The 72089-nt window shown below is 42.2% G+C and overlaps 1 long non-coding RNA gene across 1 annotated transcript; it reads right to left on the bottom strand.

Moving 5' to 3' along the window:
* Window positions 1-46211: 46211 nt before the first annotated feature.
* LOC122239192 lies at window positions 46212-47929 on the bottom strand. Its single transcript, XR_006218146.1, has 2 exons — window positions 47787-47929; window positions 46212-46569 (listed from the first exon to the last, which is right to left on the bottom strand). It is a non-coding gene; the product is annotated as an uncharacterized LOC122239192 (long non-coding RNA).
* Window positions 47930-72089: the final 24160 nt, after the last annotated feature.

Below are 72089 nucleotides of genomic sequence, written 5' to 3'. Positions count from 1 at the left end.
TTATTGGCACTCATTCCAGAAAACAGAAGGAAAAAAACTGATGAAAAGTACACAGATCCCCCATCAAATTTCAGCCAGACAGAACCTGTGTTCCAGTGACTTTCTCCAGTTGCGAGTATGTATCTTTTCTTTCTTTTTTTCTATTCTTTTTTTTTTCTTTTTGCTTTATCATTTAATTGACCGGGGGCCATGGTAAGCAAGGAAAATTGGGACAGCTCAAAATGTCTTGGTCAAGCTCAACTTGTGTTGTGTTCACCTGGTTTTGTGTCTACAAGAATGAAAAATGTATTTGAATCATACATTCTACAGTTCTGGTATTTCCATTTTCCCAAGGTCTTGCCAACCTGGGCACTGTTTCCACTTTTTTTTTTTAACCTGACACATTTTACTTCTAAATAAGGTTGATGCCCATCTCTTCTCCATTATAATAGGTTTTTCCTTTCTCATTAATAGAATTCCTTCAAATTCCCTTAGTGGATGTCGGCGACAAGAAGCTGACATCTGTAAGGACTGAGCCTTTGGGTTTCCTCTCCCATTCCTGGATATTTAAACTGTTTAGTTAAGACAGAAAAGTGTTCCAAGTACTTGTGAGAAGTACATTTTGGAAATGAACTCCCAAGCTTTACAGAATATGTATGAATAACCCCATGGAATGTAAGCTATTGCGTAATTACTTGTTATTAGCATTTCCCAATATGGTGCCTCATACGAGGACAGATTTGTTTTCAGCCTTTTTAGCCTTTTTTTAGCCATCAACTGGTGAATTCAGTCAAGGTTTCAATAAACAACACTATAGTTTATTATATATAATTTTAAGCTTTTAGACCCAAATCAAATTGGTGGCTCCTTAATTGACTTGAATATATTATTATTTGGTTTAGCTATTATTGAGTTTGGGTAGATTGAGAAGGTCACAATTTCTCTTATATTTACAATGTCAGGATTTGAAAATCAATGTTAATATGGCACATGGATCTTATAAGTCATTTAGGTTTTTAAAAGTGTTTCTTTATGATTATTTTCTAATTAAGTTTATTTTTGGTCAATACAGATCTATGCAATTACAAGTAAGAGATTATATCATGTTGACCCTTGAATTTATTGATGTACTCTTCATAGAAATTTGATTTAAGATAATGTTTGCTAATAAAAAATCCAAGGAAAGTAATGGGTCTGAATCTTTCATGAACCTCTTTGGGTAGAAGTAGAGTTTGTTATTATTTATACCTTTTATTTTCTCTTCTTTCTTTTGCTATTCGGGAATTGAGCGTCCACAAAAATGGTGATCCATGTTAGAGGTAGAAAGTTTTGACGATGTATCAGAAAACTAAGGAGTTGGGTGTTTCCTCTCCCTCGGGGTAAACATGAAGTTAAATTAAAACAACAAGAACAAACCTTGCATGACCCATTCTTCCTTTTATCTATGTGTGTATCAAACCACAAATCACAGTCTGGGATTTGAGGAGTTCTGGACCAACCCTAAAGATTCTCCAAGCTGCTTACTCTAGGGAGAACTGAAATATCAAAATCTTACGTCATCTTAATTGTCACGGCACGTCTTGCTACAAACCATGTAACTGATGAGGACCAGGGCCATGAAAACTCTTATGTGCTCCTTGTCCTGTGAATAGCTCCTCTCCAATTAAAGCCATCTCACCCAGCCTGATCATTTTCAGACAGAAATATTGATTAATTCACTTATAGTCAGTGCATAGAAATGTCTTTTAATGAGAATTATAATGACCTCTGATCTCTGTTCTTTAACCATATGATACATTCTCTCAATTTTTGGTTAAGTGGTTCAGTGGCATGTCACCAGAGATAGAAAGACACTCTAGTTCTCAATTCTTGACGTAAGAATGCGCAGAAGACATGCTTGTAACCTCATTTTAATGGGGATGGAGGTGCGAGTGGTCAGTAAAAAGGTCGCTTCTACAGAATGCTTTCTGCCTGTTTGACAGGGTCCCTCTAATCAACCAAGCATTATTGGGGGACACTTGTCCATCAAATAGTACAGTCACTGAGGAGAAATACTATGAAGCAACCACAGGATGAACTTTCAGGCTAGTAGTTATTTAAGTTGCATGATGTTGTATGGCAATGACTATATTATTGACAGCATTCACCAAAATGATGTCCAGTTGGCAAACATAACCCGAGATTACTGTTTAGAAACTGGACGCCATGCCATTAAATTAACACTGAATCCACGCACTGAACAATTAAGTTAGCGCATCTCCCCACCGTAGCTTGACTCTCATTTCACCTATTTCAGATCTGATCACCCATCTGATATGTAAGGCGTTGCTGAGGCAGGTTACCGTGCTGCCAGTTTACCAAAGAGCTTAAAAATTTTGTTTAGAGAGTGTACACACTTCTTCAAAGATAAATGCACACCAGAGAAAATCCTAACAGCTTTTAATTTCCATGCTTTTCAGTTTTATTGTTGTAAATGCAACTGTTTATAGGACTAATGACACAGGCTGGCTCTGTTGAGTCAATTATACCAGTAGGCAGTTGGATCAGATTCTTCACTCATGTTCCATTTACACTAGGCGGATGTCTGATATTTGACTAAATTGAATTGCACCAGAGCGCCTTGGTGCTTTCCAGACTCTGCATCTCTGAGCACTTTATAGAACAATGCGATAAGTGATAATATGCTAGATGCGGGGCGGTGACTCTGCACAAGCATGTGTGGCCAGAGCTACGTGGTGAGTAATCACCAACCGACAGCTCTGTTTGTTATATTAGATGCATCAGCTAGGGCAGTGTTCCATGGGAGGAACCTTATCAGGTGTGTGTGTGTGTGTGTGTGTGTGTGTGTGTTGATATTGAGCTTTTTATTGTGTGTGTCTGTGTGTGTGTATGTGTGTTTTTTAATTTTATAAGGTAGAGAGGAAGTAGGATCAGTGAACAGAGAAAAAGGGGATATCACGAAGTCAAGTGCTCATGTTATTGACAGTCAGATAGGACCATCTGGACTCCAGGAGCGTGCAGGCAGATGCCGACCAGCCTCCCCACACACGCCTAAATGCCAGAGTGCTTCTCTGCTGACCCACAACTAAGCATGCAATTCTGGTAATGAGCCGCCCGGTGTGCGGAGATCTTGATGGTCCCAGTTTATGCCACCCTGAGGGAAGATGCATAATGCTGGGAGGGGTTCACTGGGAGCCTTGTCTGTGGCCTGCTCATTCGTTTCTTTCCTGACACATGCTGTAATATTGTTACCATCTACCGAATTCTGAACTATAAAACAGACCTCTGTGTGCATTGTCTCATTTAATCTCAATAGCAAACCCCAAGCAAGCAATAATATTGGCCATAATACAAAAGGAACGAGGGAATTAAGAATGTTCATGTATTTGTTCTAGAGCACCTGGCATTAGAATTTAAGTGCAAACCTGCTTAAATAAAATCATATCCTTTTACCACTCTGTCACACAGCTTTTCCAACAAGCATTTCTTCCTTTAAAATTTAGTTGGTATTTTAAGACCTTATGAAACTTGCAACGTCATTTTCAAACAAATATTCACTACGCTCATAGTTTTATTTTCTAAAGTATCTCTCCCTGGGGCATGGTGTCGAGGAATAACGACTTCAACCACGGTAAAATATATCCTAACCCTCCACATATCTTGAAAAGAATTAGATAATTTAGCATCAATCTGTTTGGAATTAATACTACTGCTTAGAAGAAATCATTCCTTAGGGTTGCAGGGTTTTACGATCCTAAATTGGTAACTATGTCATCAAGGCAAATGGACAAATGGTAGGGTTGTTAATTCTGTGTCTGTGCATCAGCGAATCTTGGGGCATAATTTATCTTGTAGTGTGAGCTAAACCCAAAAAAAAATGCAATTATTTTAACATTAATAAATAGAAGAAATTGAAGAAAACCAAAGCTGTGTTTCACACTGTCTCATATGGAAATATGTGGCGTGACCTTGCTCTTTCCTATTTCTGTCTATTTGAGTCCTTGCTATCTTCCTTCCTTCCTTCCTTCCTTCCTTCCTTCCTTCCTTCCTTCCTTCCTCCACCTCCAATAGGCCTATATTTTGGGACAATGGTACTGAAAATGAACTGCCAAAAAGAGGAAACAATTTGGGGGCATCTGGGTGGCTCAGTTGGTTAAGCATCTGACTCTTAATTTAGGCTCAGGCCATTGTTGAGATAGAACCCCATGTTGGGCTCTGCAGAGTGCACAGCCCTGCCTAGGATTCTCTCTCCCTCTCTCTCTCTCTGCTCCTGCTTCTCTGTCTCTCTGTCTCTCTGTCTCTCTCTCTCTGTGTCTCTCTCAAAATAAGTAAATAAACAATTAAAAAAAGAAAAAGAGGAAGCAATTTGAATGGGACCTACAAGGTCCCTACAGGATAGGTAATACAGGATACCCTACAGGATAATCATTGGTAAGCTGACACTTAGTAGAGCATTGTCTACTGACACTAAAAATAAGCTGAGTTAGGAGGACCCAAGGTCTCACTTCAGAATCAACTCTCTCTCTTTACTAACTTGTCAGTCAAAAGTTTCACGTGAAGAAAATTCTAGAAGGATATGCCAACAGCAGCAGGTCTCCGTTGGGCCCACACAAGGATAATGTGTTTGTATCACTTCAGCACAACTCAGGAGGAAGTTGACTGAAGGAGCCCGTTTCTGTACCAGTCAAGGGCATGGTGGAAAAGAACAGAGCAGATAACACAAGAGTTATCACCATAAATTTCTAAAGGCATGTGATAGTGTGACTTGACAGGGGATGATGTATTTTAATAACCACCTCCTCTAGTCTCCGGCTAAATTGAGTGATAGACAAAATGTATAAAGCATATCTGAATTTTAATTTTCTGCAGTAACATACCACATGAATTTTTATTTGTAGGTTTATCTCTGTGCTTTAATATCTCTGCTTTTTAAATTTTAACACTGCTCTTGGACGCTTCTCAGCAGGTTAAAGAAAACTGGTAAAAACTCTAGTAAAAATTTTCAATAGCAAAACAATGTCTCAAAATACCGTGTTTAAGCCTCAAGAGTTGATACGCCTTTACAGTTGCCTTACAGGGGCGCCGGGGTGGCTCCGTTGATTAAGCACAATTGCCTTAGAGACGAAAACGTACTGGAAAAAAATTATTTTGAAAGGCACGATAATGTTGCAAACATCAATAGGTTTAACTATTTTTTTTTTGGACTTCACAAAACAAAGCCAAGTATGTTATCGTGACATTCAAATCGAAGCTGAGCAAATTGTCTTGAGTTCGTGAAAGCCAAGGTACTCAACAGCAACAACAAGGGTGAGAAGACCACCATTTATTTGTATATTCAGATCTAGCTTGGAGCTGAGCGCGATGTCACGGAAACTGGGTTTAGAGAAGCAAAGTACCCTCCATCGGGTCATTTGGTAAGTTCAGAAGAAAGAATTGCTTTTGCTCTTTCCAAACCTGTATTATCTTTTCATTCATCCCATCCTCAAAACCATGCACCCTGTCTACCTAAAAACCAGATAATTTGTTCCCTTGAAAAATCAAATGAAAAAACTTAGGACCCAGGCATCACCTTTGGCTAACCTCACTGGTGTCTCCCTCATCCCTGTGGGTAAAAACATGGTGTATAATGACTCTTGCTAATTGTACTGACTCACATTTAGGCATCGTAGGCACTGGGTTCTGATTGTCTGAAGTCAAGGGTTGGTTTTATCACTTGCAAGCTGCATGATGTTGGGCAACTTACTTAACCTCTCTGTGCTTTGGCTACCCTCTCTGTAAAATGGAGGTTATAATAGTTTTTACCCTGCAGGATTACTATGCACATTGGACGGCTTGGACCCCATACGTGTATAGTATGCGCTCAATAAACGGTCATTAAGACTGTTAAAGATGTCAAGAGTTGAACAAACAGGGATGGGAACGTCAGTAAGGAAGACACCTAGCCTACTGTTCTCAGCTTCCCTACTTTCCAAGGACTCATGCTTTCTTCTGTCTATAAATCTACACCAGGTTCGTTCTCCTCCCCGCCCTCCCCTTGGTCCATCATCCCCGTGTTTTTTCCAAATCGGTGGGAACAGTTTTTTGGAAGAGTTTTGACTGTGAACAATTGGCTATGTGAGACAGGCGAGGCCAATTGCCCTCTGAAGGTGCTATCATATTATCTGAGGTATCGTCTTAACCAGGGCACTTGATGGCACCCTTGTGCCCCCGTGCCATCGTTTCTATCACCAGGTGAGCCGATTATTTGAGGGAATTTCACTCACCTGCTCTTCCACTCAGGCTGCTTCACACACCAGAGCATGTGCTATTTTTAGTGAAACGATGACCCTGCTCCAGAATGCCGGCACATTAAGGATGCCTAATTATGTATGATGGTCCCGTTTAGTTGTTAAGGGAGCGAGACATGATAGGAATTGGTGAAGTTAAATTACCAAATAACAGGAGACTTTCTGTTGTTGTGCAGGTAACTCGTGCTTTCAGGAGAAGCAGTGATAAAAATGGAAACAATCAATTTAAGAAACTGTTGTAGGAAAGCGCTAGAATTTCACGTACGTTTGGCACCTTCTGGGCTAAGTTGACCTAATGTCTTTCCGGGAATATGTCAATTAAAAATGTGCCCTTTGGAGGAGCGTGAGTGTGTACAGCTTCCAGGATAATAAATAATGGGGGGAAATCCGAATATTGGCTCCCAGCTGGCATGGCAGAGGTGTTTTTAATTGAGAAAAATAAAAACTGGGATTAGGCAGCTTTTCAGTACCGTCAAGCTGCTACTGCCCTATGACTGCCCTAAGACTGCCCTACGACAAGACCAGCCTGTCTCAAAAACTCTGCTTTCGTTAGATTGTAACAACAGTGGCTGCTGTAAAAGAACCTTCTCTCCCATCTCTGTATTTTCTTTATGGATGTCAGTTACCTTCCCAGAGTTCAGTAAACATCTCTTATTTTTCTTCTTCTTCTTCTTCTTCTTCTTTTTTTTTTTTTTTTTTGTCCAGAATTTTGAAAGCTGTTTTATGTACCTAAGTTTTACGGGAGCGCAAGGCAGAGGAACGAAAAAGCAGAACCTCTCCAACTGCATTTGCGCTCAGCGCTTCCTGAGAGGGGTGCACCCCTCGATTCTGCAACAATCCGAGCAAAAGCAGATAGGCTCTGAAGCCGGTAATCGCAAAGGAAAATCTTTCAAACACATACATCATTTTGATTTTAAGACTGCTATTCACCTGCTTGGGGACAAGGGCCTCTGTCTGTGGGCTTCCCTCTTTAACCTTACCATCTGTCAGCAAGGGTTTAAAGGAGCAGCCTGGTTGGGAGCTTTGTCTCCTCTCCCACTTAATGCATTCACATTTATTTCCGAGACGGGGATAAAAGTTACATTTTATCTTCGCCTGTGCTGTTTTGAAATCAAGCATCTGGCTGGCTGGAAAAAGGCTATGGTGCCATTTTGTTTTATAACTAAGAAGGTGCTGAACTCCATTACGAGGGAATTAAATTCTCCTAGGGTGTTTGGCTGGTGCTGTCTTTCGGGGAAATCATCGTCCTTAGCCCTCTGCCTCATTTTCCACCAGACTCGCTCTTCACCAAAGGAAGTCGGGGGAACTGGGAAAGCAGTGTCGTGGAAACAAAGACTCCAATCTGCACAGGGGACCATAATCTCATTGTGTCAGTCAGAAACGTTGAATCGGATCGGGCTCGCCAGATTCCCTCTGTAATGTGTCAGCCACATCTGTAGCTCCGTGGCTGCATCGCTGTCCTTTGGCCATTCAGACAAGGACCGTCGTTTTATTCCTTTCCTCACCACCCCCACCCCCTGCTTTTTTTCTCCTCCTGTCTTTCTTTCCTTGTTTTATTTCTTTTTTCTTTCCGTTCTTACGTCTTTTCATTCACTGGCCGCTGCTTCCCTGACCTGTTACATCTGAGATAGCTGGGTGTGTATTTTCAGTACACCTCATGGGGCTCCCTGAGAAATTGTCTTGTTTACCATCCGTTTGTCAATAGATCACACAGAACGATAGTGATGACGCTAGATGCTTCCATACGCCGACCATCTTGATGCCAAGGAGAGAAGGCACCCGAGGAGGCGGTTTTTCCCCCTATCAGGCTGAGTGGTATAATTTCTATTCACATCTCAACTACCTGCACTTTCCTTCCAGAAACATCTTGCTCCATTTTGGAAAACTTGGCTCATTAATGTGTTGGCGACAGAGTTGGCTTTTGTAAAGGGAACCGTTGGCGCTCATGGGCCCTGCTGAAAGGGATGATGGTCTCCTTGCGCTGTCTCTTTTTCAGATTGGAGGCTTTCGAAGGCGACAGAATTCTCCAGAACTCCGTTTTTAGGAAACAGGTTTCTCACTCTCCAGAGCTGAGCAGAGCGTCCCCTGTTACCGCCTGACAGGACTGAGCTGTGGCCGCTTCTCCAGAGGAGACGGGACACTGTTTTCGCTGTAACAAGATAAGGCGGCCAAGCTGTATCTCCTGGAACACGCTCTGTATTTGTTGCTGCTGCCCTCTTCCTTCCAATCGACTCCCCCAGGTCTGCCCCGGATGCCCTCCCAAGAAGCACATGGGCTTCGTGGCTGCACTCCCCTCTTGTGAATCAGAGCTGCCCTGAGGCCTCAGCCTCAGGAGTGCCAGCCAGGGCCCCTCACAAGTGGCAAGGCCATTTCCTGCACCGGGGCGGACGATGGGAGAGCATCCTTTCACAGCATGCTAACCAACGCCATCATCCGGAAAGGGAGACACTCTTGTTACTTTTTACTGAAGGCAAGTGTTGACTTTCCCCATATTGCCCCGTGTTTGTTTCTTCTTCTTCAGTACCGCAATTTTGTTTTACGAGGCCAGCCCTCCACTGAAAGCATTCACTGACGTTGGAATATCAAGCAGAGCACAGCAGATGTATATTTCTGGACTGAGATCTGTACTACGTCGAAGCCTTGATTGCTTTTTTTTTTTTTTTTTTAATGTTTATTTTTGAGAGAGAGAGAGACAGAGACAGAACATGAGCGGGGAGGGGGAGAGAGAGGGAGACACAGAATCTGAAGCAGGCGCCAGGCTCCTAGCTGTCAGCACAGAGCCCGACGCGGGGCTCGAACTCACGAACTGTGAGATCATGACCTGAGCCAAAGTAAGGCACTTAACCGACGAGCCACCCAGGCACCCTAGAAGCCTTGATTCCTAAGTGCAGACCTTTCTCGGTTTGTATCGACAACTGGCCTAATCTTGGTCTTCCACAATTGAGAAAAGTCCTTTAAGTCTTTTTTTTTTTTTTTTTTTTTTTTAATGGTTAAGCAAGGCAGGTATGATGAAAATCTCTAAAGTGGATGTAGGATTTTTAAAATGTAATATTGGAGTTAAAACGATATCAGGGCTGGAAGTGAGAAACAGTAAGGTGCCATTTTCCACATTTTCCTCTGTTTCCTTAACAGAAAAGGTAAGATGCAAGGAGTTTACCAATATTTTTTTTTTCCTTTTCCAGAATGCGCATTTCTTTTGATTATATATTTTTCTCAGAGTAGTCCTGTGCTCATTCATCGCAAGAATGGATCAGTCGCTGCCTGGTTTTCTTTTCAGATTTCCAAAATTGCGCGGCAAGCTGAGGTGTTTGTTTCTCAGCCCAGAGAGGATGCAATTCTTCTAGGTGGTTGTGGAGGAGAAGCCGCATTCGAACAAACACCCGGTGCTAAACGTTGGCATTCCCCAGCTCTGCTGTGAAACTCCATTACCCCTTCCTCAAAGGGTTAATGGCACCACCATCCAGGGGACAATTCATTCTCCTGCTAAACGTGATGACAAATAACCATTATTCTTTCCAACTGCACTGATAATCGGGACAGCTTAAACATTTTCGCCAGTATAAGTGAAACCATTAATCCTCTTGGATTTCATGATAAGTGGTGGCTTTGAAGTAATGACTGTGTCATTGAAGGCAGGAAAAAATGTTAACAATTAAAACAAGTTAGCCATTATCTTACCGGGTACTGAATCGCTTTCACATTTCATTAGCAATATTGTAAATGATATGTACCTTATTAAAAAGCTCTTATTATCCAAGAAACCTAATTAGTCAAAAATTCTCAGTCACCACTATAATTTTCTAATGATATGCTACAGCGGGTATTGCGATGTGGGGAATGTTTCTGTTTATCCATAAAAGAGCCACAATATGTAATTGTTTCCCCAGAAATATCATAGAACACAGGTATAACTCAGGGTTGTTGTGGTTTTTTTTTCTAGATATAATGATGTTTTTATTTTAAGTGATCCACCTGGCTATTACTGAACAAAATGCAAAAATCTCTTCTTAGCTAACCGTGTATTTAGGCCAAACATTAAGCTTTTTGCCAAAAGATTATAAAAATCCAAGAAAGTAACTATTATAATCTTACAGCGTGCTCTGGAGATTTTTTTTTTCTTTCCTCGTGCTCAACCCTTAAGCTTCTCATAAATGAAACTGACGGACTGCCCCCTGAGAATGGGTGTGCCTACAGGCTTGATAGGATGGGTCCGAACATTTCTCAAAGGAAATACAGGGTCAAGGTCAAATCCAAGAGCTTCTTCTCCGGACCTATACAGTGATTAAAATAATACCAACATTTCTTCAGGAGAGAGTATGAATACAGATAGAAGTATCCATGTATCCTCTATACGTTTATAAGAATAAAGTAAACACTCTCAGTCTGCATTATTGTGCATTCGAACAGGGCTATACATTTTCTCTCTGAAAGTCAAGTTAGAAAGACAGGCATGCACGCCGTATATGGATTCACAATGGTAGATTACACAACCTGCTAACATATTTGATACTAATTGAAATGATTCGTGCCAAGCACTTAGAACCCTTGATGTTTATCAGTGTTTAATAAATGGTAGCTGTTTTATAATCATCGTTCTATCACATGACTCCAGGAATATGTAATGCAACATGTGTGCATATATATAGATCCTAACAGACAGAAATGGACTCTCCTACATAACATGTGTCCGAATGGAAATGACAGAAGCCAGAAGCCTTCTTTCTGGAGTCGAATTCTGCAGTTTTAAGTATCAGTTATTCCTTTACGGAATTTTCAAATCTTGCTTTACTTCCTCTTTCATTGCTTATGTACTTAGTGCCTACTTTGCGCTCAGCTATGTGCATGGCACAGAGGGTGGGAAGAATAAGACGAAGCTTGGTATGTGGTCTTTACCCTCCACAATCTTTCCGCCCTCCAACGGGGTTTCTTCTGTGCATTTTGCTTTTTAATAATTCACAAAAATTTACACAGACTTTTTTTTTTTAAATCTCTCTAAAACCTGCGTAAAACAACTAGCACCATTGAGAAGTGGCAGAAAGACTGAAGAACGTGAATGGAGCATGAAGGTGGGTGGAAGGGGGGAAGACAGGACAGAAAAGAGGGAAGAAAGAAAGGCAGGAAAGAGGGAGGGAGGGAGGGAGGGAGGGAAAGCAAGAAAACATTTGAACACCAGGCTTTCTTCTTAGAGTTGGTGTGAGTGCCATCTGGTTTGGCCCTTAAACTCTGTGGAGGCAATATTATTATCCCAATTTCACGGGTAAAAGTGAATGCCTGTGCTGTTTGGTTTATCTTTAAGATGATGGAGGGAGGTGGGTGGGGGATGGGCTAGGTGGGGGATGGGAAGGAGGGCACTTGTCGGGATGAGCACTGGGTGTTGTATGGAAGTAATGAGTCATTGAATTCTACTCCTGAAGCCAACGTCGTACTTCATGTTAACTAACTAGAGTTGAAATAAAAATTTGGAAGCAAAAAAAAAAAAATAAAATGAAACTAGTCATTTGGCCTTTCTATATCAGTTCCAACCGAGGCAACGTCAAGGGTTTAGATTACAACAGAGGGAACTCCAATGAACCTACAAAAGCCTGCAGATATGTGATGCTTCTGAAGCTCAGTCATTGAACGTGGATCTGATCCTCTGCTACAGGAACACTTTTAGGTGGACATTCCTCCTGCTGTCTCTTAAGCAAAGGGTTCTGGGGCTTTTGCCCCAAACCACATTGAAACAAGGGCATGTGTCTACTTGATTCCCTAGTTGTCTGAGTTCTTCCTACCAGGAAGGATTCACTCACCTGCTTTCCTGTCAATTGTCACCCCTACCTCCAATGCCCAAAGCCAGCTTAGAAACACAATAACTTTAAAAACACATATACTGAGGGATGCCTGGGTGGCTCAGTCAGTTAAGCCTCTGACTCTTGACTTCCGCTTAGGTTGTGATCTCACGGTCCTGAGACAGAGCCCTGTGCCAAGCTCTGTGCTTGGCATAGAGTCTGCTTAAGGTTCTCTCCCCCTCTGTCTCTGCCCTTCCCCTGCTCACTCACACACACCCTCTCTCTCTCTCTCTCTCTCTCTGTCTCAAAAAAAAAAAAACACGTATATTGAGACAAAAAATGTATAACCTAGAATATTGAGTAACAAAATGATAGGGCAAATAATTAGATCAAGAGCTCTTGGATAAAGAAAACTATAGAATTGAAGATGTACCATTGAGCCTCCTAGCACTGAAAGCAAACACAGAACCAGTACAACCTAGATGTTCTCATCTGACTTCCTGTTTTGTTTTGTTGCTGCTGGGAAGTAAAATGGCCCCAGGTGACCCCTCTCTCCTCTTTCCACAGAAGCATGTGACCATTTAGAGTAAGTTCCAAAATGTTCTGTCTTTTGATAATAACAGTAAAGGTAATAAAGAAAAGTGTCCACTGTCATCCCTTCCCTTCCTTTCTCTCCTTTCTTATTTTATTTTATTTTTAACTTTTTTTAACGTTTATTTATTTTTGAGACAGAGAGAGACAGAGCATGAACAGGGGAGGAGCAGAGAGAGAGGGAGACACAGAATCCGAAACAGGCTCCAGGCTCTGAGCTGTCAGCACAGAGCCCGACGCGGGGCTCGAACTCACGGACCGCGAGATCATGATCTGAGCTGAAGTCGGACGCTTAACCGACTGAGCCACCCAGGCACCCCATCTCCTTTCTTATTTTAGATGATGCAAGTGATGGGTCTTCTAGGAGGTAAAAGGCCATTGTAACTGAAATAAACATCACGTATATTTCAGAAAACAATCTGGTCCCACTACACTGCAGATTTTGCCATAGGAACAGCATAGGAAAAGGGGCCCCAACGGATAGAATTGTGTCCTTCAAAATTCATATGCTAATTGCCCTGATGCCCAATATGATTGTGTTTGGAGATAGGGCCTTCAAAGAAGTTCTTCAGCTTAAATGAGGTAATAAAGGTAAACTCGAATCCAATATGACTGGTGTTTTGCAAGAGGAAGAAATACCAGAGACACACAAGAACAGAGGAAAGACCGTGTGAGGACACAGGGAGAAGATGGCCATTTGCAAGCCAACAAGAGAAGCCTAAGGAGAAACCATTCATGCTGGCACCTTATTCTTGGACTTCCAGACTCCAGACCTGTGGGAAAAGAAATGCCTGTTATTTAAGCCACCCAGGCTATGGTATTTTTTTACGGCAGCCCTAGGAAACTAATATAGGACCTCTCGGATAAAATCAAGCAGAAGCCATAGTGTTGGTGGAGATTTTAGAAATAAGTGGAAATGGCGTGGGGCGGTGTTTCACAAAGTGCGTTCCTCAGACTCTCTTGCCCCAGGATATTGGAAGTATATAGGCAAAGTGACATCCAAGCAGACTGAGAAACAGTGAGTCGCACAGATTTCTTTGCTGGTAATTTTCCGGGGTTTTGAATATGCTTACATGCACTGAAGTCTCCAGTACGAGGAGATCATGGACAGTTTCCCAAAATGTAAATGAAAGCCAGCTTGGGGAACCATCTTAGGGTGCTGACTTCCCTTTGTAATGCGACTAGGTCCCTCTGATGTGCTGGTGTAAAAGAAAGTCTTGAGAAAGCAGCAGAAATTGGTGAGCTTGAGGGCACTTGGATTTTCTCCCCACTGCTTGTCTTCACCATCATGGAGACCTGATCCGGGACTGTCTCTAAGAAAAGTGAGACAAAGACATTGGAAGGGATGTGAGTAAGATCTCAGCCCGTTACGCAGTAAGGAAATTGAAGGAATGGTTCGGGAACCTGGTTTGGGGATCAGCCATAGCTTTGATTCACTTCCCCCACCCCATATAATCACTCGGTTCTGTGTCATTGAACAAGCGACTGAGCCTTGACTTCGTATCCACAAAAGGTGAATGGCAACGCCTTGCTGGGATTCAATGTTCAACAAACTGGGGAGATCATTAAGAAGGGGGTGGGTGGTGAAAGGAAAACAGGCATGTCAGGGATCACAGGGTAGCCCACGTGGGACTGCTCTTCCTGGGGATCATTCCCCCTGGACACACACCTTAGCCATTTAAAAAAAATTTTTTAACATTTATTTATTTTTTTTTAATTTTTTTAACGTTTATTTATTTTTGAGACAGAGAGAGACAGAGCATGAACGGGGGAGGGTCAGAGAGAGGGAGACACAGAATCCGAAACAGGCTCCAGGCTCCGAGCTGTCAGCATAGAGCCCGACGCGGGGCTCGAACTCACGGACCGCGAGATCATGACCTGAGCCGAAGTCGGCCGCTTAACCGACTGAGCCACCCAGGCGCCCCAACATTTATTTATTTTTGAGAGACAGAGCATGAGTGGGGAAGGGGCAGAGAGAGAATGAGACAGAATCCGAAACAGGCTCCAGGCTCCGAGCTGTCAGCACAGAGCCCGACGTGGGGCTCGAACCCACAAACCATGAGATCATGACCTGAACCAAATTCGGATTCTTAACTGACTGAGCCACCCGGGCTCCCTGTGCATCAGCTTCTTGTAGCGAATTGCCCTCATGCCTCCCTGAACCTGTACACACACAGCATGAAAACACAGAGAATGCCTCCTCCCGCGTGTCCTCCGGATTCTCTGGGCACTCAACAGACATTTGCTGAATGAATGGAATAAACTTACCATTGTTTTCAAACTTCAGATTGGTTGCTGTGATTTTTTTTTTTTATAGCTCCATGTATCTGTATAAAATACCTCCCAAAGCTATGTATACTAAGCCAGAGGTAGTTATGTGAAAGTCCCTCGTGGAAGTGAATGAATTGTACAAAAATCAGACCTGTCTTGGCTTTAGGTGGCCCTCTTCACAATACGTGCCTGTATCACCCTGCCATATGCAACACAACCTAGTTGCGACCTTGCCACACCCTCATATTGTCTGGAAGCCCAGGACGGGGTGCATCAAGGGCTCTAAAGGAGACAGGCTCGTCAGTGTTAACAGCAACCGACTTCTCTGATACCCACATTCACCATGAAACTATCTTCCTTCAATACGTCTTATAATTTAAGGGATCTGAGATCATACAGAAGCCCAGACATAAATCCTACTAATGGCTTCATCCCTGGAGAATTTCTGCAGTGTTCCACTGAGAATGCTTCCTCTAGTCTCCGAAGATGCCTGCAAGCGACCCCTGCCTGAAGCCACCCCTGTCAAGCTCATCTGGCCACTGCAGTCCCTCAGGCTGCCTCCTCCAACCCCTCAGCCTTGGTTGCCCTAGGGACAAAGAGTCAGTGCGGTCAGACCCCACGGTGGCTGCAGCTCCCGTTACCTATTCATTACAGGTGCACGTCGCCCTGTGCTTGTGACAGTGGGATTTCTCACTGGTGGCTGGGCCACCTGACTGCAGTTCTCAGCAGACCCACTCCTGAGAAGTGCCCCGCGCTCCAAGAAGTGTCTTCTCTTGATCCTTCTAAATTTATTTTCGGAAGGAACGTTTTGTGATTTAACCCTTTTTTCATTCTGATGGCATAACACTTCCAGAAAAATTATAATGCGTCTCAGTATAGCGGGTGAGAAATAACAAAGTGTTTTCAAACACTCGGCCTCATGTGACCCTCTTGCTGGAAATGAGGGAGGATTCTGAAGAGCAACTCAAGGTTCAGAGAGATGAAGATATTTGCCCAAAGTCACATGGTTACTGAGGGGTGCAACTTTAAGGCAAAGCTTTTTGTTTCCTACTTTTCAGACAGAGGTCAAGGGCACAGCTACAAGAGAGTACGGAAGGAGACCCTTGGAGAACGTCTCCACCGACGTTTCCATTTGCTTTGGAAAGATCTGCCATGATGTCTTCTTAAAAGGTCTGTGAAATAAAGACCATAATTGCTCTTTTTGCTTATCTGATAACTCGCTTACAGGAACTATCAATTAGTCTGGGCAGCCGAAACCTTCAGACTTTGGCACACAAGTAGGCATCGACTGGAAGAGTTTTCTGCCAAGTCTGTGTCCGATTTGGAGCCCAAATGAGGAGCCACGGTACGATCGCAAGTGTATACAACATTGCTGGTGAACTAGTAATGTGCAAGAGAAGCCAACAAAACAGACGTGAACAAATAGACTCGCACATGGAAAGAAAGGGCTTCCCTCTAAAGAATCTTAACCTGCACGCATCTGGAGAAGGCAGCAGGAGAGGCAAAGTGTGCGATATTTGTGCAGAAATACCCGAAGGAAAGATGTGCTGGGCTCTCCCCACCTCGCCCCCTGCCAGGCCTGAGTTATGCTCAATTTGGTTTGCTTTGGCCTTTCTTATTTCTTTTTTTTTCCCCCGTGTTTATTTATTTATTTATTGAGAGAGAGAGAGAGAGAGAGTGAGAGCACGCCGGGGGAGGGGCAGAGAGAAAGGGAGAGAGAGAATCCCGAGCAGGCTCCGCACTCAGCACAGAGCCCGATGCAGGGCTCAAACTCACGAACTGTGAGATCGTGACCGGGGCCGAAACCGAGAGTCGGGTGCTTCGCCATCTGAGCCACCCAGGCGCCCCTGGCCTTTCTTCTTTCTCAAAAGTGAGTCCAGCTGTCCCCGACTTTTTGAAAGGTCACGTGATGCCGCTTCCTTTTTATGAAAGATCTAATGAATACCTAAAGAAATCTGGAGGGGATTTTTGCTCTTACAAAAAAAACCCAAAAGGCAAAAGTGGAAAGAGCATGGCGTTCGTTTTGCAGCGAGCTGTTAAAGGGGCAGCGCTCTTCTCTAGCAGCAAGTGTGGCCCCTCCAAGCTCCTTCCTGGGGAACGACCCTCAGCATCTTAGCATCCAGCCCCCAGGGCTCTGACCCGTGTCTGGGAGCATCTGTGTTTCATCTCCATTTATCTTGTGCATCTGTTAGCAGGACATGTCCTAAGGTATCAGAAAAGCCTAAGAGAGGCGATTTGGGGGGTGGGGGTGGGGGGCGGTCTGGAAATGCTTAAAATTTTTCCATCTAAATTAATGGCAACTGCTTCTTTGTTTACACTATTTCGGCTTTTCGAAGGCGCTACTTTCCAATAGGGGGAGAAACCTCTAGGACGTACGTGTTAATTTATTCCTTGAGGGTGGTCTGCTCAAGGAACCAGCAGAAATTCACGCAAAGGCAACCCCTCCCGACAGCAAACACTTCGGGAAAGGCTACGTTAAGTTACCGTGGCCCCCGGTGCTGAGAATTAGAAACGAACATGTTGCTTCTGGATGGGTCCAGTGGAGGGAGAATCAAATCCCGGCCTTGCCTTTGAGTCACAAGCGTATCAGAGCCTGCCTGAGGTCATTACTCCCGAGCTGACCGCCTTGTAACTAAGAAGATGCTACAGGCGAGCGGGGCCTGTCGTGTTCCATCTACTGCCCGGGCCTCAGCCTGTGTCTGCAGGTGTTTCTCTGTATTGAATCTCCCTGGGGAATCCTTGGCTTCACAGCAAAAGCTGGCTGAAGTGAAAGTGATTTGATTTGGATCCTATTACAGGCACTTTACCTCTTCTATTTCCGTGATAATAGCAGATTGGAGTCGATTATTGTACTGGGAGGGAAGTTAATGCGATGTCGAGAAACACTGGCAAAACTGGCCCAGGGAGAGAGGGATGGATGAAAAGTTTAGCGCGGATTGAAAACCGGGGAGCAGGCCAGCGCAGCCACTGGTTAGGCAGCCACCCCGCGTCGGGGCGGTGTTTTCCGAAGGGTCGGGGTCATTTCCCTGGCCGCTGGGGAAGGGACACAGATCGCTCTGGCCACGCAGCGTCGATGAACCAACCACTCTGCCCTTCGAATCCCTTGCCCTTCCTCTGCACTGCCTGTCGGTTCAGGGGCTGCAGGGATCCCAGCCCGGGTGGCCACCAGTCCTTTTCCTGTGAGGGCAGAAGGGTGCCCGCCTTCCACAACTCACCTTGATGATCACACAAACCACAAAGAAATATGGACTTACCTTAGCAGAACTGCGTGATGTTTGTCCACAAAGAGAGGGTGCACGCTCCACAGCTATGCCACATGGATACGCAGAACGTGATTCAGAGGACGGTAGAGCCAGGTGGCAAGCAGAATCTTTTTTACCTTTGCTTTGGTCGTGTTTTCCTTTGAAATACGATCTACAGAAAGAAGAGCACACGTGTCAGAGGCATTGAAGCTACACATACCCGGATCAACAAACAGGAGTACACAAGCCCTCAAGCAGGCGGCCTCCTCCTTCCCGCCTCCACCACCAAAGTTCGTCTCTGTTTGACGTCAGACAACACGGGCTGTAGTTCGTTCTTTTCCAAACACCGGCGGAATCATACATTCCACGGTCTTTTGTGTGTCTAGCTTCCTGCACATACGGCTGTCTCTGCAAGATTCACATATATCGTGGCACGTAACTGCGGGGTTGTTGGTTCCCTTTGTTTACGGCGTTCAGATGACAGTATTCGTGCGCCACCCTTTGTCATCGGTTCTAATGTTTTGGGCGTCTGGATAGTATCCAATTTCTGGTCATTGCAAATAGGGTTGTCTTTGGGCAACCATGAGGAAGCATTTCTAGAGGGTATGTTCTTAGAAGCGCCATTACTCTGTCCCAGAGGGTCGCCATGCACCCAGCTTTGGCAGCTACGGCCGGGAGGTTTACCCAAGTAGCAGTTTTGTTTTTTTTTTTCATTTTTTTTTTAACGTTTATTTATTTTTGAGACAGAGAGAGACAAAGCATGAACAGGGGAGGGTCAGAGAGAGGGAGACACAGAATCTGAAACAGGCTCCAGGCTCTGAGCTGTCAGCACAGAGCCCGACGTGGGGCTCGAACTCACGGACCATGAGATCATGACCTGGGCCGAAGTCGGCCACTTAACCGACTGAGCCACCCAGGCGCCCCCCAAGTAGCAGTTTTAATGGCCGTGGTCGCTCCACATCGTCACCAGTATTTGATATGTCCTTTTTATAATTTTTTTCTACTTACACTTGTGGCAGAAGACTTTATCTCACGCGGCATTAGTTTCCATTTACCCAAGAGCTCAACATCTGTGTAACTTTTTAACGTACGTATTAGGTATTTGGTTGTCCTCTTTTGTTAAATATGTGTTCAGCTAATGTGCCAATCTTTCACATTGGGTTGATTCTCCTCTTGATGTGCTCAGAGTTCCACATATATTCTAGGTATGAGTTTTTGTGGAATACATATATTGTAAACATCTTACACTGTTCGGGGTTCATTTTATTCACTTTCTGGTGGCCCTTGATGAATAGATCTTCTTGATGTCAATATAATCCGATTTATCAGGTTTTTCCTTTATGGTTACATTCCATATTCTGTTTAAGAAACTCTGCCTGTTGCGGGGCACCTGGCTGGCTCAGTCTATTGACTGCCTGACTTTGGCTTAGGTCATGATCTCAAGGTTTGAGCCCCGCATCGCGCTCTGTGCTAACAGCTCAGAGCCTGGAGCTACTTCAGATTCTATGTCCCTCTCTCTGCCTCTCCCCCACTCACGCTCTCTCTCTCAAAAATAAATAAAATTTAGAAAAAAAAATTTTAAAAAGAAAAAACTCTGCCTGTTCTAAACAATCATATTTCTTGTTTTTTACTTATTTATTTATTTATTTGGGAGAGACAGAGACAGCACAACCGGGAAAGGGTCAGAGAGAGAGAATCCCAAGCAGGCTCTGCACTCTGGGCTTGAACTCACAAAACCGGGAAATCATGACCTAAGCCAAAAACCAAGAATCAGATGCTTAATCGACTGAGCCACCCAAGCCCCCCCCCCCACAAAGACCCTATTTCTAAACAAACTATCTCATAGCAATAACTAAAGTGAATTTTATTGTTTCTGTCCTATTTTTGGCTGATGACTCCAACACAAATCAGTTTCATTAGGCCCGCCTAAACCTTCGCAGATTTCCTGCACAAAAACACACACCCATTTCAAGCATCTTGAAAGGAAATATACCAAAGAATAGCCACATTGGGACAAGCTGAGAAAAGACAGAAGTGAGGAGGTGGGCTCTTGTTTTCACCTCTGGGCCAGCTTCACAGCAAATTACAGAGTTAGATTTGCAGGTGTATATGGCAGCTGTTAATATTCAACCCTCTCCCTTCCAAAAGGGGGAATAAGGGCAGCAATGATCCCACTGAGCCATTATAGGAATTAAATGAGAAATTGCATAGTGCTTTGCCCAGCATCCGGCTTAAGTAAACTCAATAACTTTTGGGTATTGTAATTAACATTAATGATAATATATGTAGCTAGTGCCTTTTAATTTGCAAAGTAAACGAATTTCATTGGAAGCTCGGAAGAGTCCTGTGAAGGAGGTAGTTATTTTGTTTTGTTTAGCCTCTCTGGCATCTTATGGACTACATTAAACCAGTATTTCTTGGTTCCCTACAATGTGTCAGGCACTGTTCTAAGCACTGAGGATACAGCAGACAACAGATAGATAAAAGTCCCTGTTTGCCTGGAAATTTTCTTCCAGCGGGGAAAGACAGAAATGATACAATAAAAAAGAAGAGTGCTATATGTAGGAAGGAGGCCAGTGCTCTCGAGAAAACTAAAGCAGGGAAGATGCAGGATGATGAAGAAGGGATTTCAGTGTTAACCCAGCAGAGGAAGGACCGGCAAGAAACTTGAGCAGAAACAGAGCACGAGTGAAGGAATATCAATATGTGGGCAGGATGGAAGGACGTGAGGGATAAGGTCCAGGAGGTCAAAAGGGAGTAGACTAGGCATGCATGGGAGGCCACAGGGTAGATTCTGGGCTTTCACTTGGGCGGTAGTCTTGGAGGGAAGGAATGTTTTGGAAGAATAACTCTGGCTGTTGTGTTGAGAAATGGCTGTGGAGTGCCTACTCCAAGAGATCAATGAGGGGACAACTATCATAAGCTAGGTGACAATGGATGGCACGGCGGTGAGATAGAGGGCTGTATTCTCGAGGTACTAACACCAGGATTTACCGAGTTACAGGAGGTGGGATGTGAGAGAGGAAGACTGTCTCAGACAAAACTGCAAGAATCTGGACCTGAGTTAACCAGAAGGACAGAACCCCCGCTGAGATAGGGGAGAGTGTGGAAGAAGGGGGTTGGGAGGAAAGTGCAAGGGTCCAGACTTCCGGTATTGCTGCGGCCCCGTGATGCCTGCAATTGTTTCCAGAGTTTTACTTTCCAAACGCCAGTGTTCAAGACTTTCCTTCTACCCTCTGGTGTCCTTGGTTTACACATCCAAACCCGCCATTGTCTCTTTCATGTCTCTTTCTTTGTAGCAAAAGCTACATCCTACGTAAAAGATGACTGTTTCTCTTGAACCTGCCAGAATTATTGAGTTCTTTTGTTTGTCCGCTTGTGAATGTGAGAATGCATGAAATGCCACCTGATATATATGAATAATGGCAGCTTAGAGAGGGGAGAATGCATGCAGAAAATCACTAATATCCGTGAACTGGACTATTGGATAAAATGCCCCCACAGTGATAAAATCCAAGTTGATTATAATGTTCTTTTTTCTGTGTTTCTTTCTTTCTTTCTTTTGAGAAAGAGAGAGATGGAGAGACAGCAGGGGAGGGGCAGAGAGAGAGAGAGGGAGACAGAGAATCCAGACAGGCTCTGCAGCTGTCAGTGCAGAGCCCGATGCAGGGCTGGAACCCATGAACCATGAGATCATGACCTGCGCTGAAACCAAGAATCAGACCTTTAACTGACTGAGCCACCCAGATACCCCGGTGCTTTTTTTTTTAACGTTTGTGTATTTATTTTGAAGAGGGGAGGGGCAGAGAAAGGGAGGGAGAGAAAATCCAAGCAGCCTCCACACTCAGAGCCTGATACGGGGTTTGATCACACAACTGTGAGATCATGACTTCAGCCAAAATGAAGAGCCAGATGTTTAACCGACTGAGCCATGCAGGTGCCCCAAATGCTTCTTTTTAAAAAAAAAAAATTTTTTTTAATGTTTGTTTACTTTTGAGAGGTAGAGAGACACAGACCGTAAGCGGGGGAGGGGCAGAGGGAGACAGGGAGACACAGAATCGGAAGCGGGTTCCAGGCTCAGAGCTGTCATCACAGAGCCCGATGCAGGGCTCGAACTCATGAACCGTGAGATCATGAACTGAGCCGAAGTCCGATGCCTAACCGACCGAGCCACCCAGGCGCCTCCCCAAATGGTTCTTAATTGTAGTTGCTGTCCCCCATCTACCTACACAGGGAAAAATGTAAATGGCAGGATGTTCCATTCATTTAAAGTACCATGACTCAGTGTTTGTAAAGCTAGATGGTTTCGTCTCCTTCTGCAGATGCATAGTCTAGTTAATGTCAAGTGTCTTAATTCAACAATGTCTGTGAAAATGTGTCAAGGTAGTGTACAGATGCTGCTCTGATGCAGTCACCTTTTAAATCTTTTCCATGACTGGCGTTGGATAAACAATGATGTATTGCCATTCAGTCCACGCACATGTGAGTGTCCCCTAGTGGGTTATTGCCCTACATGACTTTCTTTGCTAGGTGTAGTATACTTGAAGACGGACAGTGTGACACAGGCTATCTGGACCCTCATTAATCCCCGTCCCTGTCCTCATCCTCCTACGGGACATGGGGGCACGAGAAGACTACATTTTCCAGCCTCCTTGCAGTTAGGTCGGGTCATAAGGCAGGATGCTGGCCAGTGGAATTGGAAAAAATAAGTGTTGTGCACCACTTTGTACTTTCACTCAAGTCACCCTCGTAACATAAATTGAACCATTATTTTTTTAACGAGACCGTATGAGTAGTTGGATATACCAATCCTCATCCTTAAGGGGCTCTGGCTCCCGCGTAGACAGACACACGTCATAACTATAGGCAGACATTGCCCAGGGCTCTAGCGGTCTTGTGCATGGAGAGCTACAGCACCCTGGGAGAGCAATGACTTCTTTTCCTTTCTCATCTCAGAATTGGAAAAGAACAGTTACAGAAAAAAATCACACCACGGAAGAATTCAGCAGGCGGAAATAAAGAGAAAGTGCACTTGGGGCAGAGAAATGGATGTGTGGACATTTAGAATAAGGGTGGGGCGCCTGGGTGGCTCAGTCGGTTGAGCACCTGACTCTTGATCTCGGCTCAGGTCATGATCTTGCGGTTCGCGGGATCGAGCCCCGAGTTGGGCTCTGCGCGGACAGCACGGAGCCTGCTCGGGATTCTCTCTCTCCCTCTCTCTGTGTCCTACCCTGCTCACACTTTCTCCCTCTCTCTCCCTCGAAAAACAAATAAATAAACTTCAACATAATGGTGGGTGGCTTGAGATGAAGCCAACCTAGGGAATTAGGAGTGCTCATTATGAAGTTGTTTTCTCTTTGCTTCAAATTCACCTTCCAGTATTCTGCTCTGTGAGAAGACGGAGTAGACAGTTTGTTTCCCCTTCGTCAGCTGACTTCCTATTAGGTTTTGATCATGGGACACTAGGGGGAGACAAGGGGGCAGGAGAAGTAGAGAAGAACCCTCCCCTCTTCCCGTTCTTGTCAGGGTTCTCCCAGCAGTGACCTTTCACCATGACGGCACCGCCTCATTCAAGGCCCAGCTATTTTCTGCACAGCCAGAACCCGCCACACCTTAGGGGCGCCAACCCCCAAGTGAGGAGCCCTGTCTTCTCAGAAGGGTACTTCCCAGTTCTGTGGCATCTCCTATGCCAACGTCATCCTTTTCCCTTTCTTCCCTGCCCTCTGGGTGACAGTATCCTCCTTCGGTTAGTATCTCTGTGCTGCTTCACGTTTCCTTTACACCAGCCTCCCAATACCTATGCAACGGATATTAAATTCTGTCCGTTGGCATATCTAGCCGAGCTGTTGTTTTCCTGACCGGATCCTAGGTGTGGCAGGTGGTGATGTGTAAAGCATCTGAAACGTCAGGTCTACCGTGAAGGTGAGGCAAAGGGTTGAGGGCAGAGAGATCTTGAGTCAGAGTGGGTGTGGTCAAGTAGGGGGTATGCTCAAGCGAAGGCCACGGTTAAGAAAGGAAAGAGTAGGGCTAGACGTTCCATATGGGGTTTATGACCTGGGAGAAAAGCTAGCTGGATTCATTCAGTATCCTACCAACAACGGCAAACGTAAGAGAACGGAGACGAGAGAAGCAAAGTGAGGTGCCCACTAGCTTGATAGAGTTGGAATTGCGTGCAGAAGGCATGCCTGGTTTTAGATGGCAGAGGCAGGCGATCACTCAGTGGGTCTTTATTTCTGCTGAGATGCTGTGGCTTCCAATAAGGTCCCTAGAGGAGGGAACAATGGCCAGGAAGGGAAAAGGGAGTCAGGGAAGGGACAGGGACAGAGCACAGACTCACTCAAGGCCAATTTATCATTAGGAGACCATTAAAAGGACAAGTTGGCAAATGCCTATGTAGGGCTCTGCTACAAGCCTGGGATAATGAATGGCTAAGGATGACTCCATGGGACTTCTGAAAATTAATTCAGCTGTCAAGGAAGAGGCAGGATGATGTAAGCCACAGGAGTGAGGTAATTTATGAGATTTTGGAGAATTTTTAGTTTGATTTTTCAGTAATATCTGTAAGAAGGTCAAGGACAGAAACTCTATACCTGTGATTTTTTAAATTAAATTGTTTCTTAAAAAGGCAGTTGGCTATGGTTGTTATAAATCAGCTGAATAGCATATTGGCATGATGTAGGGCATCGCCGTTCTGGTCATATAAATACACTTACTGAAATCCATGCTTAAATTCTGACCAGACGCTATAGAATATGGTTGTACTGCAGTTAAAACACCGCTCAGTGAGAAGCTTTTTTCAAATTCGATCACTGACTTTTTACCCCCCATTTTATAGAATATCTACGCATCATCAATGCACAAGATATCGTGATAACTTTATGGACATTGCATTCTAATAAGGATAGAAGGAAATGACTGGCCAAGTTGATGCATTTTTAAACATTCAGTAAAGTAAATGTTATAAACAGCAAAGTGAAAAGGCATATGAGGGCCATCCGGGTGGCTCAGTCAGTTAAGCGCCCAACTTAACTCAGGTCATGATCTCATGGTTCGTGGGTTTGGGCCCCACATCGGGCTCTGTGCTGACAGCTCAGAGCCTAGAGCCTGCTTTAGATTCTGTGTCTCCTTCTATCTGCCCCTCACCGGCTCACATTCTCTCTCTCTCTCTCTCTCTCTCAACAATAAACTCTAAAAAAATTTGTTTAATAAAAATAAAAAAAGAAAAGACATATGACAACCCTAGAAAAATATGTTCAGTATGAGAAATTGTTAACAATGGTTACTTCCTGGAATCAGGGGTGAGATGAAGGGAGAGAAAGGAATATCTGTTTCAAAATCCATCCCTCGGGGTCACAGGATCGAGCCCCACATTGGGCTTCACACTGAGTATGGAGCCTGCTTGAGATTCTCTCTGTCCCTATGCCCCTCTCTTCCAATCACACTCTCTCCCCAAAAAAGAAAGAAAGAAAGAAAGAAAGAAAGAAAGAAAGAAAGAAAAGAATCCATCCCTCTGTATTGTTTCAATTTTCAACACAAATCTGTCTTACTTTTCTAATTTAAAAATATTACTAGGCAGTTTGAGAGAAATGGTAACAAATATATGTAAAAAAAAAATGTATCATGGGATTTCCAAGAAGGCATACTGCTTTTTGCTTTGAGTACTAGGAACACTTTTACGGAATAGACAGCATTCAGTCTGTGTTTTGCAGAATGGACACAGTTAGATAGTCAAGTATATAGCAAATAAATGTCTCTTTTAAGTATATGGCAAATGAAAGTGCAGAAGGTGGGAACTTCATGATGAGCAAGGTTCATGAGACCAGACAGATATATGGCGTTTAGAAGACATGGGTTGTGCGTGGTAGGAATAGTTCCAGTGGGGCTAGAAGAGCCTATTATAGAATCCTGACTGTGCAGGTCCTGACTCCCAGAACGTATCAGTTAGGAGAGAATTTTCGTTTTCCAGGCGAGGGCTGCAGCTGCTGTAACTAGGGTGCAATAGTGGATATGTTTCTTTTTTTTTTTTTTTTTTTTTTTTTTTTAAATTTTTTTCAACGTTTTTTATTTATTTTTGGGACAGAGAGAGACAGAGCATGAACGGGGGAGGGGCAGAGAGAGAGGGAGACACAGAATCGGAAACAGGCTCCAGGCTCCGAGCCATCAGCCCAGAGCCTGACGCGGGGCTCGAACTCACGGACCGCGAGATCGTGACCTGGCTGAAGTCGGACGCTTAACCGACTGCGCCACCCAGGCGCCCCAATAGTGGATATGTTTCAAAGGATCCAGGAGGTATATTTGCTGACAAACTGGACACAGGCTATAAAGAAAGAGGGGAGTCAAGAATAACTCCAAATTATTTGCTTCAAAACAGCTAGATAAAGGTTGATGCTATTTATTGAAAAGAGGATCATTGAGAGCGAAGCATATTACCCAGTAGACATCAAAGGGTCCGTCCTGGAAACGTTAAGTTTGAAGCAGCTGTCGGAGCGGGACGTAAGATGCTACCTAGACATTTGGCTTCCAGCTGGCACCAAAGAAGTTCAAGACTGGAGGAAGAATTTGAAAAATCATCAGCTCATACACGGTGTTGAAGACATGGCCGCCAGCTAAGGAGAGAGAATTTGGGTTCGGTGAGGTTCTGCAGTCACGTGAGGAACTGGAATTCACAGACCCATACTGAGGTACAGGTGACCTCAGAGAAGAATCCAGTTTGAGAAGGATGGGTTTTTAAAATTTTTTTTTAAGGTTTATTTATTTTTGAGACAGAGAGAGACAGAGCATGAACAGGGGAGGGGCAGAGGGTGAGGGAGACACAGAATCGGAAGCAGGCTCCAGGCTCTGAGCCATCAGCCCAGAGCCCGACGCGGGGCTCGAACTCACGGACCGCGAGATCGTGACCTGAGCCGAAGTCGGACGCTCAACCGACTGAGCCACCCAGGCGCCCCAAGAAGGATGTTTTTTTTTTTTTTTTATTTTTTATTTTTTTTAACGTTTATTTATTTTTGAGACAGAGAGAGAGAGCATGAACAGGGGAGGGGCAGAGAGAGAGGGAGACACAGAATCTGAAACAGGCTCCAGGCTCTGAGCTGTCAGCACAGAGCCCGACGCGGGGCTTGAACTCACGGACCGTGAGATCATGACCTGAGCTGAAGTCGGACGCTTAACCGACCAAGCCACCCAGGCGCCCCAAGAAGGATGTTTTTAAAAAAGAGAGAAACGCCCTAAGCTAGTAACAATTAAAATAGCCTAGTGGTATATGTGGCACGGATATAAAAGTTGAGTGTCTTAAGTATTAAATAACTAGGCCAAAGTCTGACAGCCAGGTCTCAAACCCAGATCGCTGTGACTCCAAATCTTAAGTCCTTTTCACTACAGGCAGTAGCCTGAAACTTTCCTGCAGACACAAGAAAGCTACCAGACAAGGGAAGACACTAATGGGACCTAAGAAGAGACAAATATAAGAGAAAGGCTGAGATAGAAATTTGACCCAAACGCATGACTCCAATAGTCTAAAGCAAAAGAATCATTAATGAGTCTCTTAGTGAAATAACCTTGGGGTTTAAAGAGAATGATACTTGAAATGTTATAAACCTGTCTAAGGTAACTTCTAGATAGCTTCTTTCTAGACTGTTCCAAATCGTAATGAGTTGTCCCCATAAGTTCTTTGTTTTCAGAGTGCCGATTACCCCCTTTGGTGCACCATACTAAAAGTGAAATCACTCAACTACCAAGGGATAGGGCAATTTCAAACTCTTTATCTTTCCTTATGACATACGAAGATAAATATGAAAGTACCAAAATGTAAATATAAATAAGTAATCTAAAATTAGTTGTATATACAAGAATCGGCCCCAGATGGATTAAACATTCAAATGCCAGAAACAGAGAATTCTAATTTCAGCTCGGAGAAGGAGAGAGCTAAAAAACAGAAGCTCTTACCCTTGTGACAGGAAAACCCAGTATGGAGAAAATTAACAACTTTTCAAGAATCCATTTGATAACCGAGTTCACAGAACAAATGGCCCTTCCAAATCTGGAAAGAGACACTCCTTCAGGGACATGCCAATGTGAAGCCGAACAATGGCAACTCCTTAAGGTGAAGCAGAACAAAAACAAAAACGAAAACAAAAACAAAACAAAACAAAAATGGAAAAAATCTAAAGTGGGGGGACGGATTTTGATGAAGAAAGATAATGGAACGTTTTTGAAAAGTCTCCCCTAAATAACAGCAAGGGAAAAACCATCACTGTATAAGGTGGAAACCAGAGAACGTCTTGACTGAGTGACAGATATTATCTGTATACAGACGTGGCATGTTGAGAGCACATCTCTTCTGTAATATTCTGAATTAAAATGCATAACCTGAGCCTGACCATGAGAAAACATCACACAAATCCCAAATGCAAAATATTCTACTCAACAAAACGCCATTGTCGTATTAGCGTAAGAAGAATTCAACTATAAATAATAATTTTATTAAGTATACTTTTGCCCTTTAGTATGGATAGGATAAAGTTAAATTTAATTCAGTCACCACTCACATGAAGGAAGAGAATGTAGCTTTATAAAATCGGAATTCTTAAAATTTTACGAAAAATTTCACGGTATTGTGCAACATAACAAATCAAACCAACTTAAATGTAGTGAAGGGAAAAAATCAAATTGAGACCATCTGATTTAGAAGAACCCCTTTAGTCTCATCTTGTGAGTGTTGGTCAGTTAACAATAGCATACTTTTTTTTTGTCCATTATCTTGTTTATTTTTATTTTTTTTCAAATGCAGAAGGGGTGTCCTTGGGAGAGCTGGGGTTAAAAAATCACGTGGCAAATCCTCATTTCAACTAGCAGAAGAAAAGAAGACGGGCACAGCACAAATCACTATGTACAATTTATGGAAGAGGTAAAGGTAATTTAATATTATTATGAAAAAATACCTGTATAATGGAATCATTTGGACTATTACAGCAGGTCTAGAGATATAAAATAATGTGAAGAGAAAGTGATCTATTGTTGCAACCTTACATTACGGAGATATTACCATGCCCCAGCCAATCATTTTTGGTCTCGCTAAATGTTAATAATGAATTAGAGATAATATAGTCATTAATCGCAATATAGAAATAACCATAACAAAAATTACTAAAAAAGTAAAAAGCAACTATGAAGTGGATTTATTAAAAATAGGACATTTCTAGGTATTTCTGTGCTACTTTGTAATTCACTGGCTACTCCTCTGAATTTGGAGCTTTATTCTAAACATGTTTGCTTTGAGGGGTGCCTGGGTGGCTCGGTCGGTTAAGGGTCCGACTTCAGCTCAGGTCATGATCTCGCGGTCCGTGAGTTCGAGCCCCGCGTCGGGCTCTATGCTGACAGCTCAGAGCCTGGAGCCTGTTTCAGATTCTGTGTCTCCTCTCTCTGACCCTACCCCATTCATGCTCTGTCTCTGTCTCAAAAATAAATAAATGTTAAAAAAAAAAAAATTAAAAAAAAAAGATTTAATTTTTTTTTTTTAACGTTTATTTTTGAGACAGAGAGACAGAGCATGAATGGGGGAGGGTCAGAGAGAGAGGGAGACACAGAATCTGAAACAGGCTCCAAGCTCTGAGTGGTCAGGCCAGAGCCCGACGCGGGGCTCGAACTCACAGACCGCGAGATCATGACTTGAGCCGAAGTCGGACGCCTAACCGACCGAGCCACCCAAGCGCCCCCCCCCCCAAAAAAAAAGATTTAAACATGTTTGCTTTGGGGTCTCTACTAGCAGAGTTATGCATCTAAGGTACTAATTGCCCTAAATTCTGTTGATATCATTTTTTCCCCTAAACCACTATTCTTTAGAAAATTTAAGTGACTAATCTTTTCTAAGGGCTCTACGTATATATTTAAGTATATATGCAAATGTTTTCATGCACACATATTTATACAATGTTTTGAAATGTAGAGAGGCCTTATCAACATCACTGGCTTTCCCTGAGACATACATCTATTTTTCAGACTCTGAGAATATTTTATAATAGCTCCTTCTTTCGGTCATTAGCTGATACGTTTAAAAATGCAGCTTTGCCATTTGAAATGCTGCGTAATTTACAGTAACCTGGGAGCAGAGTGGATTTGCCCTTGGTGGTGCTGATTGCCCCACTTCCGAATATAAGTGCACGTCAACAAGGAAGCCTGGGCAGGATTGCTGGCATTCTCTTCCCTTCCTCTGAGGCAAAGAAGATTCCAGAGCTCCGCAGGAGGTCCCAGAGAGGTCTGGCTCCTCATGTTGTTATGGGAACTGTGTCTTACAAAAGAAACCCAGAAGTGACAGCTTCTGAATTCAAAGGCAGGCAAATAATGCTGTTTGCCAGCCAGGTATAGAAATTTGCGTACCGCCTTCCTTGCAATCGATGTTAGCAGAGGTGAGAAGTACTTATTTTCCCTGAAGAAAAAGTGGAAGTCCCCGTTGAAAGTCAAAATGGTGCCGTTTCCTTCCTCCCTACACACAACCGTGAATGAATTATTTATTGCAACGGCAGGGTTGTAATGTACCAGGGATTTGCTCAGAAGGGTGTTAGGTGCTTGGAGAAATGCAACAGAGACGCACCAGGTTCTCTCATCAGCTCAGCTTCAGGCTCACTTTCTTGAGGTTCTTGAATACCTCTCCTCGCCCCCTTCTCTGCCCTGTTTCCCGGGTTCCTCTTCACCTGTGGAAAATCTCTGCTGGCCCATTCCTTGCGCTCACTTTATGCCTTCCTTCACCGCTGTCCTCAGAACCAACTCTTTTTTTCCCCGTTTTAATGAGATACAATTTATGTACAGCATTGTACGAGTCTGCCGTGTGTGGGATAATGATTGGAGTTACATAGTATGTCATGCCATCGTAACCAAAGTAATTTCACTTAACCTCCGTATCTCAAATAAACATAGATTTTTTGTTGTTGTTGTTTCTTGTATAAGAGGTCTTACAGTCTACTCTTTCTCTTTTTTTAATGTTTATTTTTGAGAGGGAGAGTGAGAGACAGAGAGCAAGCAAGCGGGGTGGGGCAGGGAGAGGGGGGACATAGGACCCAAAGCAGGCTCCGCACTGACAGCAGAGAGCCCAACGTGGGGCTGGAACTCACAAACCCACAAACCCACAAACCCACGAACCACAAGATGAGGACCCGAGCCACAGTCGGGTTCCCAACTGACTGAGCCACCCACGCGCTCCCAGGATCTGCTCCTTTTAACAATTTCCCTCTATGCCACACGACAGTGTTCATTATAATCAACACTGTTACACTTTACATCCCTAGCGCTTATTTGCCTTAGGACCAGAGTTTTGCTCTCTTTGACCTTTGTCCACGCCCTACCTCTTGCAACTACAAATCTGATCTCCCGTTCTATGAGTTGGAAATCCCAGCTTTTTTGTTGTTGTTTTTATACAGAGCTTTTGACAGCAGAAAGGAAACAAGATTTATTTCAATTTTTATTATTTATTTGTTATTAGTATTATTATTTTTTTTAACCGTAGACCAGCTCAGACGACAACCTGCTCCTCTTGTGAGTCTCTCCTAATCAACTTCTTTATCTCATTTGGATGAAAATTTTCCTGATGTGACCAAGTTTGCTTCCTGTAGAGCATCGCGGCTTTGTTTCTATCCAAATCTAATGTTTACAGTTTTGAAAAGGATGGATTTGCTGTGTTAGGTCAGGCAATAATGTTTCATTCAGGGAATGCATGGATAGAAATTGAAGTCATTAATAAGCAATGACTTGCCTTTGAAACAATAGAAATTTACAGCCGACTTCAAATACCAGTAGAGGATCAGCAAGGTTGTTCATATTTATATGATGCCATCCATTCATACCTCTTCCATAATAAAACTGACAATTAGGATTCATAGCATCGTGGCGCCTGGGTGGCTCAGTCGGTTAAGCGTCCGACTTCCGCTCAGGTCACGATCTCATGGTTCGTGGGTTCGAGCCCCCGCGTCGGGCTCTGTGCTGACAGCTGGGAGCCTGGAGCCTGCTTCGGATTTTGTGTGTGTGTCTCTCTCTGCCCCTCCCCTGCTCATGCTCTGATTCTCAAAAATAAATGAATGTAATAAAAAAAAATTTAAAAAAGGATTCATAGCATCAAATACCAAAATCTGACATTTCTTCAACTAAGTCCAGGTAAACAGAGACTTTTCACCGATAACGCTCTCCGTGTGTATATCCTCACTCTTATCTGCTGCCATGAGTATGACCCTTCTTTATAGTCAGAACTATTGAAGGGTTCTAGCAGCAGGTCTGGCCCTAGCTTATTTCTGGGCTAATAGTAACTCCCACACTTATTTATTCAAACCTTTTTACATGAGCTTCTACTATATACCAGACAATGTGTAAGTCACACTACAACGGTGAACATCTCTGTTTCTCACGGAGCTTGCATTCTGATGGGGAAAAAAACATAAAGGACATTAAAAAAACAAACAAACAAGGGAAAACGTTTATATGCATTCCCCAAAATGACCACTGCTTGTGCTGTGAAGGAAATAAAACAAGCAATGCGAGCAACAAAGAAAGTGCAGTAGCTAGTTTAGATGTGGAAGCCAGGAAAAGTCTCTACAGATTGCTTTGGCTTCCACGCGGGGAAATATAAATGAGCATGTCCGGAAGCCTAACGAGCAGAACTACTGTAATAGTCCAAGCAATATATCTTGGTGGCCTGATCAGGGGAACAGAGGTGGCAATGAGAAACAGTTACGTTATGGACAAACGTCTACCAAAGAGCCAGAAGGTTTTCTCACTGGTTGAATGTGGGAGAGAAAGAGAAGTCAAGGAAAATGTCGAGGTTTCCCCTGCCAGAGGAACTCAAGCATAGTGGGGCGGAGAAGGTTGTGAGAACTTTGGGACGTTGGGGGTACAAAGCAAGGGTTCCCAGTTGGGCGTGCAAGCGTGGGGTGTCAGTTAGAGAAGTGGGTAGACTTGAGGTATAGGTCAGAGTTGGTAATTACTGAAATGTGGAGCCTGAGGGAGGGGGGAAGGGAAGACAACACCAGCTTCCGCCTTCGTGAGCTGGGTGAAGGAAGGTGCCATTCGCTGAAGGAAGAGGAGATCTGGGCCAAGGGCAGGCGGGGCCAGCTCCGTTTGTCATTTAATGGGGTTGAGATATATGTGATTTTCAGAAGAGGTTCAAAGGTCAGATGGATAGGACCTGAAACCCTGACGGACGTCAAGTCCAGAAATAGCGGATTTGGGTACCAGGAACGTGTAGATGGTCTCTACAGTCCTGAGAATGGAGGCGACCCTCTTTGTCCTTATGGCCAAATTCCCTAAGAATATTGTACATACTCAGTTTCCGTTTGCTACCCTTCCACTTGTCCCTCCCTCTACCGTGTGAATATGCCTTCACTTGGCAAAAGGGATCTTTCTTGGCCACAGTGGCCACAGCACTGGTAAATGCAGTGGATGATTCTTCGTGCTCATGTTGACTTCTCAGAGCATTTTATACTCTTAATCACTCCTTCCCCTTCCTTTGGTTTTCATGACACAACATTCTTCCGATTCTCCTACTTCTCTTGAGGCACCTGCACGGTGTTTTTTGTGGATTAATGCACATCCACCTAGTCTTTAATGTTTGAAGTCACTCATCTTGGCTGTTTTTCAGGTCACTCTATAAGAAATACAGCCCCTGAAAGATCTCAGCTAAGTCCAGGGCTTCCATTATTAGAGCATCAAATGCCAACAACTCACAGTATTCTATGTGCATCCAGATATTGTCCAATATCTTTAAATCCAGACATCCCGTCTCCTCTCTTTAGCGTCTGTTTGAATGGCCCAATGCCACTCAAACTTGATGTACTCAAAATTCAGCCTTTCTCAGTGTTGCCTAATTTAATGAATGACCCTGGAATGTGTTCAATTGTAGAATTGTCCTTGACTTCTCCACCCCTCACCTCCAGAACTAGCCAAGCCATTACCCAATCCTTTCAACTTCACCTGCAAAATATTTCTTGAGTCTATCTACTTTTTTCATGATCTCTACTACCATCTCCAAGCTGGCACTCTCTCTTTCTGGCAGTACTTGGCTCCCAGAGTCCATTATTCCCACAGCAGTCCAAATAATCTTTTCAAAGAACAAATCTGATTCTATTCTATCTCTGCTTGGCGCTGTGGAAAGGTTTCCCACCAGTCTTAAGGGAAGAACAAAATCTTCATGGTAGCACCACATGGTCTGGTCACTGGTTAGCTTGCTAACTGGGTCCTACGTCTCCATCCTGGTCATTCTCTCTCCGCCTGCCCCATTGGCTCCTTCCAGACTTCTTGTAAGCTACTCTTCTTCCCACCATCAGGATTTTACACATGCTCATCCTTCTTTCTCTAACCCTTCCTCTCATCCCATCTAGTTCTTTCTCCCCCATCCTTTAGATCTTAAGAGGCTTAAGCTACATGTGCTTCAGGAAAGCCTTTCGTAGAATCCCCTGTTCCCAATAACGTCATGTTTCTTTCTTATCTCTTTCGATAGAACCATTTTCCTATCTCTTTTGGTACTCATTTTTATTTCACTTCTAAATCTCTTAGGTGTTCATCACCGTGCTTATTCGATGATGGTCTGTCTAGATGCCCCACTAGAGTGTAGACTCCATTAAAACTCATACACTCACAACTGAATCCCAACCACTGATTCCAATGTTTAGCACCTCATGTGTACTTATTAAATATCTTCTGAATAAATAAAGGGACCCTGGAGTAAGTTTTTTGAAAAATGAAGGGGGATCTTTTCCTTTTTTTTTTTTTTTTCCAACATGAGTAAGTATTTTCTGGACTTCTGTATTATTCTGTACAACCGTCATTATAAGAGGAAATTAACTTTTGAGAATGAGATATTAATACTGATTGTTAGAAGCTTATGTGATAACCTTTGGGCTTTCCTAAGACAAGGACTGCCATCTGCTATGAGATCTGTTAAAGCCAGCTAAAATGGGAGTAAAGCATTCAACAAAACCTGACCTGATTGCCTCTTTCCTGACCTTCTAGGTCACATCTACTTGGCCTAATTGTCTTTGTAATCATTTGCTTTAGATCTACTTACAATATTTCGGCTACCACTTTTTCGGTCTTAAAAGGTCTGAGGCTCCACGGGCCTCAGAGTCGCATCAAGGTGACCCAAATGGGCTTCAGGAGTGAGACGATAGACAGATTCTGTTCTGTCTCACTAGGTGAATAAATACACTAATGCAGAACACCAGAACCACACTTAGGAAATCTCCCACTTCAAGTCTTTATCTTCAAAATGTGCCCCATGAACATTTCTTTTTTGAGCCAAGATCTAAGGATTCCTAGCAGATCCTATGTGGGTATGCAAAGCATGAAATGTTTTGTCATATAAAGAATACATGTAAACCTCCCAAGGAGTGGAGTAGGTTACTTATAGGTTATTGACAAAAGAACATAGTCTAAGCACTTTTCTCGCATTATTATGTCCTGGGGAAATTTTCTTTAAATAGTACTTTTTTCTCCCCATTTTTACATGCGGGGACCAAGTTGAAAGAGGTTAAATACCTCACCTGAGCAGCACACAGATTTTGCAAGTGGAAATCGAACCCAGTGTTCCTGACTGCTGCACCATGAATGCCACTTGAGAGAAAGAAAATTGAGAGAATGAGAAGGTGGGCTCCTCGTAACCGTGACTTTACTTCCAGAAAAGGCAGAGTAAATAATTGAATGCCACTGAATTTAGAGTCAAAAAAAAAAAAAAAAAATGGGTGTGAGTCTTTACTCTCATCCTCATTAGCTTTGAATTAATCACTTAGGCTTGGAAGGTCACTTTTCTCAAATGTAAAGTGGGGCTAATAATGTCCTTATTTCAAGCCTGTAGTGTGGATTACCACATGACCTAATGACATCACATGACATCCGTGACATCAGCAATCTTGCTCTCGCCACTTTGTGAACCACAGACGCATGATTTCAGGAGACGATGCCATTATTATGTGGGTGCGTGTACCTGCATATGCATATACCATACGTATCTGTATACTTCACGAAGAAAACGCTACATTAAATTCACATATCACTATTCGATGTGACAGTTCTCTCTTTGCCCAAAGAGAAAGCAAATTCCCCAGCCATTTGACCATCTGTGAAATTTTAAAGCTTCTCCAACACACTTCAGTAGTCCGATCTTTTTGTCCCCAAAGCCCACTCTCCTCGCCTGAAGTGGGAGGCAGGCTGCACACACAGCCTGGCAAGAACGGAGGGTTCAGGGCGGCCGCGGGAAAGCAGCCTGCGAAAACACTTAGGGAAAAAGCATTACGTCCAATCGCGAAAATTAATGTCAACTTCAGATGTTCAGATGTGAGTGAGGAAGGCCCTGATCGACTTCAGACAGGATCCAGTTATCTTACTTAATAACACAGTTGTAAATCTGAATAAAATTAAAAAGAGATCAAGCCCTGTAGACAAATGCTTTCACTAAATGCCCTCTCTTGTGATCTGAATACCAACTACTGTGTTATATAGCCATTTATAAAGGGGCTTGGAGATAGGCAATAGTGGGGGGAAGGGGTCATTAATTTCAGCCCACCCAGAAAGGTGTTAACTATGCCCCATCCTTCTGGCTAGATGATAATTAAGCCGCCTCTTTTGTGCCTCCCTAGAGGAGGCATATATACTGTATTACTCTACAACACAGTTAGTACAGTGCGATCTCAGTGAATCAAATCTTGTTGATCCTAAGGATGGGGCGGGCTCTCCCAGCTAGGGGTTTTATTTTTAATTGGGGTTCACAGCAGAGTGAACACCCTCTTAGCTGAAAATTCTGGATGGCTCTGGGGCACGTTCAGTTAACTCCCTCCCTGCCAACACCTACCGCCGCTGACTAGCATCTGTAAAATCTGTCTCTACCACGAAAGGTCTGGTGCACTTCTCATGCGACAGGAGTTCTTAAGTCTTCTCCGAAGAGCTTTTGGAGTCCACCGGAGACTGAGTAGGCTTCACGTATGACTTTTATAATTTTGGATCATAAATCAATCTTTAGAGTGCACGCCTCTGGCAGGGGTTTTCGCGTTCATTTCCCACGCTCTGGTCCTGACGCCTAGAGATGCTTAAATGACCTGTCTAGTGAATGACATCAGTTAATTAGAAAGCCAGATGTGGGCTCTTCCCACTCACGTGGGTCAGGAGGCCGTGAACCCTGCCCTGGTTTGGGGTGAAAAGAGAAAGTGTGCCGTGGGTTTCATTTCATTTTGACTGAAGCCAGTCTGGCCTTCTAGAAGTTGCCGGATGAGTACTGTTTGGAGCTGATGAGTGCTGTTTACTTTGAGCCTAAGAGCCATATATGCAGGAGCAGGACCCTATAGCACTGTGGCTAAGGTGTCACCTAATGCATCGAGGGCCTTGATGGTCTTTCGTGGAGCGGCCCGTAGGTGATGTGCTGGATAGAAAAAAGCACGGGCTTTGAGATCAGATCTGATTCAGTTAACCTTTCTGAAAACTCAGCTTCATCATACAATAAAAAGGAAGGTTAAAAATGTTGCTGGTTTACAGTGATGATCAGAATAAATAACGGCAAATGCCTGGCACCCAGCAGGCACTTTGGTTCATAGCATTATTTTTTCATAGTCCTCTTTCTATACACAAACATATTCATCTCACCCCTTACTTGTCTGCAAGTCTTTCCCTCTTTTTTTTTTTTTAAGTTTATTTATTTTTGAGGGAGAGATAAAGCACCGAGGAGGAGCAGAGAGAGAGAGAGAGAATCCCCAACAGGCTCCGCACTGTCAGCCCAGAGCCCAACTCAGGGCTAGAACTCACGAGCCAGGAGGAGGTCATGACCTGGGCCTAAACCAAGAGTCGGATGCTGCTTGACTGACGAGTCCCCCAGGAGGCCCTGTCTGCAAGCCTCTTGAAGGGAGGGGTGTGAGAGATTCACCTCTGATGACCCCCAATGAGAAACTCAGTGAATATTTGTTGAACGAATGGTAACATGCTGAGAGGTCTAGATAGTCTTTCACTGGGAACAGGAGTTTGCTTCAGAGTTTCAATGGTTAAGTGACCAACTGAGAGAGGAATGTGGATTATTTATCATGATGGAGATAAGCTTGAGTCCGATGATTTTGGCGGGGCCAAAACAGACAAGCGGTTGTTCTCTGGAAGAAAAATGTGAAGAAAACTTCTGGAGGCTAAGGCAGAATAAAATGAGCTCTCCCACGAGCCATGGAGGCAAAAGGGGAATTTAAGTACATGTAATGTCAGGTTCTACATCTCCAAGAGAAGACGATTGCGAGGTGCCCAGGAAAGAGTGGATTGGCTGGGAAGAGAGTCAATCCTTTGTCATTTCAAACGAGGTTCAGTGGGGGTGCCCTCGTCAATGGCTGAGACAGCATATCTTGGGGGGAAGTCAACCAGACTGATGTGGATGGGCTCTAGGACCCTCCCCCCGCCCACACTCACCCCTCTTCAACCAGCCCAACACATGTCCGTTTTGCCTCCTTCAAAACTGGCATTCTGCATCCGTCTACATTCGGACAAAAAAGGAAAGATTTTGTAAAACGAACAGGTGATCAATATAACTGGAAATGAATAAAGAATGCACGTCTCTGCCGCAAAGATGGTGGGGTTTAAATTTAAACAGCTTGGCGCTTTCAGAAATTAAACTCTTGAATCTACCCGGCAGATTTCGAAATGTGTACATTTGAGCCAAGTATCAACAACCACGAAGCCTCCTAGGGGAGGAGGGGTGAGAAGCGTCCTAGGGGAGAGGGGTGAGAACTCTAATTCAAATCTCCAGGCAGGTGCACCTCCCGGTCATGTGCTACCTGACACTGGGCATTAATATTTCAGATGCTGGAGGCACACTTGTGTGTCACACAGCGAGACAGCAACTCCACTTCTCCCAGCCCTGTGCTCAGAGAAAGGGCGCACCAGGAAGAGGGGAAAGGGAGAGACTGCCCTCCGGCAAACTCAACATTTAATTGACACAGAACAAAAGGAAGAACGTATATAGATCAAAGCAGAATTGAGGGGAAATTAACAGAGGTAAGTGTCAAGGAAATTAAGTACTGTTTTGACACATAATATGCAATCCGCTTGCTTTGCTGACAGAAGATACTTCTATGCTTCAACAACAACAACAACATTGTGACTTACGTCTTTTAAATTTTACATGAGAACACCTTCTTCAGTTGTAATAAAGTGTGACAACGACAAAAGAAAAGGACAATGGACATTCAGAGTAACAATTAGAATACACTTGAAGACAATGAAACCTCTCTACTTTATTCAGTGTTACAGTCTTTGCAAGTTCTGCCCTTATATTGAAATATGATTAAAACTGAGTCTAACTAACACCGTCTTTGGATAAGCAGGAAAATGTGTGTGTGTGTGTGTGTGTGTGTGTGTGTGTGTGTGTGTGAGTGTTCATCCTCCTTAACCTAGACAGTGAATGCCATCTTGTTCAACTCAGACACAGCCTGTTTGAAGGACAAGTCTGGGATAACTATGGGCCAGAGAAAAAAAATTGCCTTCATTTTAAGAAAGATTTTTTTTAATTGTAAAAGTCGTCTTGATATTCAGCCCCCATATTCTCTGGAATTAGTGCAGTATATAGAATATGATAAGTTTTCAAAGATTTTTTTTTAATTGTAAAATATAAAGGTGCCTATGTGGCTCAGTCGGTTGAGTGTCCAACTCTTGAATTTGGCTGAGGTGATGATCTCAGAGTCATGGGATCGAGCCCTGCAACTGTTATGGAACCTGCTTGGGATTCTCTCTCTCTCTCTCTCTCTCTCCCTCTCTCTGCTCCCCCCCCAGAATAAAAAACTTTTTTTTAAAATTTTTTTAATGTTTATTTTTGACAGAAAGAGAGACAGAGAGACAGGGCATGAGCGGGACAGGGGCAGAGAGAAAGGGAGACACAGAATTCGAAGCAGGCTCCAGGCTCCGAGCTGTCAGCACAGAGCCTGATGTGGGACTCGAACTCATGAACTGCAAGATCATGACCTGAGCCGAAGTCGGATGCTTAACCGGCTGAGCCACCCAGGTGCCCCACACACCATATTTTGATTAACCGTTCACTGGCCTGCGGACATTTGCTTGTCAGACACGTGAGTTAATGAAAGGATGAGTAACTGAAGAAATTAATAAACAAGTGAATGAAGTGGCAAAGACTTCCACTTTGGAGGGAGACAGGACCTGGTGAAGGCTCGGACCAGCATTGTTCCCAGCATTGCAAACCTGGGTCAAGGCCAACACCTCCCGTAATCTCACCTTCTCTTCTGTAAGGAAGAAGAGGTGATTCCGTTAGAAAGCTAAACAGCACATAGCCCTCGGAAAATGTCAGTCATCCTCCCTCTGCCAGGCACGGGGGCCAACAAGGGTGGCCCGTCTCCCCTCGGCCATTCGCAGTGAGGTGAAACAAAGCTGGCTCTGTTGCTCTCGTGTTCTGCAGCAGAGAATGAAGCAACCATCACGCCCAGATCACACGATGCCCTCTTTTAAAACTTTTTCACCCACCCTGAGAAGAAAAGTAACCTGGGAACCATTTGCATAAAATAAAAGCTCATCCATCAAAAGCACGAACGCTAGTCTCTATTTGTTACTTGACAAAACTGTGTTTCTAGAAGGATGATCTCAGGGGAATAGACCAAAAACTCCTAGTCTTATACTTCCATGGCAATCCTTGCGACCTCCTGTCCTACACCAGGAAAGTCAAGGAGACCATTCAAAGCTGATATGGTAAACGTATCTTATCCAGGGAGTTTTTTAATACCACCCTGTTTCTCAGGAGGTGCTTATGTCCAGACCTTGAGGGTATCATGTGTCAGGGAAGATGTTCTCTGTGAAGCCTAAGCCTTTGCCTGTCTGAATAACCACTCCCACGCGTCTTTCCCTCTTGGCCCCCAAGGGCACTCCAGCACTTGAGGAGGCCAAAGCGGGTGCCATCTTCCTGCGAATCAAGATGGGCCCACTCTCCCAAGTGAGGCAGACAAGTCAAGTGCTTTGGCTCTGGTTTCCAGTCAGCTTGGTTGCCTCTGGGAAAGGCAAGGGGGCCAGTTACCTCAGTTTCCAAATACGTCAGGCAAAGTTCTGGCCTTTTGTGCAACAGGTGCCCCACCGTACGTAGATGAAAGATGCTCCAAGAGCGGCCATATTTCTTTTTATTATTACTTTGTCATCAGCGATTACCAAAGCCCTCAAGTGCTTGATGTGGTTGCCTAGAAGCAGCAGTTCTCAGTCCCTGCTTGAAAGGGGTCGACAGTATGTAAGTAGTTAACCCTTGCCCTGCTGAGCAGCCCAACGTGATCACCCACGTATAAACATTTTCTCTGTGCTGGCAAGCAAAGAGGAGCAGATATATCTGCTCAGGGGCAATGTGCAAGAGGTCAGCTCCACCTAAAAATCAAAGCCTACCAGGTACTATAGGTGAAAAACCCTGTGGAGAAAATAACTGGCGTTACGAAGCTGATCTTGGTTCAGAGACTGTTTTAAAAAACCAGCCCCATCTTCTGAAAGGCTGGTTAATGGTGCTCTTTTGCAAATTACGTCTCATTTGGGCTGTGACCAAACGCACCATGATCATTGCAACCCCCTTCCTCTGGGGGAGTAGATTACTCGAGATTCAACCTCATTCATTCTTGCTGCGTGTGCCTGAGCCTCGACACTTGCGTTTTCTTTCGGCTTCCAAATGTTCAGCCGGCCCGAAGCCCAAATAGCTCCTACGCTTATTTTTTTTTTTTGCTTTATTTATTTTTTTTAATATCTAGATAATGTTCCAAATAGAAAAATCACTGACCAGCCCCCGCTACACACACACACACACACACACCATACTAGATTATTACCTCTACCTCCCCTCTGGTTAGCTAACTTCGACTAAATTGACAATAAACTTTATTTTCTCTATCAACTAAAAATTAAATAGATGAGAAGAAACTGAGTATTATTAGAAGGTTGTACAAGAATGACCAAACCGGAGAGCAAATCTGCTTTGGCTTGAGCCAGATGACAACCTGAGCTTTACAGATTTGAGGGTAGAAAATTTATATATATATATATATATATATATATATATATACACATACACACACACAAATATATACGTATCTATACACACATAGACAAACACACATATACAAACACACACACATACATATACACGAATATATATATATTTGCATACTTTTTTTCTTTCGGATTCGGCAGCCTAATGCTAAAAATGAAATATTTAGCTATTTAGGGGTGGATGATTTTCAGCAAAAGGGTTTATAATTTAGTAATTGGAGAAATAAAAGATGCCTTTCCAACATGGCATTAAAACTCTCTAATAAAATAGGGAAAATGAAGGTCTAAGATGACAGTCTTTATCAAAGTGTTTATAGAGACATTATATGTTCCCGTAATTGTTTAGGCCAGTGAATTAATGAATCCTCTCTGTAAGTCTCCATTTGAAATGATTTCGATGGTGTCTGCTGCTCGGCTGCTTTGGAAAAGCCTGTTGTCTGCAGCTCGGGAGAAGGGCCTTGAACCCTGCCATTCAATCCCTTTCAGCCCATCAGCTGAGTCTAATTGCCAGAAAGCACACGAGACCCCTGAGCCTGATTGTTCCCCCACCTCCTTTGAGGTTTGGAAGTATGAAAAGCAAAAGGGAAAAAAAAGCTCCCTTTTGATCTTCTGTTCCTTTCTCTCTCTCTCTCCCTCTCCCTCTCTCTTCCTTTTTTTGTCTGCCCACTCCTACTCTGAGAATGACACATTTCTTTATAAGGCTTCTTCTCCTTCTTATAAGGACAATAATTAATAAGGCCTTTATAAAATGAGGCTTGAATTGGTGTCACCTCGGGGGTGGTCTGGGGCTCTGAAGTGAAACCTCGGTGGGCCCCAGCCTTGTCTGGCCTCTGCACAGGTCAGGTTTAAATACTCTGACCCCAATTTTGAGTCTCTTTCCCTAATGAGGCGATTCGCACAAGGATACAAAATTATAGGAGCTGGGAAAGAAGACAAAAGGGCCAAGGTGTAGCTAACACCACGCTAGCCACATTTTATTATCTTTGTGCCTGTGACATCACAGCTGTGTGTGTCCTTAAAGCACAGAGCTCTCCCTCGGTTCCCATGGTGAGCTCTCTGGAATGACTTCACAGACCCCCGTGAGCTGCCTGCTCCTTGACAAGCTCCGAAGGGAGTGGCCTGCCGGAGCCAGTGACCAGTGGCTGGCGCCTTCTCTGGCTCCACGAGAGGGGCTTTCTGAATTTCTGAGCCACCGGCTTCTGGCAGTTGCTTGGGGAACACCGCGTTACTTGCGTCCATACAATTTTACAGGCTTATCGTGTTGACATCAAGAGTCTGAAACCTTCTCCTGCGCCTGTTATCTGTCCCCAGTCTGGCTACAAGCAGGCGGGCTCTGACCCAACAGGATGGGGATATAGTCTCTTGCCGAAGTAAGAGGTTTTTAAAATGACCGAACAGCCTTAGTAAATCACGTGTGTGTTTTGTCCCAGAGCCGCTAATAACAGGCCAGATGACCTGTATGAATTATGTTTGGGAGGCTCATGACAATTTTTTTTTACAGATAAAACGATGTGATTAAGGGACAGGAAGAGAGACGCAGTAAACTGGGAGTTTCACTAGGAAATATAAAGATAAGTCTTTTGCTCCTTGGCAAGAGGACTTCTTACTGCACCAGAGACATTGCGATCAAGTTGGGAGTAGTGGGTTCTAGCCAGAGGAAAATAAAAAGACACCTGCATTAAGAGAATCCGATGGAAATCTGATGAACAACCACGTTCTAAATGCTAAAAGACTACTGGGCTTGGGGCAGGGGGTGGGGAAAGAAAGGTTGCAACATAAATACTATAAATCCAGTTATACAAATTGAAATGAAACGAGATGTTTTCATTTTAAAACGATGTTTTTCTTCTGGGTTAAATGGGTAGATCGCTTTCATTTCTGCTCATAAAGCATGGTACCAGATCCTTTCAGAAGTATTACAGCAAAATAATCACCATCCCCAAAGAATCACCACATACTGAATGTCTACAAATACGGGTAATGAAATAAGACCACTGTCTCTGAGTAATGAAGGGAAGAAAATTATATCATCATAGTAGATTTTCTTATGACATAGCTGGTCCATAATGGCCTTCATCGAATTGGAAGTGGGGGCTACTGGTGTACCGGGGCTAGACCGCTTTAATTTCCGAACTTTATTCACTGGTGCCATAAAGATCTAGGAATTGTTTTGAGGTTCAGGCAAAAAGAAATGTCCGTGAACTTCAGGAAAAAAACAAATCCTTTAAGAAAAAGGAATATAACACGGTAAAAGAAGTAAACAAGACGGACAGAGGTCTCTACCTCCTAGGGCCACCGTAAGAGTGAAATTCTTGGCCCCCTGGTGAGCGGGCCACGTGAAAAGTTCTGGCCAATGAGCTGCGAGCAAAGTGATGGGCGTCACCGCAGGATCAAGCATTTCAGTGCCAGACCCCTTCCCCTCCGGGGTGGTGACTGATCATGGCTGGAGTGGAAATGCTCAGTCAGTCTGGGTCTCCGAAGAGTAGAGCACCTATGTCACAACAGAGGGAGCGCAGCTGCTTCAAGCCATTGAGATATTAGGACTGCGTGTAACCCCCCCCCCCCCCCCATACCCTGTATAGTCTGGTTGAAATAGGACAAATCCCACCCAACTGAGCTGAGACAAAGTAGTGTCTCATCTTGAGGGGCAGCGACAAAAATATGTGAATGATGCCGTGTGTAATGAAGCTTTCCTACTGCTTGAAATTGGTGACGGCCATTAAAAGCGAGGTAAGGGGCGCCTGGGTGGCTCAGTCGGTTGGGCGACCGACTTCGGCTCAGGTCATGATCTCGCGGTCCATGAGTTCGAGCCCCGCATCGGGCTCTGTGCTGAGAGCTCAGAGCCTGGAGCCTGTTTCAGATTCTGTGTCTCCCTCTCTCTCTGACCTTCCCCCATTCATGCTCTCTCTCTGTGTCTAAAATGAATAAACGTTAAAAAATAAAAATAAAAAAAAGAGTGAGGTAAGCAGGTGTCAAGACAGAAGCGTGTGCCCTCACCCAGCTCCCCTTCAGCCGTGTGAAGGATCTAGGATTATATTAGCAGGTGAAGGAAATGGATAAATAAATAAATACTGGTAGTATCTTTTGAAGAATTCTTTCGTTCTTTTGTTTTGTTTGGCTTTCAAGGAAATACCACACGTGAGGTTGTAAGGCTGAACATATCGGATAAATAGTACGGTGCTTTGGTTAGTGAGAGAGAAATCAGCAGTCATAAATTTAAATTTCTGGGTGGAATCGATCAGGTGACCGATATCTATGAATTATGAACCAGGAGAGTGTAGACCGCTAAACACGGGTGATGTCGGCAGCAGCTGGAAAGAACTGCTAAGCCTAAAGATATTCAAAAATGAAAGATTAGCGGTTAAAAGAGTAACAAGAATAACAATGAAATTTACCAATGGGCCAGCCAGACCTGTGGTCTAAATTCAGCCCTTCAAACAGCAGTTTTCTACCCCTGGGAGAAGATGTCTTTGAACCGACGGCACTTTCTAGGTCCTCCCAAGAGCTCCGAATACACACCACGGAATCCTTCATCAAAATAACTTCTCACCGTGATACTCTTTTATGGTAGGAAGATTCTCCTGATTGGTGATCGGTTCTGGCTGATGAGTGAGCTCTGAAATGAGAGCTTCAACCAAATTGTTGTCAAATAGACCTGGACTTTGATTCTAGCTCTGCCATTCAGACCCGTGTGACTTTTGTCACTGAACCTTTCTAAGACCCACTTTTCTCCTGTGTAATGGCGGGGAAAGCGGGTGCACCGAGACTTGGCAGAGCGGTAACACCTACAGAGTTGAAGAGTGGATATAAATAGGGTGCAGGTCGGTTGTTCAGGCCTTACACCAGAATCCTTGTGTCCAGGGTTTACGTATTGCCTGGATGGGAGTCACAGTCAGAGATACACAGATGAGAGTGGAAGAGAAAGAGTGAAAAAGCTAGAGGCAGTGCTGGCCATGCACAGAGGCTACCAGAGCCTTCTGGAGCTGGGCAGCTGGGGACAGTGCTTTCTTCTGTGCTGCTCATGGGCCTTACAGACAGTAAACAACAACAACAACAACAACAACAATAACAACAACAACAAAAACTTCTCTTCTGATTGAAAAGTCAAGACTTCAGGATCACAATTGGTTTGCATCCCCCTCCTTAGACGGTCCGGAGAAAGAGGAATTTTCAAGGATCAGGCCCCTTGTTGTGGCTGTTTCGTCATGCACACAGCAACTGGAAGGGGGCCTGACCTTTGGCCTTATTAGCCAGGCACCAACTCAGTGAGCCACCAGCTGCACTCCAGGAGTCCACGGGCGATCACACCAGATATTTGCCTCATCATTATCAACCATCCTATTCTTTGCCAATCATTTATCAAAGTTGCAGCGTTAGTAGTTATTTGAGGCTACGGAAGGGTTCGTTGAAACAATTAGGAGTCTGAAAAGAAATCGTGGTTTTAGGATAACTCTTTACGCTAAGTGTCTCTGCACGTCTTATTTACTTTTATGATTTTCTATTTTACGGTCAAAATGTCAATGTAACTGATTTTTTCCTAATTTGAAGCCTGGATTCTTGAGTGCATATAAGAATCACCCGGGAACGTGGTTAAATTGCAGAATCTGACTCAGCCGGTCTGGAATGGGGGGTGAGACTCTGCATCTGGGCGATAGTGATACATACCCCCAGCTCCCCAGACCAAATTCTGAACGGGAGGAGTTGAGATATGTTTCTTAATATTTGTGAGTTTCATCTACCAAATCTATAAATGGGTTTAATAACACCCACCTTACAAGGTTTGGGGGCATATTAGCACAAGTGAAAATGTGGCTCATTTACAAATGGATAAGAGGGGGTAAAATATAAAACCCAAGACTATAGGACCTAGGGGAACTTGGCTATGATAATCCTGAAAAGTTCTCTGCAAAAAAAAAAAAAAAAGTCTGAAGAGCCAAAGAGATTTTGGAATAGTACTTGCTATCAAAAGACAGAGCTCACTGTGTGTCCCTTTAATCTTTCTCTTCACACAAGAACAGCAGGGAGAGAACAAGCCATTCCAAGAAAAATGAAGCTCTCCACAACACCCAAATTGAAGGTCTGGACCTCCTCAGCAGCCAGCATCTCAAAAGCCTACCAAAGTGGGAAAAACCACCTACCTCTGTACGAAAACCTGTGAAGACTGAACTCACAATGATGAGGGAGAGAGCGAAGATCCTGGAAGTGAGGGTCACCATGGGGTCAAGAAAGTGGCCTGGCTAGCGTGGCCCTAGGTCCTATAGTGGCTAAGTTCCCCTAGGTCCTATAGTCTTGGGTTTTATATTTTACCCCCTCTTATCCATTTGTAAATGAGCCACATTTTCACTTGAGGAAAGGCTGGGTCCGGAAAGCAGAAAGGCAGGCCAAGACATCGGCAGATCAAATCTATGACTATGGGAATTTTTTTTAAAAAATCCAGTTTTCAGACTTCGGAAAAGTACATTATCTCGTGTTGTCAGTGTGGTCTGGGCAGCCCCCACCTCCCCACTATTATCTACCACAATATTTCTGACTGAAATATATGGCTAGTCACGCTGAGTAGGGGTAATAGAAACTGCACTGGAGGCATCGTGGCAATGCACATCGAGTTCTGTCACCAAATAAATTATGGGGAAACAAACCTTTTGGGAGATTGTGATTACAGATGAAGACTTGTAGATCTTCCCTTGTTGAGATGGGTTTGAGACTGGTTACTAGAGCCGAACTACAGTCGGGTCTGTTTGTTACTCAGCATTGCTCTCTCTCGCTGACCCGTCCGAACGCATTCACGCTTCATTAACCTGTTAGTGCATGTCATAGAGGAGTTTGGGCATTTTTTTTTCACCAAATCTCTTTATTAAAGTCCTTATTTCAAAATCCCTGTGCTTGCTGAGATGCGTCCTGAATATAACCAAGGAGAGATGTCACAATAGTAAGGAAGTGATATCCCACCGTGAATGGGCCACAGGAGCGGTAGCCTGAAGAATGTTCTCTGCTGTCACTCTGAGGGCCTCGTATGCCCATTGTAAACTATCACAATGCCCTGTGCATGGGAGAGGTTCAAACAAATAGTGTGCCCTCCCTTCCCCTGCCCTAGAGGCTATATTTCCCAATCTGCCACTAGCATAAGGGGAGACTTTCACTCTTCCGTGTACATAACTACACCGAGGCCTACTTTACATCTCCGGTAATGGGGAAAGAATAGTTTTTAGAAGATCACTTACTTCACCATGACAATCTCACAACTTGAAACACCATTTCAATCTCTTGTGCTTGAATCTTGTCTGAAAATTCTCCAAACTCTTCTGATGCATTTTATAGCTTTTTCTGGTTTGCTTAAAATCACATCCTTCTATTTAAAAAAAATTAACATTTATTCATTTTTTTGATAGAGACAGAGCATGAGTGGAGGAGGGGCAAGAGAGAGGGAGACACAGAATCTGAAGCAGCCTTCAGGCTGAGCTGTCAGCACAGAGCCCAAACCGTGAGATCATGACCTGAGCCGAAGTCGGATGCCCAACCTACTGAGCCACCCAGGCACCCCACATCCTTATATTTTATTTGTGGGGTAATACATGCTGTTTTCCAATTTTGAGGCCATTTTAGAGCATATTCCAGTTAAGATTTGGGCGGTCTCCTTTTAGTACATTGCTGCCTCTGTGTGTGTGTGTGTGTGTGTGTGTGTGTGCGTGTATCTTTTAAAATATTTGTTTTTGATGCAAAAACTCGGAATGGATTGCAATGAGAATATGTACAAAAGATCAGAGATGTGTGAAGAACTAAGGTTTTAAACAAACGTCTCTTGGTTTTCTGTAAATTAATTCCCTAATGTAAGGTTACAACTTTTATATGTATTTTTTTTAACAAAAAGAAATCTCTCTGGTGTCAAAGTACTAACTTTATAATTCTCTCTTCACCCTTGCCAACTCCCAGCAATGGTGTCCAACTTAATTAACTTGTGGCTTAACCACATTTACAGTGTTCCTGAGCCAGTCTCTATTAAGCAAGTGACTCAAAGCGAGGGTCAAGGCTATTTTTCCCCCAAGTGAGTCACAAAAAGTACTTTGCTGTGTAGGTGGACATAAAATCAGTGAAAATATGCAAAGTCACTGAGTTCGTAATGGATTCTCTTATTTAAAAAAAAGAGTTTCAAATGAGTTTTCTGGTTTTAATTTCCCAAATGAATGTAGAGGAAATGGCAATTCAGTCATAGATTGGAAGACAGTCCATTTGGTGCTCCTTTTTTTTTTCTTTTTTCTCCCTCTGACTGTGCTTGTTACCAACACAACTGAGATGATCCTGAAGTCTAGTTCCTGATTCGAATCCAGTTTAAGTGCTTACATGAACAGCGCACTTTAACGAAAAGCGTTACCATTATTTTATAGAGTATGAAATCGTACAAAAACAGTGTTGAGGGGTGCCTGGGTGGCTCGGTCGGTTAGCGTCTGACTTCGGCTCAGGTCATAATCTCAGGGCTCGTGAGTTCGAGCCCCGCATTGGAATGTCTGCTGTGGGCACAGAGCCCGCTTCGGATCCTCTGTCTCCCTCTCTTTCTGCCCCTCCCCAGCTTGCGCTCTCGCTCTTTCTCTCTCTCTCTCAAAAATAAATAAACATCTTTAAAAAAATGTTTAAAACGGTGACTGTTGAATTGTGTGACATTTGCTTTTGATTAAGAAATTGACATGATGACAGTTCAGCTAAGATTGTGAGCTATTGCCAAAGTGTGGGGCGGGGGTAGAATGAGACTCAATTTTTACATGAAAAAGGAAAAAAATCCATTACGGGTACCCTCACAAAAATCGAACTGCTTATGGCAAAGAAAATCAAGTCAACGTCTCAATTTCTGCCACTTTCCACAGCATATATTTAAATTTTCATCACAGCGCAGATCAACGCTGTCGGCTTTCCCTTCATGTGACCTAAATTACGGCAGAAGTTATACCTGCAACAGCCAGAGCTCAAAGCAGGCAGGTGCTTCTGATAAGGAAAATTGCAGTAATTAAAAACAAAACAAAAAAACCTTCATAACTTCATTTTCCCCCCAATAAACACACAAGTGAAGTTCACAACTTGATTTTTTTTTCCCCCAGGAAAGTGGTTCCCTGGAAGCCAGAATGAATACAAATAAAAGTGCCACATGTGAAAATGCCTCATCGTCATCTTCATGGTACGGAAACTGCAGGCTGAAGAGGGGTGTTTAGTGGAAACGGGCTCGTGATCTGCGCGTGAACAATAGTTCGTTTTAAGGGTGTGCGTCTGAAAGCCCGCATGCTTACCCCTAGAGTAAACACACGGCCCAGAGAATGAGAGAAATCGCAATACCGCATCCCTCCTTGTGAGGTCACCCACTGCTAATGAGCACCGTAATGAGCCCAGAGATTCGCACAGATTAGGCATCAGCCTGTTAATACTCACCCGCCAGGGTCCCCTCGAGGGAAGCTACTTAGACTAGAGCCTAATAAAGACATCTGTGCTTGTCTCCACTCAGATGCAGCTTCTAAAGAAACAGTCATTTGTAAGGTTCTTTTTTACATGCCATAATGTTCTTCCACGTTAAAAAAAAAAAAAAAAGTCCAAATCGTCGTAGGTTACAATGTTTGGGCATTATATTCTCTGCGATGCGCCGTTATTCCTTTTCTGATACGATTATTTAATCTATGGATTCTCTATAAAATATAAAAGTCATGCTTCTTCCCACGAAATGGTATTGGCGGGGAGTAGTGTTCCCAGTCTCTGACTATACCCAGACATAGAAAACAAAATAGGACCTTGGTACCACTGAAATACCCAGCGTTTATCATTTTGGATGCAACATCAAACTCACCTTGGGACACTCAGAAAGCACTGCCTTAACTGTTGTGTAAAATCAGAGACCAGATTTGTTCATATTCTGATGTATAGGAAAAGTCAAAGAATGCATTTTAGTCTTATTTAACAGGAGGGTTATGTACGAGTCTCCTGACATAACAGGTAGTTATAAAAATTTGACATGTAGGGGCACCTGGGTGGCTCAGTCGGTTAAGCGTCCAACTTTGGCTCAGGTCACGATCTCACAGCTCGTGAGTTCGGGCCCCACATTGGGGTCTGTGCTGATAGTGCAGAGCCTGCTTAGGACTCTGTCACCCTCTCTCTCTCTCTCTCTCTCTGCCCCTCCCCCACTTGCTCTCTGTCTCTCAAAATAAACTTTAAAAATTGTATCCATAGATAGGCAAGGTTATGTGCGAATACACAGAGTTTGTGCCAATGGCACCACGTGCTTATTTTACTGGGATTACTATAGCCCATATGCCAAGGCCGTCACTGTGTGACATGGAAAAGTCGGCGTACTTCAGCGTAGATTCGATGGTCAGCCATCAGGTTGCCCCTGAAATCGTGCTAGATGCAAGAAGCAGGAGAGAGGGAGAGCGAATTCGCCAGGTCTGATCCCTGCTCTATGGGGGAAGCTGGCATGTAAATAAATCAATAAATAGGAAACCTGAGCAAAGCAGGGTCCCGCTTCCTCTTGAGGGCTCTGCTCATCAGTGTTAGGTACAAAATGACCGTTGTGTCTGACTCCCAAAACCGTGAGCAATGTAGATGTTTACTAATGGTTTCCTTGAGGGCATAATGATGGACAAGACCTCATTTAGTTGCACACAGTAACACTTCCTGAAAATCCGCTCTACTTGTCCTCTCCTCAAAGTTACTCTTTGTGCCTCTATGTAAGTCTCTTTGTGTCTTCAGAAGTCCCATAATCCTCTAGTGCTTAGCCTCACTGCGTCTCATCTCCTGTCTTCCTACCTCTTGCTTCCACTCCCACTGTGCCTCTCAAGCTCCACGTGGGGCTATTCTCCTGGTCTTTTCTTCCATTATCCACTTCTACCAATAGCCATGGGGGTTTCAATAAAGACCAACAGCAGAGCAACTGAGGAAAGGTTGCAAACCATGTGAAAGTCAGGCTTGTTAAGACGTAACTTACATAGAGTAAGATGCATCCTTTTAAGATGTAGAGTCTGAGGAGTTTTGACAGATAAGTATAAATAAATGTTGATAGTCCAGGAACATTCTTTTCATCCTTCTGTGAGGTATATCCTCTCCTTCCCTTCACCTCTGGAACCCATTTGTCTGATTTCTGTCCCTATATTTTGGCCTTTTCCACAAGTCATCTGTATTCATTTTCCAATGGCTGCCGTAGCAAAGTGCCACACACTGGGGGGCTTAACAACAGAAATTTATTGTCTCACAGTCCTGGGGGCTAAGAGTCTGAGATTAAGGCATTGGTAGGGTGGGTTCCTTCTGAGGGCTGCGAGGGAACATTCTGGTCCAAGCCTCCCTCCTTCACTCGAAGATGGCCATCTTCTCCTTGGGTCGTCACATCATTTTTTCCCTATGCGTCTCTGTCTGTTCCCAGATTTTCCCTTTTAATAGGGACACTAGTCATATTGGATTGGGACCCACCAAATGACCTCATTTAACTTGACTACCTCTGTAAAGACTCTTACCTGGAAATAAGGTTATATTCAGAGATACCACGGGTTAGGACGTCAACACACAAACTTTGGGGGGCACAGCTCAACCCATAGTCATGTGAATGAAAAAAATACAACATGCGGTTGACTCTATACCAACAGTTTATGTTACCGGTAAGGCTTCCTGTCAATGGTAGGCTATTAGTGGTTACGCTTTTGCAAGAGTCCAAGGTTATACATGGATTTTTGGCTGTATAGGGGGTTGGTGCCCCTAAAGAACCCCAAGTTGCTTAAGGATCAACTACATAGCATTTTCTTTTATTTTTTCTCTCATGTGGTGCACTACTTGGATATTCATCTATTTTGTTATATTTATAGCAATTTTGTTTCTTTTTAGTGCTGAGAAGTACTCCATCTTAAAAAAATAATAAAATCATAACAAACAAACAAAAAAGAAGTATTCCGTATTTTTGACGTATCACCAGTTTTTTTCATTCTCTTAATGATTCAATAATTGGTAGATAGTTTTATCTCCAGTTTGGGGTTATGATTAATAAAGCTGCTATAAATATTTGCATATATATCTTTGCATGTCCTTATGCCTTCCCTAGTTAATATCTAAGGATATGACTGCTGGGTCATGTAAATGAGTAATTAATTTTGTAAAACTGTCCAATTATTTTCTAAAGTGTCCGCCTGGTTTCGCACTCTTATCAGCAATATAGGGGTTCCAGTGCCTTCACATCTTTATCAGCCCTTTGTATTGTCCATTTTCTTTAATCTCACTATTTTAGTACATATATTGTGGTATCTCATGGTGATTTTGATTTTCATGGGCACCTCTTGATGTGCTTATTCCTTTTTTTTTTTTTTTAATGTTTTTCTGTTTATTTTGAGGGAGAGAGATAGAGAGGAGCAGGGGAGGGGCAGAGAGAGAGGGAAAGAGAGAATCCCAAACAGGCTCTGCCAGAGCCTGACGGGGGGCTCGAACCCACAAATTGTGAGATCGTGGCCTGAGCCAAAGTCAGACACTTAACTGACTGAGCCACCCGGGCGCCCCCTGATGTGCTTATTCTTTGTCCTATTTTTAATTGGATTATCGCGTTGTTGTCCCTTTTCTTGAGTTGTAAGCTCCGTTTATGCAACCTGAATATGAGAACTTTATCGATACGGACTTCCCAAATACTCCCCCATGGTCTGTGGCTTTCCTTTCATTTTCTTCACGATGTCTTTCTAGGAGAAGCACAAGAAGTCCTCTTTTAATATTCTGTTCTTATCACAAAATCCACTAGAAAAGGGACTTAGGGTCTGAACGGCTGTTCACAAACGAAGTTTATTAACTCCACAAATCGAAGGGAAATCTAATGAAAAGGTGGGGATTTTGTTGTGACAGTAGCTCCTTCTTCTTTGTGGGGATTCCCCCAATTCCTTGAAGAGTTTGCCCCCAGTCCGTTGCCTGTTGCACAAATGCCACTCAGGCCATATTTCTTGATGATTTCAGTATTTATATCGTTGATGGCAGAGTTGGCATAACTTACTTCTCCTTTATCCTACTTTTCCCCTAGTCCACTGGCTCCACCTTCTCCATACCGTTTCAAACCCTAACCATCTTCTTGACTCATGAGCTAAAAGGGCCCTGGGCTCAGCTTTGTGCCTCTTTACTTTCTCTTTCCCCTGGGAAAGGCAGTTATTCATTTGAATTTAATACTATTTATTAAAAAAAAAAATGACTCCCCAATCCCTTCCTCATTATCCATATAATTTCTAGGCAGCAAAAGCTGTTAAACCTGTCAAGTAAAGGCTGGATATCCCACGCAATGTAAATGAGGACTTTTGCAGTAGACTGCATAACAGACCCCAAAGATATCAGTTCCTAATCCCTATTATGTTGTTTTAAAAAGTAACTACCAAGCAAATGTGATTAAATTGAGACCTTGAGATGGAAAGATTATCCTGGATTATCTAGTTGGCCTTAAATTCGATCACAAGAGTCCATGTAAGACAAAGCAGAGAGATATTTGGACACATACAAAGAATAACGTGATGTACGAATAGAGTCATGTGGCCACAAGCCAAAGAATACCAGAAGACACTAGAAGCTGGGAGATGCAGGGATTATCCCTTCAAACCTCAAGAAGGAGTGTAGCCCTGGCAACACCTTGATTTAAGCCCAGTGATACTAATTTTGGGATTTTCAACATCAAAACTGTGGGAGAGTATATTTCTGTTATCTTAAGCCACCCGGCTTGTGATCAGTTGTTATAGAAGCCACAGAAAGCGAATACAATTTGCCCTGGATCTGTGTTGGTACAGCAATGACTGGGCACAGATATAGATGTCCAGCTGGACTGATTAAGAATTCCCTGATTAATGGGGGTGCCTAGGTGGCTCAGTTGGTTAAGCATCAGACTCTTGATTTTGGCTCATATCATCATCTCACAGTCATGAGATCGAGACCCACATTGGGCTCTACACTGGACATGGGGCCTGCTTAAGATTCTCTCCCTCTCCCTCTATCCATCCCCTGCTTGCTCTCTTTCTTAAAAAAAAATCCTGATTAACAATAATGCTACTAATAAATATTAGAGAAGGCACTAGAATATCAGGGTGAGGAACTTTGAAACTTTCAGTCTGCAATCCTGAACTGATTACATGGGGGGGGGGCATAATAATGTTCTAGATATATGTATCTTTCAATAGTATATCTTCTATCTAAAGATAAGATCAATACATGTGCTTGTATGCCTATGACAACCTTCATGTCACATTTCCCTTTACAACAGCAATATAGTAATTCCCAGTGTAGCTGCCATGTTCCTTTAAAAAAAAAACCTTAAATGTTTATTCATTTTTGAGAGACAGAGACAGAGTGTGAGCAAGGGAGGGGCAGAGAGAGGGAGACACAGAATCTGAATCAGGCTCCAGACTCAGCTGTCAGCACAGAGCCCGATGCAGGGCTCGAACTCACGGACTGCGAGATCATGACCTGAGCTGAAGTCGGAAGCCTAGCCAACTGAGCCACCCAGGTGCCCCTGCCATGTTCTCATCCAAGAGTAAAACAGTACATTTCAGCCTTATTGTCCCTGAGTAGTAATAGGTATATACGAGAGTATAGGATCCAGACACACCAAAGTAACATAAATTCAACATGGCAACCCATAAACAAATTTCAAAGTACCATGAAATTAAAAGACACCATGAATATCTAAATTCCAGCAAAACAAATCCAAAATAATCTACCAAAAGCAAAGTAGGCAACATGAGCTGATAAAAAGTAATCAAGAGTAGGCATCAAAGAATCTGAGATTCTCCTCTGATTTCTGGATACTTGTGTCACTTTGGACTTGTGACTTTGCAACTCTGGGGCACATCTCTCTCCCATGGAAAACCCAATCTTAACTGTAGATATTCACGAATCAAACCATGTATTCTATTTAAACATTTTTTGCCATTTTTTGTGCCTCTTGCTTTCAAGATGTATTTTCTTCATAAATGAACTCTATCTCAGTACCACACAGTCCAGGAGGGGTACCTATCATTGCTCTCACGCTGGCTTTTCTACCTTTGGCCAAAGCTGAGCTCAGCAGCCTACCTTGCAGAGGAAGCAGAATCCCATTGGATTCTCTTATTCCCCAGGGATCGAGTTAACACTCAACCTGGTCCTACTTTTCACATGAATCTCAGAAGAACAAGATTCTCTCCTGGTTTTTATGTACTACAGAACTCTCACATTGAATTTCTCCCCCATCTCCTGACAGAATTTGGGTTAATTCAGAAAGAGAATGATATTTGTAAGAGTTAGGTAGGTAGGTAACTACATACACTCTATTTTGTTAAAGTCAGCATTGAGATTTAGGCTACCCTGACTTTGGTACCTGATACTTCCTTTTAATTCATTTAATCCATTTAATTCATTAATTTAATTCATTTAAACTTATGTTTACCAATGCACTTCTGTTTAACTATAGTATTCACATTAGTTCCTGACCAAATCCACACTTCTGATAAAAAGAAAAAGAAAACACCGTCAATATCAATGATTAAGACAGTGAAGATGAACAAAATAGAATACACAAAAATTATTTTAAATGTATCTGCATAGAGAAAGACAGTGAAGAATGCTTCAGATGGCAAATATAAATGTTTTTACAAACAATTATGGAAAATATCATTTAAAATGTTTGCTAACAAGGAGACTCAATTATTAAATGTATTGAAGAATTCCCTAAGATGCATTAACATGTATGATGTAGAGTTCATTGTCATGAATACCTTTCTTTCAGACACATATTAATTAGATTTTCCTATATTTCTTCATTATAAAATACATTTAAACAATATACTTTTGAGATCAAATTAGGAAACATTCATTTTTATTTTGAAAGGTTATGTATTTTAAGCTCAAATCAGTATATTTCTTATGTTTCTTGTTCATAAATCTTATGATTGCTTTGCTTAATATAGTCAAAGGTCAAAGTGAAAGAAGCATGAAATTACTCATGCAGAATATATGCACTATGGAAGATTTTCCTGGAATTAGACTTAGGGTCTGAAGATAATGAGTTGGATTTTATTCCTTATCATGATGGCAAATTTAATAGAGGGAACTAAATATTTTTGGAAAAGTTTGCTCACGTTATTAAATAGTTAGGTGTCTTGTTCTTTTGCACGGTGATGCTATAACAAGGAAGAATGGAGAAGCAGGTTTCTGAACCATGGTGATATGAACACAGCCTCTTTTCCTTTCACTCCCAACTTCACTAAAACAAACAACTGTGGAGGGACATACAAAACTGGGCTCAGGTGAAGTCTTAGGTTATGTTAGAGCTTCCGAGGAAAGAAATCAGCGTAGGAACCTTCTTCTCTCTGCTATAAGATCTCCAAGACAGCTTGGAAGACCAATTTGTTTTTTTTTTAACTTTATTCATTTATTTTGAGAGAGAGAGAGAGAGAGTGTGTGTGTGTGTGTGTGTGTGTGTGTGTGAGTAGGGGAGGGACAGGGAGAGGGAGGGGAGACAGGATTCCCAGCAGCCAGATATGGGGCTCAAACTCAGGACTGTGAGATCATGACCTGAGGCGAAATCAAAAGTCTGATGCTTAAAATCAAGACTCTGACACTTAACCAAGGGAGCCACCTAGGCACCCTGGGGGGTTAAGTTTTATAAAGCCACGACAAAGGGACTTCTGGTATGGCAGCCTGAGGAATAATGCAGACCAGCTCCCAAATGAAGCTGGTGAAAATGATTAACAAATAACAATTTAAAAATCTCTGGAAATGGTCCTAAGGACATACAGCAAATGAAGGGATATTTAATTGGGAAGACCTACTAATATTTGGTGAGAACAGGGAGTCTGTGGCCTTTGGACCCTGACCCACTCCCCCATCCCACATCCCAGCTTAGTGGGCTGGGAACTTAGTGGGAATGGGGGCCCATTCCAGATGGGTGCAATCAAGAACACAGGGCTCCCTCTCCGAAGGCTCCTAGTTGAAGGCCTATGTATCTTTCCAGGAAAGGCAGGACATCAACATTTTTCCTCATGTTCCGCTTACCTGTTGCAGAGACTATGTTCCAAACAAGTACAGCGAAAGAGTGAGGGTTCAAGTTCTTCTGCCCTGTTCCCCCTTGTGAGTTGGAGGCTCTGTCTTGGATGAAGCACCTTGAGAATACTGGGACCCAGGTCACCTCCATTGCAGTTTGTTTGTACCAGTTTGGGACAAACGATTGGAGAAGACCGAAGGGTACAGCCCTGTCTAGAACTCAATATCCCTGGCCGAATGCCTACCTTATTGGGGGTATCGAATCAGAGAAGAGTATTCCATTGTCTCCACCCCCAGCTCTAGAGCTTTGACGCATATATTTTACCTCCGGGCAGAGGCAGGCCATAAAACAGAAAGCTCTGAATCTCTTCTCAAGGAACTGGTTTAATTGCAACAGAGTGCAGCCTTAGAATTTTCAAAACAATGGGTGGTGTGGTGAAAAATAATTAAAAGGAAACTGAATAATTCCTAAGTAATACAAGCTAAAGCATTATCTGACTAAATTTCCAGAAAAAAGAAATAACAGGAAACAGACAACTCAGGAGAACCCTTCTGTGCTTAAAACAATCTCAAACACAAACCTCGAAATCTGTCCCTATAAGGGAGCCAACATTTTATTGGATAGAATTTGTGGAGAAGTTTATGACCCAGGTCATTGATGAAAATGACAGAGAAGTCAAAAATGAGTGGAGCTTAATGGCAGGATATTATGAAGACGAGGCATCAAAAACAAAACAAAACAAAACAAAACAAAACAAAACAAAACAAAACACCCATGCCAGAACCATCATCATGCCAGGATGATAGCCCTCACGCTCAAGGTTTCACCTTTATGGGGCAACACCAGAGGCTCACATTGTAAGGGTGACTTTGCTAAAATAATCCAGCCAGTCATTAAAATAATGATGAACACATAAGAATAACAATCCCAGAGGGATGGGATTGGGGACAGTATCAAACTTGCTACAATATATTGTTTCAATGTTTAGCACCCCCTCTAAACAGATAGAAATAAACTGAACTGGTGGGGGTGGGGGTGGGGGGTGAGGGGTGTGGGGGGGAGGGGGTGGGGGACTGGACATTTAAAAAATATTTTTTTTAATTTTTTTTAACGTTTTATTTATTTTTGAGACAGAGACAGAGCATAAACGGGGGAGGGTCAGAGAGAGGGAGACACAGAATCGGAAGCAGGCTCCAGGCTCTGAGCCATCAGCCCAGAGCCCGACGCAGGGCTCAAACTCACGGACCACAAGATCGTGACCTGAGCTGAAGTCAGACGCTTAACCGACTAAGCCACCCAGGCGCCCCTAAAAAATATTTTATAACAACTGTATCGACATGGTATTACCCCAATTGTATCAATGTCATGTTTGTTTCATGCAAAGACATAGGGAGTTTTGACACATACACAGAAAAAGTAACCAGGCAACAGGGTATCAGAAATGCCTGTGAGAGGAAGGAGACATCAGATTTAGCAGAGACTTCAAAGTAACTATTATAAATATGTTCAAAAACTAAAGAAAAACCATGCTGAAAGGAGTAAAAAAAGACATGATGATAATGTGAGAACAAATAAGAAATACAAAAAAAGGGGGGGGGGCCTTTGGGTGGCTCAGTCAGTTAAGCATTTGACTTCAGCTCAGGTCATGATTTCAGAGTTCATGAATTCAAGCCCTGCTTCTGTGCTGACAGCTCAGAGCCTGGAGCCTGCTTCGGATTCTGTGTCTCCCTCTCTCTCTGTCCCTCCCCCACTAGCACTCTGTCTCTTTCCCTCAGAAATAAATAAAAACATTAAACATATTTAAAAAATAAATTGTAAATACATTAAAAATAGTAGTCTTGAAGCTGAAAATTATAATAATTGAAAGGAAAATCTAGAAGCTTTCAACGGTAGAGCTGAACTGGCAGAAGAAAGAATTAATGAACCTGAAAATAAATCAATGGAGATAATGCAATCTCAGTAATAAAAAAAAAATAATAATGAAAAAAAAATAGAAAAAGAATAGACAGGCTCCGAGAAATGTGGGGTACCATTAAGCTTACCAATGTACTCATAATGACAATTCCAGAAGGACAGTAAGGAGAAATGAAGAAGAAAACTATCTGAAGAAATAATAGTTGAAAACTTCCCAAATTTCATGAAAAAGTTTAATCCAAAGATCCAAGAAGGTAAAAAAAGAATCCAGGTAGAAAAATACAAAGAGATACACACATAGACACATCTGAGTAAGAAAATCAACAGGGAAATAGAAAACTAGAGCAACACTATAAACCAAGTAGACCTACAAGATCTCAGTAGAACATTCCATCCAGAATAGTGCAATGTGTACTGTTCACAAGTACGCAAAGAGCATTATCTGGAATAGGCACCAAGTCATAAAACAAAACTGAATGTAATTTAAAATGTTAAAAGAGTATAAATGTTTACGTGCTCCAACCACGGTAGAATGAAGTTACGAGTCAATAACAGAAAAAAATGGAGAAACTCAAAAATACGTGGGCATTAAAATAGTTCACTCCTAAGTAACTGAAGGACCAGAAAAGGAAATGAGAAACTATAAGTTACCTTTAATGAAGTTACCTGAAGGCACAGTGTGCCAAAAATTATGAAATTCAGTGCAAGCAGTACTCAGAACATTTATAGGTTTAAATGTCTACATTGCAAAAAAGAATACAAATTAATAATCCAACCCTCCATCTTAAGAGAAAGTTGCAAATTAAAAGAACAAAAAACAAAAAACTAAGATTATGTCAGGCAGAAGGAAATAACATAAATTGGAGGAGAAATTTATGAAATAGAAAATAGAAAAAAATCAACAAAAACAAACGTTGGTTCTTTGAAAATATCAACAAAATGACAAAATTTTAATTAGATTGATCAAGAACATAAGATATGAGGCTCGTTACAAGGAAACAGCAATGAAAGAGCAGATATTACCACCAACTCTACCAAAATGGAAAGGACTAAGAAAAATTGTACGCCAATAAATAAGACAACTTGGGAGGCGGGGATGAATTCTCAGAAAGACACAAATCATCAAAACTGAATCTAGAAAAAAATAGAAAATCGTGATAGTCATATAAGAAACGAAGGGTCTTAATTAGTAGTGGGAAAACTACCAACAAAGAAAAATGCAAGCCTGTATGGCTTTACCGGTGAATTTTATCACACATTTAAACAATTAAGTGATTCAAGTATTAACCGATTCTTCACAAATCTCCAAAAAAAAAAAAAATACAAGAGAAGGGGACACTACCCAGTGTATTCTATGAGTCCAGTATAACCCTAACACAAAACCAGACAAAGACATAAGAACTCTACAGATCCCTTACCTATGATGAACACAGATGCAAAACTGCTCAACAGAATACTAGCAAACCAAATTCAACAACATATAGGTAAATCTATGCAAGTAGAAAGCAGATTAGTGGTTGCTTAGGGCTAAGGGTATGAGTGGCAGAAGGGAGGTGACAGTTAATGTGTACGGAGTTTATGTTCTGAGGTGATGAACATGCTCTATAAACGACCGTAGTAGTGGTTATACAATTTTCTGAATATACTAGAAACCACTGAATTGTATATTTTAAGTGGTTATGTGAATTAGACCTCAAAACAATGTTACCAAAAAAGTTACTGTACAGTATGATAAAAGGGTGACTAATTGTAGACAAACAAAAAACCTAGAAAGAAGACGTCTTGGGGAGTTGGCTACAAATTGTTGAATTCTGAGAAGAGCTTGGCACGCAGTCGTTCATGCCCATCAGAGAGGGTCTTTAATGAGCCCTGAGCGTGTACACCTGCCATCCTTGAGCCTCAAAATGCCAAGAAGGATGGGTTCAGGTACCTCTGCCCCAAGGGCAAGGGACTGAGGAGAAAGCTAGAACAGGGAGTCTACTGTAGCTTGCCTCAGCAGAAAACTGGCCGCCTTCCAAACCTATATGTTACCAATAGAGGTAGCGTTTCGATGGCGGGTGAGACAGCTAGCATTTGTGATATGCCAACGATCAAGTCAGTGCTCCCGTGAACCAACAACGACAAAACAAAATTCCTCCAACATAGTCCAGCAGTGGCTGCCCTGCAGCCATAACAGGAGGCAGTTGGGCAACAACGGAGGGCAAGAGAATTATTTAAACACACACGCGCACACGCGCGCGCACACACACACACACACACACACACGAAGAGATTCCAATATAAAATAAAAAGTCTATTTTTGAGCTAAAAAAAAATAAAACCTCTCCGAATTAAACAGTGCATCAGATGTATTGTGTAAGAATCTACTTCCTGGTGAAACCTCCACTCCTGACCTGAAATCAAGTGCAAGAAACATCTTAACGCACACAGAAACCATGTACAAGGAGAAATCATGAGACAAGAGCTAAAAGATTGAGGCTAGAGCTGTAGATCCAGGATATCTACTACACAAATAGTAGGCTCTCCAGAAACAGAAAATGACGGAGGAAAAGTCTTTGTTGTCTGGTTTCCTTAACTTACCTGTGGCACCTAAGATTTGTCCATGGTTTGGGGCACCCAGGTGGCTCAGTCGGTTAAGCATCTGACTTCGGCTCAGGTCATGAGCTCACGGTTTGTGGGTTGGAGCCCCGCGTCGGGCTCTGTGCTGACAGCTCAGAGCCTGGAGCCTGCGTTGGATTCTGTGCCTCCCTCTCTTTCTGCCCCTCCCCAGCTTATGCGCTGTCTCTCTCAAAAATAAATAAACATTTGAAAAAATTTAAAAAAAAAAAGATTTGCCCATGGTTTTGCAAGAACTGATAGTTCATTTCCTTTTCCTGATGAATAGCCCTCCATTGTATGGATGTACTACAGCTTGTGTATCCATTAATGTATTGACAGCCATTTTGCTTACAGCTTAGGGAGATTATGAATAAAACAGCTATAATCTTTTGTATGAAGGTTTTTCCGTGAACATAGATTTTCAACACATTTAGGTAAATACCCAGAGCACAACTGATAGAGTGAAATTGTCCGTTAAGACTGTTGGCTTCGGAAGCAATCATCAAACTGTAATCCAAAGTAGTGGGGCCATTGTACATTCCTACCTACAATGAGTCAGAGTTCTACGTGTTATGATTCTTCCTCGGCAATTAGTACTGTCAGATTTTTGTGGTTTAGGTATTCTGAGAAGGTATTTCTTTTTGTTTTGACTTGTGCTTCCCTAATGACAAAAGCTGTTTAGCAACTTTTTATATACTCATTTGTCATCAACATATTTTCTTTGGTGAGGTATCTGTTCAGATCTTTTGCCTATTTTCAAGTGGGTTATGTGTTCTCTAGGTGTTATGTTTTAAGAGTACTTGGAATGCGAATTCTTTCTCAGATAATGTGTTTTGCAAATACTTTTCCCAATCTGTGAGAAAAATAATGAAAAGCCATTTAATTCTGTTTATAAGGTCTACAGAATTTTTTTCCACTTTGATAACTGACATTTAGCATTGTGTTAGGTCAAAATGTACAAAATGATGATTATATATACATATATCAATGATTACCACAGTAAATGTACATTTCCTCACCTCACACGGTTACAATTTTTTTCTGGTGGTAAGAACTTGTAAGACCTATATTTTTTACAACTTACAAATATGTAATATAGTTATTATTAACATTAGTTACCATGCTGTACGTTACATCCCCCAAACTTATTTATCTTAAAAGTAGAGGTTTGTACCATTAGATTACCTTCACCCATCTCCCCCTTTCCCCCCCTCCCCACCCTGGCAACCATCAGTCTCTTTCTTCTGTTTCTATATTTCATTTAGCGTACTGCCTTCTAGTTCATCCATGTCACAAATGGCAGGATTTCCTTCTTCTTTATGGCTGGATAAGACCCACGAACCACAAGATCATGACTTGAGCCGAAGTTGGTGCTTACCCAACTGAGCCACCCAGGTGCCCACCATATACATTTTCTTTTTCCATTCTTCTGTCAGTGAACGCTTAGGTTGTTCCCATGTCTCGGCTATTAATGCCACAATGAACGAGAGGGTGCAGATCTCTTTGAGATAGTGATTTCACTCCCAGAAGTAGAACTGTTGAGTCATAAGGTAGTTATAATTTTAATTTTTTGAGGAACTTCCATACTGTTTTCCATAGTTGCTGTGTCAGTTCACATTCCCACTAAGAGTCCCAAGGGTTTCCTTTCCTCCACATTCTCGCCAATGTGAGATAAAACAAGTTTATTTATTTATTTTCGAGAGAGAGAGGGAAAAAGCACAAGCGGGGAAGGGGAAGAGAGAGATGGAGAGAGAGAATCTCAAGCAGGCTCTGTGTTGTCAGTGCAGAGCCCAATGTGGGGCTCGAACCCACACCATGAGATCATGACCTGAGCTGAAACCAAGAGTTGGACGCTTAACTGACTGAGTCACCCATGTGCCCCTCTTGTCTTTTTTGGTGATAGCCTTTCTATCATTCTCTATTGAAGAGACTATCTTTTCTCCATTGTGCATTCTTGGCTCTTTTGTCATAAATTAACTGACCATTTTAGGTTTATTTCTGGGATCTCTGCTCTGTTCTGTTGCTCTGTTTATCTGTTTTTATGCCAATAACATTCTGTTTTGATTACTGTAGCTTTGTGATACAGCTTAAATCAGGAACTGTAATGCCTCCGGCTTTGTTCTTCTTTCTCAAGACTGCTTTGGCTAATTTGGGGTCTTTTCTGGTTTCACACATTTTTTTAAAATTTTTTTAATGTTTATTTATTTTTGAGAGACACAGAGACACAGAGCATGAGCAGAGGAGGGGCAGAGAGAGAGAGGGAGACACAGAATCCAAAGTAGGCTCCAGGCTCTGAGCTGTCAGCATAGAGCCCAAAGCGGGGCTCAAACCCATGAACCACAAGATCATGACTTGAGCCGAAGTTGGTGCTTACCCAACTGAGCCACCCAGGTGCCCACCATACACATTTTACGATTGTTTTTTCTACTTCTGTGAAAAACTCCATTGGGATTCTGATAAAGATTGCATTGAATCTATAGATTGGTTAGTATGGACATTTACCAATATTAATTCTTGTAATCCATAAGCATGGGATATCTTTCCATTTATTTGTGACTTCTTCAGTTTCTTCCAACAATATCTTATAGCTTTCAGTGAACATATTTTTCACCCCCTTGGTTAAATTTGCTCTTAGGTATTTTATTCTTTTTGATGCAATTATAAGTGGGATTGTTTTCTTAATTTCTCTTTCTGGTAGTTTGTTATTAGTGTATAGACATACAACAGATTCCTGTAGATTGATTTGATATCCTGCAACTTTACTGAACTTGTTTATTGTAACCATAAAGTCTTTAGGCTTTTCCATAGTGACAAAATTACTTCTTCCTTTTTGATTTAGATGTCTCTTATTTCTTTTTCTTGCCTAATTGCTCTGGCTAGGACCTCCAGTACTAGTTGAATAAACATGGCAAGAGTGGGCATCCTTGTCTTATTCCTGATCTTATAGGAAAAACTTTTAGCTTTTCACCATTGAGTACGATTGGCTGGCTGTGGGCTTACCATATATGACTTTTATTATGTTAAGAACATTCCCTCTACATCCAGTTTGTTGATAGTTTTTATCATGAAAGAATGTTGAACTTTGCCAAATGTTTTCTTGACATCTATTAATTTGATCATAAGATTTATATCCTTCATTTTGTTAATGTGTTGTATAACACGGATTGACTTGTAAAGGTTTAGCCATCTTTGCACCCCAGTGATAAATTCCACTTGGTCATCTTGTATGATCCTTTTAATGTATCACTGAATTCAGTTTGTTAATAATTTGTTGAGGACTTTTGCATCTATGTTCATCAGGGATATTGGCTTGTAATTTTCTTTTCTTATAGTGGCCTTATCTGGTTTTAGATCAGAGAAGTTTTTAAATTTTAATGAAGTAAAACTGACCATTTTTTCTTTCATGGCTTATATTGTTTCCTATCTAAAAGTCCATTACCAAATCCAAAGTCACTAAGTTTTTCTCCTGTATTTCCTTCAGGAAATTCTATTATTTTAGCTCTTACATTTGGGTCTTTGACCCATTTTGAGACCCTACTTGTTTATGACACTAGGTAAGGGCCTAAATTCACCTTCTTATATATGAATATCCAACTATATCAAAATTATTTGTTGAAAAGAATTTGCATCCCCATTGAACTTTCTTGAGTCTTTGTGAAAGGTCATTTGACCATACATATAAGATCAAATGTTCAGATCCTCAATTCTGGTGTATTGATCTGTACTTATATACTTATTTCAGAACTACATTATGTTGATTATTGTAGCTTTCTAGTACATTTTGAAATTAGCAAATATAAGTCTTCCAATTTTGTTCTTTGCCAAAACTTGCTTTGTCTATTCTGGATCCTTCATATTTTTACGTACATTTTTAAAAAGGCTTTTCTATTTCTACAAAATCTATGCTAGAATTCTGATAGGCAATGCACCGAGTCCATAGATCATTTTGGAGAAAATTAGCATTTTCAAAATCCAAAATCTTAATGTCTTAACACAACAAATATTTCTTTCTCTCTCTTATGTTACAGGTTATCTTGGGGAAACAACAAGGTTGTTTCTGCACCAGGGAGCTCACAGTCTATTGAGAAACATCATAAATGTAATGTAAAATTACATCTCAATACTTTTTACTGTATCTATTCAATAAAGGCATGTGCACACTATATTTTGGCACAAGAGGCGGGAATGACCTGATTGTGTTAGAGAAAGGGGAGGAGACAGTCAAAGGAAGTTTGCAGGATGATGGCCAAGTCAGATATTGAAGGATCACCTGGAATTTAACAAGTGATGCCTGGCAGAGGCACCTGTTGGGGTTGGGAACAGCATGAAGTTTGGCAAAATGGCCAAATTAAGGTGACATTTGTATTCCATACCAAGAATTTCTAGCACTTATTCAAAAAACACAAGGGAGCTATTGACGCATGTCAATGGCTTGTGATCAGATCTGGAAGAGGGGCGAGAAGACAAATTCAATGGGCAGAATGAGGAATGGACAAGATAAAAAGCAGAGCAAAACGACGGAGGACTAGGTATGAAAGTGTCAAAACAATAACCCACCAAGTAAATGAAATCTGTCTAGCATGGCTTATTTCTCTGACCATTATAACAATTACTTCCAGAATATTCCTGAGCAGTGACTCCAATCCAAATCTTTTAGACCTTGCAGATCTTTCCTCCTCATATTTTTATTTTTTTCTTTGAGATGTTTGCTCATATCTAGTTTTTTTAGCTTGCTCCTCGTGAAGGCCACTTTTCTCAAATCTGACCAAACATTTCCCTTAGCAGCCTTTATTGTTACTTATCTGGACCAGAGATTCGAAACGTGAATGTTAGAAAATGTTTTGCTTGAAATGATGTATTTAAATGAGGATTTTCTTAAATTATCTTATGAGAATGAGACTTTCATTTCCTTTACCCATGATTTTGTCTACTGTTACAATCAAATATTTTGTCTTCCCTCTTAGAAGAAATAAATAGAAAGTAAAAAAAAAAAAAAAAAGATAAGACCACAAGCAGCTTATTAAGGTTGGTCTTAATATAAGTGAAGCTAAAATATCACAACCCTGACCCTAATTAAGTTTAAGTAATTATTTCAGAGGAAAGGAATCTATTGGAAAAAAAATCTCATGACAACTTCTTTGAATTATTGACCTATTTGCTCTTAGCATATTTTCATGGAGAGCTCACATGACATTTCCCAAATTATCGTCTATCAGACATAGTAGAGATTTGAGCAAGTTTGCATATGAACAATTGTCAAAATAGATTTACCTAAACGGAAATGATTTTAGTGACTTAATATTCTTGAACTCTCCTTTTGACTCAGTTTTGGGTACCAAGGATGATCGTATGGTATGTTTCGAGAATTTAGGTGGGAAACTGCTGAGTGTACTAGAAAGAAACAAAGGTCCTACTCCTACTCTTTCAATATGTAACCTTCTCCAATACTCTGATGTGTCTCTTTTTTCTCCTTAGTTAGCGAGTTCAAGTAGCTTTCACGGGATAGCCTAGAAATAACTCCTGTTGTATTATCTTCAGAGAGGGGTTAACATATTGATAAATACACTTGAGCACAGCTGAAGGAATTTGTGATTGATGTAGTCCCAGAAGAAAATAAGGGACCTGGAGACAGGTTCAAGCATACCAATATGCCAATCACAGCAAATGGATGGAAAGGGTGGTAAATGTGGGTTACTCACACAGCAGTGAGTGGGCGTCTCAAGTTACCCAAGTGCCATAACTGGATATGATAATCACACACTTGTCTTAATGTGTCACAATCTTAACAGGAGAAACCACTGTCCACCTCAAATGGAGACAGTCTGGCAAACCTGATCAGATTATTGCCGTCATTATTTCAAGCAAATTAACAGGTTACAGGATTGTGCACCTTGCCTGACACCATTGTGGAGTATGACAGCTGGGCTTCAAATGAGAAAAATACATCGGGCTGATTTGCAAAAGGCTCACCTGAGATGACTCCTCCAGTCCAAAGGGTCTCTACTTAGGAGCACTGTTAGCAATGAGACCCTTCCCCCGGGGGTTGGTAGAGCAAGTCACCACTAAACCTAGCTGCCACGTCTTCAACAGGTCCCTGGAGCAGTTGGGTTCTGGGCGAAAGGCTTCGGACAGGGCAGCCGGCTCCTTCAAGCCCAGTACAGTTACACTCTTGGCACTAGGGCTTTCTCCGCAGGAGCCAAGGCTTCCCAAGCATCGCCAGGGAATGAAGTGAACCTACAGGGGAAAAAAAAAAAAACGAGTTTTGAGTGTCCTTCATTCATATTGCCCCAGCTTAACTAAAGGGGAAAGTTCACACAGTGCGAGTTGGAAAGGCAAGAACACCCTTCGGTACACGATGATTTCTTTTGCGTCAGAACACAGTAATTGTAGCTCTGCAGTGTCCCGATTTCCTCATGGCCTCTTGACGGTCTCTCAGCTTTGTGCTTCCCGAGTGTATGTGCCTGTGAGCGCACATGCGTGAGTGTGTGTGTGTGTGTGTGTACACACGTACCTGCACGTGTGTAGGGAGCACTGGTCCCGTGTTTTCCGTAGCTTCCGGTTATTCCCAATGGTTTTGCCTCCATTACATCGTGACTCTTTATGTCTCAGGCTCTATGCGGTGTCGCTCGGGATGCACTAAGGAGGAGTGGATGACCCCAGCCCTCCCCCAACTTTACTAAGTCTGGGATGATTGACTGCTCTCTCCCATGGGGGAGGGAAGGAAAGATAAGATAAAAACAGAGGAGGCAAAACATAACAGACTCTTCAAGACAGAGAACAAACTGAGGGTTGACTGGGGGGCGGTGGGGACAATAGGTGATGGGCATTAAGGAGAACACTTGTTGGGATGAGCACTGGGTATTATATGTAAGTGATCAATCACTGGATTCTACTCCTGAAGCCAAGACTACACTGAGTGTTAACTAACTTGAGAATAAAAAAATATATATATTTTATAATATATATATATAATTATATATATAATTATATATATATATAATTTTATATATATATATATATATATATATATATATATATGAAAACAGGGGGTTCTGACTTCTCTTTAATTCTGTGTCTCTTAAAACTCCCAAATTCCATTTTTTTTTTTTTTTTTTAAATCCCAACATGGGGCACCTGGGTGGCTCAGTCGGTTAAGCGTCTGGCTTCAGCTCAGGTCATGATCTCCCAGTTTGTGAGTTCGAGCCCCGCATCGGGCTCTGTGCTGACAGCTCTGGAGCCTGGAGCCTGCTTCGGATTCTGTGTCTCCCCTTTCTCTGCCTCTGCCCAGCTTGTGCTCTGTCTCTCTGTGTCTCTCAAAAATAAATACACATTTAAAAAATGTTTTAATCTCCAACATGAACAAACTTTCTATGTGGTCAAACCTGCTGAGTACTAGATGTCTCTAATTCTGAAACAAACAAAAAATGTTATATATATATATATATATACACATATATATACATATATATACATATACATATATACGTATATATACACATACATATGCATATATACATGTGTATATATACACGTATATATACGTATATATACGTATATACATACGTGTATATATATATACACGTATATATATACGTATATACGTGTATATGTATACACACATATATACGTGTGTGTATATATACACGTATATACGTATATATACATATATGTGTATATATATATATATATACACGTATATACGTGTATATATATATATATATATGCACAAGTTCCAAGGAATCACTCAAAAGCCTCATCGCTTTAGCCTAGGAAAACATTAACGAAAGACTTTATTATTAAAATACTTTGGAATCTTTCCAAAATGTGTTTGGCTGCCCATATTACGCACTCCCATTTGTTGTACATTTGGAAGCAGGACAATGTGTGTGAAGAATCGCAGGTTTTGAAGGCATATCCTCATGCATTTGAAAACACCTTGGCTAGTTAATTGCTTTATGACATTATGTCATCATCACGTCAGCTGGGTTGACACCTTCACTGGTACCTGTATCAGTCAGGCTTCATGTGTTCAGGAAACATATGGTAAATTCAGATTGGGTCATTTGAAGACCTTTAATGAAAGGACTCTTTAAAAGGATTTTTAAGTGGTTGTTTTATCATTTGCTACTTTATTAAATTCTAAAATTTATATGTGGTAAGTCCTGATTTAGTTCTTTAAATAAAAAAATATGCACTGTAAGCGAGTTTTAAGAGTACAGCTAAAACACCATGTATTAACCAAAAGAAAGGTTACATGTCAATATTTAATAGACTGTAAGCAAAAGTCATAACTCTGTTATGACTTAGCATCTTTAAATACTGATAAAAGAGTCAATCTTCTGAAGTGAGGGAAATAACTTATGCCTGTGTGCATCTATCAAAATAACCTTAAAAAGCATCAAAACTATTGACAGAATCTCAAGGAAAAATGGGCAAGTAAACCATGTTATAAGATTTTTAATATCTCCCTTTCACAACTGAAAGCCAAGTGGACAAAAATTATCAACAACATAGATGAATTGAGAAATAAAATGACCAGGAGTAGAGACATGGCAAGTCTCAATAAATATTTTTAAATCCTGTTGTTATCAGACCATATTTTCAGACTACAATTAATTGGTTAATCCAGAAATAATGATTAACATTTAAAATTATATAGAATTCAATTCACAGTGAAAATCCCACTTATTAAAGCATGTATCTTGCTGCTGGAACTGGTATCTAGAGAATTTGTAGTCTGAGAAGCACATATTAGAAGGCAAGAAAGAATGTAAATTAAACTGTGTGCCCACCTCACAAAGACAGGAACACCATAAAAAAAACTAGCAGACTAAATAAGAGACACTAAAAGGAAGGAAATAAAAAGATAAGAGCAAAAAAGCAAATCTGAACAAAAATTTGCCTTTAAACTTGTGCCTATTAATGATCATTATTGACATATCTGATTTTTTACTCCATCTGATATATTTTTCTTATACTTTTATGTACTTTTGTTTTTAACTTTCTTTTTTTTCCGCTTTTTCTCCCATCCATCATTCATTTTTTTTTCCCTCTAACATTTTGGAAATTTTTCTCCACTTTTGCTTGGAAACAACCAAAATTTGATTCTTTGAAAAGACTAAACTTAGAATAAATTTAGGCTAGATTGATCAATGAATAAGACAGATCGCAAAAGCCAGGAATATTACAAGTGAAGCAGGGAAAGAAAATTACAAAGAAAGCTATACTAGAATATGACTTGGCCCTTTAAAATAATTCTGCACTTTTTAAAATTTCAGTTCATTCTCTAGCTTGAAACAGCAAATTGGAAGGACTTGGTAAAAAAGACCTAGTGTTATTCCTGTCGCTGCTTACCACTGCTACCCCCATAGTATTACACTTTTGTTGCTGTCATATCTTTGTGAAGAATGTAAAGGGTCTGCTATTTGCATGCTAACAAGTTAAC

Source organism: Panthera tigris, chromosome B3 (genome assembly GCF_018350195.1).
Source record: "Panthera tigris isolate Pti1 chromosome B3, P.tigris_Pti1_mat1.1, whole genome shotgun sequence".
Taxonomy (NCBI): domain Eukaryota; kingdom Metazoa; phylum Chordata; class Mammalia; order Carnivora; family Felidae; genus Panthera; species Panthera tigris.
This window is presented reverse-complemented; position numbering and strand designations above follow the sequence as displayed.